The sequence below is a fragment of the Setaria italica genome, chromosome IX, assembly GCF_000263155.2.
Source record: "Setaria italica strain Yugu1 chromosome IX, Setaria_italica_v2.0, whole genome shotgun sequence".
Taxonomy (NCBI): domain Eukaryota; kingdom Viridiplantae; phylum Streptophyta; class Magnoliopsida; order Poales; family Poaceae; genus Setaria; species Setaria italica.
Window position 1 is genome coordinate 4,472,963 of NC_028458.1, and position 64,899 is coordinate 4,537,861.

Below are 64,899 nucleotides of genomic sequence, written 5' to 3' on the forward strand. Positions count from 1 at the left end.
TTTAACTATTTTGTTCTTCCGTGACTTCCTCAAATGTATTTTTTATTTTTAAACTTTTCTATTTTCTATTTTTCTTTTTTCTCTTTCGTATTTTTTCTTTTCTTTTTTATTTGAAGTTATTTCTTACTCCTTTTCCATTTGTTTTTCCTTATCTTTCTTTTCTTTATTTATTAATTTATATTTTGGTTTTATTTTGTAACTTTCTATTTATTTATTGATCAATTTATTTATTACTTCACTTCTTCAAAAAATTTATTTTATTTATATGCCAACTTGTTCTACATGCATCAAAATAATTTATTTATAATACAGATGTATGCTCTCTATATAAAATTATCTATTCAAATGTATATACATTTTGTTCATGTTTATAGATTTATTTTTTCATGATGTTATAATATTTGTTTGCTTTATATACTAAATTGTTGGATAGTAAGAATAATTTGTTCACTTTATAAACTAAATTGTTTGACGGTGTTATAATATTTGTTGGTGATGTTAATTATTTATTCTCAATCTAAATTACTAGACTGTAATAATAACTAGTTTGCTTGTGGTTCTAATTTTTTAGATTGATTTGATAGCCATGCTAAATAATTTTTTGAGTTTTGTAGACTAAGTTGTTCGACGTTATGGTTTTGCTAAATAATATTTGTTCGTTTTATAAACTGAATTGAATTGTTCAAAAGTAAAAATATTTTTACCAAAATATTTTGTCGTGGTGTTGTAATATTTGATCATCATATAAACTCATTTTTCTGTATAATAACTAGTTTGCTTGTGGTTCTAATTATTTAGAATAATTTGTTCTAAATTATTTTTTTAGTTCTGCAGACTAAGTTGTTCGATGATGTGGTCTATTTATTCATGATGTTTAGTTTTTTGTCCTATGCAATCAAATGTTCATGACGCACAATTTTTTTTCGCATTATACCCTCTTTTTTCATCATGTTTAATTTTTTTTCAAAAAGTTAGCCATTTGTTCGTGATGTTTAATCATTTGTTAGGAGTTAGAACTAATGAATCCATATTCAAAAATATTTTTATAAAATATTATCGAAACATAATGGTGCAATTAAATTTTAATTTTTATGTTCGATTTATTAGTTATTATTTTTTTAGTTTACCGATTCGTATGCATGTTGGTCACTTATCATTTTTACCTTTATTTTCTTTATACTAATTATGCATGTACCGATAGAAGATGACGGCAGCAGAACTGTCGCCTTCGGCGACACCTAGAAACGCTCCCTGAATTGTTCTCGCTGCAGTTGGACTTGGTCGAGACCTCTTGTTGGGCCGAAGCCCATCACGTGGAGTGTGGAGCGCCGCCTGGGATTTGATGGCCGTTGGTTCGGCAGCTGACGGCGTAGATGGGTGACTGCACTCTGAAGTCGTGGAGGTTGACGTTAGAGGATCTGACCTCTGCACACGCAAAGCGTCCTCCCCCTGCCTGCTCCTGCATGCTAAACTAGGCCCGATGGTCCCACAGGATTAAAAAAGGGAAAAGTTGATTGCCTAGGCCAGCCCATAAGTCCCGAGCCTTTTCACGTACACTCTCGGCCCACACACGCTGCAAAAAGGCCCAGCCTCCCTCCCGGCGGGCTGCTGACCCTGCGACGCCGTTCGCCTCCTGCCTGATCGCGTTCCTCCTGTGCCGCCGGCCGGTCGCCGCGCCAACGCATCGCCAGAAGCCCAGCAGCGGCGCCGCCGGCCGGGTCCCGCTGCCGCGTCTGTTGCGGCAGCGAACGGCGGTCAGGACGGCTTCGCGGCTTGTCGGCTCGGCCCGACGAATCCGCAGAAAGATCAGCAGCCCAATCGGGAAAATCCGGTCTCGCTCGCCTCCTCACTTCACCCCACTTGTGTGCCGCGCGCGCGACACGACGCCTTATCCACATCACCGGCCACTCTTTTCCGCGCGGGCAACGGCAGGAAGATGACGAAGCCAGCACTCCCTCGCCGCTCGCGCTCGGGGTCTTCCTTCCCGCCACGCCCACGACGCGATGCCGTCCCCCGCGTCTTATCTCCTCATAAACCCCGCCAAGCCCTCCTCCTTCCGCCGCCTCCCGCCCCCGCCGCCGTCCCCGCGCCTACCCACCCGCCGGCTCCATGTCTCCTGCGACGCGCCGCGGGGGAGTGGTAGGAGCGGCGGCGTTGGTGGGAGGCGGGAGACCATCCCGGCCGGCGCCAGCAAAGCTAAGAAGCAGATAGTCTTCTTCGACGCAGCGCCGCCGGTGTCGCAGCCGCAGCCGCAGCAGGGCGGGAGCGTCGTTGAGAAGGGGGAGAGCGAGAAACCGACCAAGGAAGGCAGCGGCAACGCGGCGCTGTCGTTGCTGAGGAGGGCGACGAAGAAGACGCTCGCGGCGCTGTCCAACCTCCCGCTTGCCATCTCCGAGATGTTTACCATCGCCGCTCTCATGGCCCTGGGTACCGGCTGCCGACTGTGACTTGAATTTTTTTTTCTTTTGCTGTCGATGCTTCTCGAATTCCCTTATATGACACTGGCATTGCGAACTTCGGCAACCGCAGGCACGGTGATTGACCAGGGAGAGGCGCCGAGCTACTACTTCGAGAAGTTCCCGGAGGACAACCCGGTGTTCGGCTTCATCACGTGGAGGTGGATCCTGACGCCCGGGTTCGACCACATGTTCTCCTCGCCGGTCTTCCTCGGCCTTCTAGCGCTCCTCGCGGCGTCCCTCATGGCCTGCACCTACACGACCCAATTGCCCATGGTAAAGGTTGCAAGAAGGTAAGGTCTTGCTATTGTACATGCCACTGCTTGCTAGGCCGATCAGAGAAGCACATGTGAGACATCAATTGCTGGTGTGTTGTTGCAGATGGTCGTTCACGCATTCAGGAGAAAGAATCCGGAAGCAGGAGTTTGCGGACTCTCTTCCCCGAGCATCCATACAGGATTTGGGAGTTATCTTGATGGGTGCCGGATATGAGGTGATCGTCACCTCTGGAACTTGATCGCTCCAATTTCCGTTATTGCCTCCTTGGCATTTGCATTAGGTGTGTTTGATCTGTTGCAGGTATTCACCAAGGGGCCTTCTTTGTATGCCTTTAAAGGGCTGGCTGGTCGGTATGCACCTATCGGCGTGCATTTAGCGATGCTTTTCATCATGGCTGGAGCCACACTTAGTGCGACAGGAAGTTTCAAAGGCTCCGTCGATGTGCCTCAAGGGCTGAATTTTGTTATAGGAGATGTGATGAAACCCAGAGGGGTCCTCTCTGTTGCGCCAGATGTTTTCAATACTGAAGTTCATGTCAACCGGTTCTACATGGAGTACTATGATAGTGGAGAGGTGGTCTCCTTGCTCAGCATTTTCAAACCTTTTGTGCAGTTATGTGCACTAGATTGATTGGCAAGCAAATATTGTTGGATTTCCAGGTATCGCAATTTTATAGCGATCTTTCACTTTTCAACCTTGATGGTAAAGAAGTGATGAGGAAGACTATCAAAGTGAATGATCCCCTGAGGTATGGAGGAATTACTATCTACCAAACAGACTGGGGATTTTCAGCATTGCAAGTGAAGAAAAATGGCGAAGGACCTTTCAATTTGGCCATGGCCCAGTTGAAGCTGAATGGCGATAAGAAGCTCTTTGGAACGTTCTTGCCACTTGAAGACTCGAACGCTTCAAACCCGAGTGTCAAAGGAATGTATGTTTAATGTTTCCTTCATCTAGTTTAAATAACAAAACTGAGCCATTTACATGTGTCATTACATTTCTGTCTTGCCTACCTGATGATTTGTAGATCGATGCTTGCTCGTGATCTGCAGTCTATTGTGCTGTATGATCAAGATGGTAAGTTTGTAGGAGTTCGTCGGCCAAGCTCAAAACTCCCCATTGAGATCAATGGTAATGAAATACTCATTGAAGATGCTATTGGCAGTACTGGACTGGATCTTAAGGTAAGGCCTATAGATCCATTGCTTTACTTTGATCCTGGATGCATTTTCTCTTGTTTGTTAATATCATTAACTGTGACTTTTCTTTTCCATTCTATTAGACTGATCCAGGAGTTCCTATTGTTTATGCTGGATTTGGTGCACTCATGTTAACGACTTGCATTAGCTATCTTTCACACTCTCAGGTATTGCATATGCCTAATTGTTTGCCATAGTCCTTGTACACAAAAGTGTCCCAATCGGCTTACTATCACACATTTTGGTCTACTTTCTGTGGCTCTAGATATGGGCATTGCAAGATGGAAGTACAGTAGTTGTTGGAGGGAAGACAAATCGAGCCAAGCTTGAATTTTCTGAAGAGATGAACCGGTTGCTTGATAAAGTGCCAGAGTTGATCGGTGCCAATGAGAATGTAGTAGATAGCAAATCGACTGCCACATGAAAGCATTTTTTTCTTCAGTTGAGATTGCTGAAGACGCAGATGGCGACTCAGGTGAACTGAAGCTTGAATTCGCAGAATGGTGCCTTCGAGAACAGAAAATTTCATACTGTCTTTCAGTAGAAGGTAGTACATGCTGCAATTGGACTCAGCACAGTGTCGAGTCAGAAGATCGCTGTACAAGTTTCATGCTCGTAAAGCCTTCTGTTGTTGCTGCTGCAAAGAAACTAAACTGATAGCTTATTGTATTGCTATAGAAAAAAGTGGAAAACTGTAACCTTGCTTCTGTAACTGAATTTTTTTTGCGGAGCACGTTTCAAGAATGCAATAGGGAGTCATTCAGATTCACATCAGACGCTTGATCGTTCTTGAGATCTGTGTGGACAAATTCCTCCATTGCATAGGATGCAGATTCCATTCCATTCATGTCCTTACTGAGTTACTGTTGTGGTCGGTGTGGTGAACTTGGGTGTCAACTGTTTGTCAGTCTGTTGGTCCATCAAATTGGGTAGCATCCAATGTTTTCTTCATTCTGGTCAAACACCAGGATGAACCAAAACTAACAGGAAAGATTCTTCTGCCGGTCCTCTTCGATGCCCGAACCCAATGATGAGTTTCAGGTGGGTCATTTGTCAGTAAGTAAACAGCCAGTAGCATCTACTGCCATGTGGTGATGCCGCACAAACATGTGGCATAGGCAATCCCGATGTTCAAGTTGTTGGCAACCTCCATCTCCATGAGAGGCACATGGAAGCTCTGCATTTGAAAAACCCATGCCCAATCTTGAGTGGTAATGTGGTATCGAGATTGCTGATTTCCTCTGCTCCCCGAAAGATGGCCAGATCTCTCTTGGAATTTCAGTATCTTCACTGGAAATCTGAACTTGACACTTGAAGATTGCAAGATCAAGAACAATCATTTTCGACTCCAAGATGATTGCATTTCTAGTTTCAGATCTCTTCTCATTTTGTTTCGGAAAAAAAATCTTCTCAGTTCTCTCTCTCCCCGAAAGTGTAAAGACATAGTAGACATGCCATATGCCATGTCTGCATTCTGCAAAGATCACTGCCTCGCTGCATCGCTTGTCTTGCCGGCAGCTTCTGAATGCCTGCAAACACTGAATTTTTCAGTGAAATTAAATCTGACCCATCACTCGTCAAGGCGCTCCCAAAACTGGAAATTCAAATGCTGAACCACCGCCGGGATCTGGAAGCCCATAACTAAATCACGGATTCCGAGATATCGTTGTTCGGTGGGCGGCGGCGCGGGGATCGTGAGCACATGATTACCTTGTCTGATGGGAGTTAGATAATGCCAAGCTGACAGTATCTGATGGGAAGGTAGTTGCGACGCCCAGCTAACTCCTCATCACGACCGGTCAAACCTCACACAAAGATGCATGGCATGAGCCGCAGCTTCTTCTTCGCATCGCTAGCTGCAGGCAGCAGCTGACCTGCGCGGCTATAAAAGGAGGCCGCTGCACTTAGTTCTCGTATACCTGCACTGCAAAGTGAAGTGACACTGACACAAGCGAAGCGTTCAGGACTATAGATTCCTGGTTGTTGCAAGAGTAGAGTTGTGAGATCAAGCACAGCAATGGCGAAGAGGCTGTCAAGCAAACGGAGCTTCAGGCTGCCGTTCATGTGCGGGCAGTCGGACGTGGCCAGCCCGCGCGGCGCGGCCGTGACGCGGCCGTCGTCGTCGTCGTTCGGCAGGGGGTCCGGGTCCAGCTCCAGCTCCAGCTCCAGCAGCAGGCACTGCGAGCTGCAGCGGATCTTCCAGCACTTCGACCGGGACAACGACGGCAAGATCTCCGGCGCCGAGCTGCGCGCCTTCTTCGTGTCCATGGGCGACGACATGCCGGCGTCGTGCGGCGACGGCGGCGGCTACATGCTGGACTTCGCCGGGTTCGTGGCGCTGATGGAGAGGGAGGGCGGGCAGGAGGAGGACCTGCGGCGGGCGTTCGAGGTGTTCAACGCCGTGGAGTCCGCGGGCAGGATCACCGCCAGGGGCCTGCAGAGGGTGCTCGCCCAGCTCGGCGACAAGCGCTCCGTCGCGGACTGCGAGGCCATGATCCGGGCCTATGACGTCGACGGCGATGGCGGCCTCGATTTCCACGAGTTCCAGAGGATGATGAGCTAACTGAAACCGGCTTACATAGTCAGGGCTGAGAGCCTTCAGCCTTTCAGAGCCCTGAAGAATGAAAGGGTTTGTTCATAAGTCTGCATCCAGATGAGCCAGTGAAAGTTGCTACTAGGCAAAGGAGGCATATACTCCTGGATGATCTCCTGCTTGCCTGAAGCAATTTGCTGCCTCATCTTGTGTTGTTTGGTGTGTCCCACCAGTGTATCAGTAAAGTTGCAATTGATCCTTTTTTCCAAGTACTGCTATTTGTTCAGAAGTACTTCAAATAATCTCTCTTTTATTTTCCAGAAGTTTAATTGTGCAGGTATTTTTTTTTCAGTGATCTAGCACTTGGATTCAAATAGGTCACGCGTTTCTTATGTGGAAATGATCAAAGCACTTGGACTCAGCAGGAAGTGGCATTGTAGCTCAATATCGCTATTGGGCAAGCATAGTGTCAACATTGGCACATGAAAACCTATATGTTTTCACTTTAGAAGAACACATCTCTCTGCAAAATCTTTACAATTGCATCAAAGGCATTGAGTTTGTACATAAGATCCTTAGTGCAGTAGCACTAATATCACACAGCGTTGTAAGAAGCAGCAAACAGATGCCTGATGATATACAGACCAGAGAACAAATTCTGTACCCAGAATTCAGAGAGCTTCGCAAGCACAATGCACACATTTTCTCAAGCCTCACAAGTCAACAGTACTAATCCTACCCTACACTCCCATTTTCTTCCACATACTGGGGATCTCCCAAACAGCCTGCCATGTAAGAAATTACCACTCTAATTTCTCATCAATACGCTACATTAGGAAACAACGTTATTTTTTTTTACACCAATCGATATCTCAACTCCGCCCAGATTGTGACCGATTACCTTGTTGCTCAGCATAGGGCCTTATGAAAGTCCTCCTCCACCAAACCTCAAAGGCCTTCTGGAGATTGGGGCAGCTGTCCCCAACCTTCAGGAAGCTCCCAAGCCACGAGAGCAGGATCGTCTGCTGATCCTCCAGTGGCAGTGTTAAGATGGTCCGCCCGATCCCTTCCTCCACCACTTTCCGATCGAATGACCTGCATCCGTGCTGCAACCAGTTATAGTCATCCATGAGAGGCTGCAACCAGATGTCCAAGAGAAGCCGCCGTGTGTCCTTCGAAGGAAGGATCTCTCCTTTCCCAATCGCCACATAGAGCCTCGCCGTGACGCAGCTAACAAGGTGGCGCGACTTGACTGGTAACTTGGAGTGCAGCCCCGCCAGGTCACGTTGACTAGCCCACATGACCGCGAACTCATCAGCAGCATTCCTGTCAGCTAAAATCTCAGCTAACCAGAGGAGATTATCTGCTTCTAGAGCAATTTGTCGGAAAACTGGTTCTTTAATATTCAGAGATTGCTCGGCAAAATCACTGCCAGTTGCTTGCTGAAACAAGGTCAACAAAGACTCCAGGCAGTTCTGAGATGATTTGTATAGAGTCTCAGCACATAAGTCAGAAGATCCACTAGTACAGGTTGCGCTATTCTCCTTCAGAAGCTTCTGTACCAAGGATTTCATCTCACGCCGCCCCCTATCCTCATTGCTTCTCAAAACTAATTCAATGATATGTGAAAATGTGTCATTTGGTGGGGTCGTTAGATCAGACGCTACCCTCTTCAGTACGGGACTAACACCATAGTTCTCACTATGCAGATTCCGAACAGATGAGATCACATTCTCTTCTTCTTCCCCTACCCAAGGGACTGCCTCCAAGTAATCTAAGCATGAAACGACGCACGCTTGGAAACCTAACAACTCTGCAACCTGCATAACAAAAAGAAAAAAAATAAATTACTAAGGGAACAATAAAACATAAGTAGATGAAAAGGAGCATTTGTTCTGATTTCTGAAGACTCCAGATTGGTCGATCCTAATTTAAGGCACCATGCTAGCATGGTATGGACAGGGTCCATGCAGTCATGGGCCTGATTGGTGCAATTATCTTTCTGTGCCATTTGGTCCATAAAGCGATCACATAATGCATGACAGCCTGCCTAGCTTGAAATTTGTCCCAACCCCCACCAACTGGTATGTGCGAAATATATAGGACGATGCGATCTTTGTCAGCTTCCATTAATTAAGTGGCATATTGTAGTATTATGGGTATAGCAGACAATATCCCTTTGATGTAACAGCATGAACCGGACATGCAGGCACCATTCAGTTGCACTGAATAATGGCCTCTTTTTATATCTAAGGATTGTTAGTTTATTACTAACAGTTGATCATGATCATGCTGGCAGTAAAATATTTTTTCGATAAAGGAAGTTTACTTAATTTGAAGATCGAAAAAAGTATTTTACTGGAGGCAGTAAAATATAAGTGGCCTTTAGACTGACAAAAGTGAATAATGCCACTTTGAACTCTAACTTCCGGGGCAATGCTTTGACACTGAATAATGAAACTAAATCTAGAAATTATTCCAATTTTACTCAGAAGTAGGGTTAAATAATAGAATGAAACTTTTAACAAGAGCAAACCTTCAAGATTCGTAGGACACGGGGAACAGTTTGCTTGATCAGTCTCTGCTTGACATCACTGCAGTACATCAACCCCACAGTCTCAACATAAATCTCCACATCCTCACAATCAGTCACCTCTAAGCTCGACACTGGAGTTTGCCTTGAAAGCTTGTCAGCAAAGAAGGTACTGTTTTCAGCTAGGATGTTCTTGTGGACACTCATCTTAACTGCAACTCCATCCTTACCATACAGCACAACCTTCAAGTCACTTATCTCATGCTGGCCAAATCCAACAGATATCTTGTGCTGCTTCTGTGGCCTTTCATTCACTGCCTTTGGTGGATTCGTCGCGGCATTCTCCCCCGACAAGCACCTCTGCTCCTCTGAATTGATTTTGGACCTTGTCGGAGTCGAATGCGTTCGTCTCTCTGATGAGATTGTTGGTGCCCTTTGAATCGACGAGGCTTTTGATGCAGGAGGAGAGGCACCCCCTTTGGTTTTTGCCTGCTGGTTTTGGTTCTTCGCCGTCTTCTGGAGCACGGCCTGGGACGGGCAGCACCAGAATCCTTCTGGGGTTACAGCAATGGGAACATTTCTGATCTTGGTCGTTCGGGCGTCGAGACTTGCTGTTGCAGCCTTCAATTCAGCCATGTTGCCTTCGGAAGCTTAATGTCAGTTCTGATACTAACTACAAAAGCAGCAGCCCTTCATACACCTGAGCAGCAATGCACAAGAGTTAAATTGATGAAACTGAAGTTTCAATTAGGAATGAAGTAGGTCTTGTAAAGAACATAGTGCTCACACAGTGGCTAAAAAACTGTTGAAGTTGACACTACCTTCTGACTGAGCACTAATTGCAAGTTTGCTACCACAAGAATGCCATTCCTAATTTCTGCCTAAATATGGGTTCCCCAATTTCACAAAGTAGTAGGAACTTCAGTGCTCAGAGTCATCTTTGAAATCATGAAAAAAACTGCTAAAAGTAGCAGGAGTTACTAGGCAAATTCAGAACTGAACCCATCTTGGAATGTAATCAAACATGCAACATGACTAAAAGTCCCAGTTCTTCTATTACCTGATACGCATGGATACCCAGTTCTTCTACAGCAAATTGGCATGTTCATCACAAATCAACCCCAAAAAACGCCGCCAGACCAAACACAAAACCACCTAAAATTCAGTAACTAACGAGTCCGAGTAGGGCAAAAATTGGAAAAGCAACCAACAAGGCCACACATACCTCACCAAAACGATCCTCCCCTGTGGCCCTACCTCTCCAGAATCCAAACCCAGAAACGAAACCCCCTCAGAATTTCAATCCATCACAAGCATTCGCGAACACCACAGAGAGCGCAGCGCTTGGAAGTTGGAACCCTCCCCCTCACCCGCCGCGGCCCGGCGGCAGCCGTAATAAAGACGGGCCCCTGGCTGCTGCAGCATCTACCTATCCAGCCAGCGCAGGCGCGAGTGACGGGAACCTCGCATCATCTCTTTCCCCAAAGGCCTGCCGGAGAAAGACGGAGGAGGTGGGGCAGGGGAAAATGCGGCGGAAGGGAAAGAGCGCAAAGCGGAGGAGAGCAGCAGCAGCTTCTTTTGAACTTTACCTGATGAGTGGTGTCCTCGCTTTAACCATCTACGACGCCACACCTGCCATCATGGCCCTCCTCCTTCCCTCCCTCTTCGAATTTCTTCTAGGATACCCTTTTTCCCCACCTCTGCTCGCCTCCTTCTTCTACCTCCCGCTGCTCCTCCTCTTTATCCCGCTGTGACTGCGTCTTCGTGTGCTCCTCCCGTCTCCCCGCCCGTTTGCAGCTGTAGCGGCTGCTTTGTGTGCTCCAGACACCTCTCACTCAACTCCCAACAGTATCCTAACTGGGCATGAGATTCTACCAGTATCCCGTGGTTTTTACACCCCTGTCCGTCCCCATCGGTTCTCGCGCGAGGAGCCGAGGAGCTCGCTTCTGCCCGGCGCGTAGCGCCGGGCCCACCGGCAGTGTCACGTCCCGGCCCCGCCAGTCGTGTCCGATTAGGCTTGCGAGTTACAGTAACTCCACTACCCGATGCTGTAATTTTACCGCCCTCGGGCTCTGCTCGTCCTTTTGTTTTTACCAGCCTCGGCGCTGCGGTGGCAGTAGTACTGCAACTTTACCTCGCTGGAAGGGTAATCTACCTTGGCATCCGGTCTTCACCCCGAAAAGCCTTTTGGTCACGTGCACGCCTTGGCCGATCTGCTGCGGTTAGCCTGCTGCAATCATGGATTATGCACTTGTTTTACTACTCCCATTAGCAGTAAAAAAACGACTTTTAATTACTGCAACCTAGGCGCTCGCTCGTCTCTCGATTGAAAAAAATGCAGGCCAGCCAGGTGTGCATGACACGATCCGCACCAGATTAAGGCCATGTTTAGTTACTCCCAACTCCCAACTTTGACACTATGCAAAAAGAAGATTCCCCATCACATCAAACTTGCGGTACATGCATGGAGTACTAAATGTAGATGAAATTAAAAACTAATTGCACAGTTTTGTTGTACTTTGCAAGACGAATCTTTTGAGCCTAATTAGTCAATATTTGGACAATAATTCACAAATACAAACGAAACGCTACAGTGTGCTACAGTGCTGTAACAGTAATTTGGCACCTCCCAAATTCCCCAACTAAACAAGGCCTAACACTGGCAAGAGAGATTCTTTCTTGCGGCAACTTTGAAGCATGTCGGCACGTTGCGTGGGAGGAACTCATCATCAGGAGGGCAAACACGCCCCCTCTCTCGTTCAAATAACCTATCATTGTCCTAGGGCTTAGGGGTGTTTAGCTCCTCGTGCGATCTGCGCAGAGAGTGGAGTACGCAAGCTAATGGCGGTCTTTGAGTAAAGGCCACTCCTCTTTGCCAATTAAGCACGCTTGGCAGTGATCGAGAAGCGCAGCAGAGACTGCTAATGCCGGGGCATTTCTTAGGCATCAGAATTGATGATGGATTTGAATCTAACCTAGTACGTAAATGGTGGCAGCAACACCAAGGACTGGACACTGGACTGGACTGGACTGGACTGTCGTGGGAGGAGGACAAGAAAAAGACACTAGCAAGGAGGAAACCGCAAGGGGCAGCAGGAAATCCAAGGGTTTATCGCATGCCAAAGCACTGTGGTAGTGAGTGGTAGCTAGCAGCCAGTGGCACTCGAGTGCTGGAGATACGCCAAGGAAGGCCCAAATGCCCGTATGGTTTTCACTGCGTGCATCTGTGCAGGCGCTAGCATTTGGAGCCTGGCATTCGCTCTCGGATCCTCCTCGAGACCTCGACGAAATGATGCGTTTGCATGGAATTCAATGTGCTTCTGCACGCGAGAGCGCTCCTCCGTCTATCCATTTAGAAAATTTCGGAGTAGGGATGAGAAATGTCTATATTACCTCTAATAATTAATATTAATTGTGATTGAAAATCGTATTTGACACTCTTTGTGGGATAAATTTTAGAGTTTAAATGGACACTCTTCGCGGGATGGAGGGATTACATTCAAGATCTTGCTAAATTTGAGGAGCTGTCCCTCCCTGGTGAGAGTTGAGAGCACGGGTGGCGTGCCATCGAGCGGTGAAATGGCAGCATGTGTTTGCGTGCTCCAACGGCCCAACCAATGCGTTTGTGTTTGACCAAAATGTGGCACCAAATGGCAAACCCCCGTTCAAATTCAGGCTCCTTTTTACGAAACGGCGGCGTCGAGGGTCAAAACAACACGATTTCGCATGCCAAGGCGTGTGGGGTTCTAGATAACCGTGAAGCGTCCCGTCGCTATTGATCCTTGCTTTGGGTTAAAGCTCTCTCTTCCAAATTTGTAATTCTCTCCCTCCATTTGCCCCTTTTCCCAGCTGATCCGGTAGCAGCAGAAGATCGGTGCCAGCCTTGAGTCTTTGCTTTTACTAGTTCGAATCGAAACTGAAACCTTTTTCATCACTTTGATCGTTTTTACAACCAAGGGCCATGGGAACGGAATCTGGGCACACTGACCGCTATTGTTCCTGGATTTGAACTTTGAAACCGCATGGTTTCCAGCCCAGCTGGCGACTTGGGCTTCGTTGGGCGCCATTATTAATTCGTCTTTCCCTTTGGCTTTTCGAAAAGTTCGATCAATTAATTAATTAGGTGTGAAATCAGCTTTTCTTTTGTGAAAGGAGAAAATTCTAAAGTTCCAGGTATTCATGGCACTACTAGAAAAAATAGCTCCAGTACCGGTTGCGAACCCCCTCTAGTACCGGTTGGTAACCCCTTCTAGTACCAGTTGCGCAACCGGTACTAGCAAATCGGTACTAGAGGAGGGTTCTATAGTACCGGTTGGAATAACCGGTACTAGAGGGTATTAAAAAAAATTTAAAAAAGCAAATCCCCCCACTCCCGCTTGCCCCCCGCAGCCGGCCCCCCACCACCGCCAGCCCCGCCTCCCCCGCCGCCGCCTCCGCCCCACCCCTCCCATCTACCTCCGCCCCCCTTGCTCCTCCGCCTCCGCCCCTCCTCCACGCGCCACCGTCTGCCGCATCCACCAACCCCACCGCCTCGGCCGCCCTCCGCCTCCTCCTTCTCTTCCTCCCCCTCCTCCACCCGCCGCCGGCCCCCTCCGCCTCCTCCCCTTCCTCCATCCCGCCGCCGCGCCCCTCTTGCGCCGTCGCAGCCGCCCCGGCTTGCCACTACCACCTCACCTCGCCCCGGCGCCGCTCCTCATCACCAGTGAGGGGTGAGTGGAGGGGGGAGGGGAGGCAGATCTGGGAGAGGGAGTGTGAGGGAGGAGAGGAAGAGGAGAGGGAGTGTGAGGGAGGAGAGGAAGAGGAAAGGGAGTGTGAGAGAGGAGAAGTGTGGATGAGGGAGAAGGAGAAGTGTACTGGATGGAGAGATAAGGCAGGCGCGTGTGGGGGTGAGGGGTGGCGGCAGACGGGGCTTTGGTACCGGGTGGAGTTCCTACCCGGTCCTAAAGGCCCCCCTTTAATACCGGGTGGAGGCCTCCGAGGAATCCCAAATTTTGACCCAGTACTAATGCTAATTAGTATCGGGTCCAAATATGATCGGTACTAATGTTAGGGACGAGAGGTCATATTTCTAGTAGCGTGGGGAGACAAGTGATGCATCCAACCTTTACTTTTAAGCCTAGAATCGATTGAAACCGTTTACAGGAAATAAAATCTGAACATATTTTCCATTTCGTTCTTCACTGAACGAGAGAACCAACTGTTTGCTCCAAATAGGACCTGTAGATGATTTGTCGAGTGAAAACATAAACACCCACCCTCTCTTTGTTGCTGTTGCTGGTCGACGAACAGTGCTCTCCGCGTCCCGGCCGTCAGGGGCGAAGCCACGTTAAGCTTGCCGAGTGCGCAGGCACCGGGGCAAAATAAAATTCTAGAGATTAGAACTTAATTTCCACTACTTATGTACTCCCTGAACTCCAATGCGTACACCACCATCCGGCCCAGTAGCCCATGCTTGCTACGCTTGCATACTTTCTTTGCAGGCAGGACAACGCAATAAACAAACGGAGCAGTTCAAAGTATTGTATCAGAGAAAGCCCACACGGACGGGCCAGTGGTCGTCTACTAACAAGCCAAGCGTGCTGCACACATGACGAGCAAGAGTTGCACCAGTAGAAAAACTACCTTTCATCCTCAACAAAAATCTCAGTTGTTTTTGGAATCGGGACTAAAGATAGTCCTAGGTCTAAATTTTATAATTCGTGGAGACACCTTTAGTCCTGGTTGGTGTTACCAACCACGAGTAAATGAGGTTTTTAATCCCGGGTGAAAGATCCGGGACTAAAGATGGAGACCTTTTGTCCTGATTAATCAGTCCCGGTTGGGAAAATGACACCCGCGAAATTACGGTTGCTCAAAATGCAAAAACTTCATCGTCCAGGTTTCAAATTGCAAGTCACAAAAGATGGGGATGCATCATTCGCTCATCGCCGGCCGTTGCAGCATGCCTCCTTGCCAGATTGATGCCCACGGCCTCAAGCTGCTCGTAAGCTTCTTTTTCTATTTCTCTCCGCTATTTTGCCCCAAAATGGTATGCAACTAATTTCCTCACAAATATTTTTGGATGCAAATCAATTTATTTGAAGTAATAAAGTAGTGTTTCAATTTGTTTGGTCACCAATTATGATTCATTCATTTAAATTGCAATGTTAGGGTCTGCACTTAGAGATTTTGCTTTTGCAAATTGCAACAAATAGGCAACTAAGAAAATATCCATCGATATTTGAGACTTAGGGTATTGGAGTAATATACAAAATCATGTAATTGGAGAATGGGTGTAATAATATTGGAAATATATATTTTTCATCTCTTAAGTATTTTGGAAGTGTTCCTCATGTTTTAATTGGTGCAAATCGATCCCTTAATATATCGATGCTCTAATCATCCCCATCCTAACACTTTTTCCTACAATATTTGGTTAGATACATCATTTTAGTAAGCATTTTATCGTTATCGTTTTGTCATTGTATAGGTTAGACATAAATTTTTACATACATACATACATACATACATACATACATACTCCCTCCGTATAGGAAAAGAAAGTCGTTTTGGACAAGGTTTGGATCAAACATTGGGAATATAAATCATGAATAACTTTTAAGTTGTTGAGTTTGGAAATATGAAAGCCATATAAATAGATTTGTCTTGAAAAATACTTTCATAAAAATATACATATATCATTTTTGGATAAATATTTTTATAAAAATAAGGAGTCAAAGTAATGCTTTGGAGACCGTGTCGCTGTCCAAAACGACTTCCTTTTCCTATACGAAGGGAGTACACATATATATATATTGAAGTGTGCATGCACTCAGATCGCTCTGCTTGTACAAAGACATAGAGACAGTCTTGTGGATTGACCTTGCACTGAAGACTTGTTGAGCATCTGGTGCACTGAAATCTTGGCTGCCTCTCCTGAAATTGTCCTGTATCTCGTCACCGGAAGCGGAAGCGGCTAAAATGTTTTCGGAATTCTGTACTAGTAGATCGTTTGCTAGTGCTGCGACAAATCTCATGATCTTATAGGCCTAGTAAGATGAACATAGCACATGTTGAACTGTGTAAAGTTCTCCTCTCCATCGATCAAATCTACGAACAAATTCACAGTTGGGCTGCATATGCAATGAAATTAATCAAAACTCTGTATGGGTTGAATTACTCACAGTTGGACCGGCCCACAATTGGATGACTACAACTGGTTCCGGCCCACTCTACTTCTCCGCCTACCTCCGGCCTGACGCCAGTCTCCGCAGCGCAGCCACCGTCTCCTCGCCTCCGCTGCCCACCCGCGCCGCGGCGCCCGTCTCCTCGCCTCCCGACCCACAGCCGCCACCCTTCGCTACTCCTCGATCGACGCGCCGCCTTGTCAACCGCTAGCGATGGCGACCGAGACGCCGCCTCCGGAGGAGAAGAAGAAGAAGGCGCCGCTCCCCAAGGTGGTCACGCTCAACAAGGCCCTCAAGCTGGTGAGCTCCGCCTCTCCGTCTACTCGGCTCCTCGATTCCTTCCCTTCTGTGTTCCCTCTGGAGTGTGGTCTTCTCCTTCACTGGTATTTCATGGCTCGATGCAATGTTGTCCTCCTCTTTTACCGGCGTTAGGTTCTGTAGACGCTGCCCCTAACCTGTTCGACGCATTTCCATGGGGGAGAAAAAGAAGTTACACCTCCACGATTGTTTACCCACTGTCGCTTCCCATGTGCGCCCTGCCTTTGCGTAGATGCTGTGATGCTGCATCAGGTTAGTGTTCAAGCTGCAGCCCTGCAGTTCCAATTTACAGAAGTAGGTATTGAAGAGTTTATGCTGCATCAAGAGGTCTGCACGGCCAATAATACTCTCTTGGTTTAGTTGTCAGTGTTGTTTAATCGAATGCTTTCAACTATGTGAGGCCAACTCCATGATTTTCACATGCCCTTTGCACTCCCCATTGTGCTATTTCCCACCCTACTTACCCATGTCATCAATCATTCTCAGGCTCAGACATGGGTGGACAAAATGAGTGCATCGGAGCCAGATGAACCCAATGATAAGGATTTTGAGGGCCGGCCATCAAGGTATATAGTTAATTGTTTTCTCTTTTTAGCACTCCTCGATAACTGGTATGTGACTGTAGAAGTTTTGTAGGCTTGGTCTTGGTGCTAAAGTGGCCCCCGGTGTGAAGCGTGCGCCTCCCACTGATCCAATTGAGAGGAGATTGCTCGGGAAGGTGAATGCACAGAAGAGAAAGGCCTTGGAGGAGGATAATAGAACTGCTAAGGAGGCGAATGAGGCTAGTGATGATGATTGTGATGAGCCTGAAAGCAGAACCAATGCCTTTAACAAAAAGAGGACATTGCCTTCAGTTACTTCTACACCTTTAGTAAAGAAGGCAAAGTGACAAGTTGTATGCATAGCCCATCTGAGTGATCTGCTTGTCCTTGTTGGAGTTTCATACTAACTCCCAGACTGATGCTATTTCATGGGCACTACCCCCTCGTAACCTAGTGTGTGATTTCTTAATGTAAAGGGATAGCTATGCTTGATATTGATAATGCTTATTGCCAATTCAGAAGTTTATGTACTGCCTGTTCATAGTTAAAGACACTGTGATACTCATTCGATTATTATCCTATCGATTCAAACGCCATCCCCTTTCATCTAAGTTCGTTCATATGTTGCATTTTTCTATAATAAAATTCTGTATAATCATTTCTCAAGAATGGCAGTTCAAAGGTGCAGATGTACTATATAATTAAACATTTGCTATTACGATTATTTCCGAGAACACCATGCATCATGTGATACCATAAGGTCTCTACTTTTAGGTAAAGTGTGGCAAACAAGTTTATTCTTCTTTTGCTGAATGGAAATATCTCTTCTGTGTTTCCTTCTTTATTTAGTTATAGGGAATCCTATACAGAAATAATGATGGATGGGTCTGTACCATCTTGTGCAGTGGTGCTGCAGCTGGTGTTCAGAAAATGGAAGAGTCAACAGGAGTATAGAAGAATTTGTGACTAATTGACTACCAATGCAAGGTTCCATATGCTTCTGTTCAGTGAGCAGATGGGTGATTGAGAAACCCATGAAGATACATTGCACAAGACAAATCCAGTAAGTAATCAATGTTACATCAACACTTAAGTACTTTCTTTTAGTTTCTTGTCTTTGGGCGTTTTATAACAGGTGCATTGGTTTTCACTATATAATTGATTATTTTCTGAAATGGTACCCATTTGATAGAGTAGAAAGTTGGATGATTTGTCTTGTGCTACCAATGTTAGATCTGATGTCAAGACCACTTGAACTTAGTATACGCTACCTTAGATGTGTACAATCGTGCTTACATAAAACTACTGTTACAAAATGAGTGGGGTAGAAAGTGCAATATAGGGAGCCAGTGAGGCAGGAGTCTATTACAGGGAATGAATGTGTGAGAAGAGAAGTTAGATTCTTGTCTGCAATAGTGCTTCTGTCCTTGGTAGCAATCTACCATTCTGATCAACAAACCATGTTCTAGCTTGACAGGATGCTGATATAACTTGAAGTTGCTGCCAAGGCCAGCAGATATACCTTAATCTTCTGCGAGTACTTCCTCTCTCCTTTCTTCCATGTGCATCTTCTTGCTCTATTTGTCTCGTCAACTCTTCTATCCTCCGTTGCAGCCCAGCAGATCTCCTGTCTGCAAGCTTGAGGCATGCATCTGCAGCTGCTTGTGCTACCATTGCACTGGCTGCTAATTTCTCCTTTAGCTGTAGCTTACTGTTTGCAGTCTCCAAGTCTGCTTTTACCCTTCCCAGTTCTTCTCTGAGCAAGGCAATCTGGAATTATATCCCATCAGAACATACATAACGATAATGTACCTTTGTCATTTGCCATTCTTAAGGTATCATCATTTAATCAGATGTATTTTTTTAAACTGTATCAGATGTATTTTTTTCCCTGTTGGTATGACTGAGAACTCTAGGATATTGATTTTGTGCATTTTCTAGTTAGTAAACAGTGACATGTTATTACTAAGGTACCTCATGAAAACATGTCATTTGGCAGAATGAGAAGTAGCCTCATGACATCATCTTAAAGTTAGATTACCTCCTGGTTGAGTTCTTTGATGGCAGATTTTCCAGCTTCTACCTCCTGTTCACATGCTTCCCTCCATCTTGTAGCCTCCTGTTCTACTGCTTTCATCTCTAGAGTGAGGTCTTCCACCTTAGGCATTGAAAAAGAGACTTCAGATCCTTCTCATTTACCTGGCTAGTGAATAACAAGCTGTACAAATTATATGTCCGCTTACACTGTGAACTAGAAAGCTCTCTCTTTTTTCCAAATCCTTTATATACGGTTCAAGGTTGTTTATCTTCTGAGCCCGTTCAGCAGCAAGAAGTTGGAAATGATCACAATCTGACCTGTTAAAAAGAAATTCTATACTTGGCATTTAGCAGAGATCACATGAAGCAACCTTATATTTGTTCGAGCAGTCCATCTTTAGTCATTATTTTCTTGGTTTACCTGGATTCGTCAAAGGCCTGCCTTAGATCACTGATATCACCATGCAGGGTTTTCACTGTATTTTCAATTACACAAGCCTGAAATGGAACAGTTTGAATTATTTGATTACTGACAAGTTTTCCAACGAGAAATGGTTTCAATTGACAACTTGTAATGATAATAGTATGATCATGACAATTTTAGCTGCATACTTTGTCAAGTTATAGAACAAGTTCTTTATTTTTTGACTGATGGAATCGAGGGAGCAGTTACTAATAGGAGGGTTCATTTGCAGAATAATTATTTCTTAAATTAAAACTGCTGAATCCTAGTACAAATAGATGAAGACTGAGAATAGAACTATTTACCAGACTGATGTGCTCTTGTTCATTTTCTCTTCCATCAGATGTCGCAGTTGCTGTACCAGAGGTGGTTGGCTCCTCCTCGCTTTTTGGCTCGCCACTTATCACCTCCATGATGAAGCCAAAGCCAACCTTGTGCAATCCTCTGTCAGCAATCTGCAAGATGGCACTTCTTCCCTGCTCCTTTTCGCCCTTCAATGCACGAAGGCTATCCTCCGCCGCCTCCTTCTCAGTTATAGCAGCCTTCAACATGGTATGTATCTCTTGATTCTCCTTCACTAGACTTGACACTTTGCTCTCCATCCTGGTTCTATCCTTCCTCTGCATATCCATGCGCCCTGAGAGCTTGGATTCGACCTCCATGGCTAGCTCGCGAATGTAAATTTGTCCTCCACGGCCGGCTGGTTCCATCCAAAAACAGGTGGTCTGCAGGCCGTGTGAAATTGCACCGGCAGAAGGGGGACAACTGGGGGCTGGGGCAGGGCCGTGATGGGAGCGGCCAAGCCGACGCGCGTACGACGACGGGTGAGCGAGCAGGTGCAGGGCTCCGGTGCCGGTGCGGGCCCGTGCACGGGGCGGCATGATTTCGCGGCGCGCCCGTGCTCCTTGTCCTTGGTTACTGGCTCACTGCGTGCCGGTGCCGCTCTCCCCTGGACATCTCGCGCGCGTGCAGGCGCGGCACCACGGGCGCGTGCGCCACAGGCCCGAGGCATGCTTGCTCCCTTGGCGCTCCCTCTCGTGCTAGCGTCGGTGCAGCTTCTGTGACCGCAGAGTTCTCTGCACTGCACGTAGCAAAAGCTAGGCCAGGCACGCTGTTTGCTTGCGTGCTGCCGACTGCCATGCGCCCATGCCGCGCATGCCCATGATGCGCCGTCTCCTACTCTTTGCCGTCTTGCGCGCTTGACTGTCCGGGTAGTGTGTTTTGCAAAACCAGTGAAACGTGATGGGTGATTCGTCCGTTCCTTTTAGAGATTGTTGCAGCTGGTCTAAAACCAATCATGCATTCATGCCTCGATCCCGACATGAGGGTGCACCGCCATTTATAATCATTTTCTGAGTCACGAGCACATGAAAAAGGCAAAGACGGTAACATGATTGTAAATTTGTCCTGAAAATGAAACCACATGGAGAAGTGGACAGTAGCTTCATCACCAATCCATTGTCGTCTAGTCCGGTTAGGATACCTGGCTTTCACCCAGGCGACCCGGGTTCAAATCCCGGCAATGGAACTTCTTTTTTCGCTTTTTTCGCTTCATTTGCTTGTCCTGCATTACTATATACAGGCATACAGCCCATTTGTTCCTTTGTTCACGGCCTTACTTCCGGGGCCCTAGCCCACTTGTTTAATGGGCTGGAGCCAGGGCCTGCAAAAATCCATCTACAATCTGATTGTTCATAATTTTCTCTTTTTATAGATGAGTTCTTTCATAATTTCCATCCACGTTGAAAAAAAACAGAGTAGACTGTTGGCGATCTTCCTGTGACTTTGCTTTTTATAGCTTACAAACTCCATATGTTATGCTGGCAGAGAGAGAGCGCGCGCGCATACGTATGGACAATTGATTTGCACGAAAGGTTTCCAACTTTCCAAAAGATTTCTTTCATAAAAAAATTCTAAGAAAACATCGATTCTATATTTTGCATCTTCTTTTGGAAACTTTCCACAAGATTTCTCATATGTTATGCTGGCATAGAGAGAGAGTGCGCACGCGCATACGTATGGACAATTGATTTGCACAAAAGGTTTCCAACTTTCCAAAAGATTTCTTTCATAAAAAAATTCTAACAAAACATCGATTCTATATTTTGCATCTTGTTTTGGAAACTTTCCACAAGATTTCTCATATGTTATGCTGGCATAGAGAGAGAGCGCGCGCATACGTATGGACAATTGATTTGCACGATTCCAACTTTCTTTCTTTCATAAAAAAATTCTAAGAAAACATCGATTCTATATTTTGCATCTTCTTTTGGAAACTTTCCACAAGATTTCTCATATGTTATGCTGGCATAGAGAGAGAGCGCGCACGCGCATACGTATGGACAATTGATTTGCACGAAAGGTTTCCAACTTTCCAAAAGATTTCTTTCATAAAAAAATTCTAACAAAACATCGATTCTATATTTTGCATCTTGTTTTGGAAACTTTCCACAAGATTTCTCATATGTTATGCTGGCATAGAGAGAGAGCGCGCGCATACGTATGGACAATTGATTTGCACGATTCCAACTTTCTTTCTTTCATAAAAAAATTCTAACAAAACATCGATTCTATATTTTGCATCTTGTTTTGGAAACTTTCCACAAGATTTCTTTCATAAAAGATTTTTCTAACAAAACATGGAACAATGGAGAAGAGCATTATTCTAAATTTTGCATCTTGCGGATGAATTACAATGACGTCAATGCACGTGTTTTGTGGTTTCTTTGGCGCGTGGGATATGGCTCAATGGTTCTCCTACTTGAAAATATTGAAAAGATAGATATTAGGGATTTTATATCCAGCCAGGGTTTCATCACAAAAGCCATTTTGTGAATGTAGAGTGTTTTGTGACACCCAATTTATTCGATACAACTTTGGTTGTGGTACAATTACGTGCCAAATAGACCTAGCCTCCATTGTTCGGGATGTCAACGTACTATAGCATGTGCCAATGAAATGTGATTTACCATGGAGTTTGGTAAAGGGGCAAGTGGATGGGATGTGGTACAAATTTGAATTTGGATTACTAAACCTAGCATGCTTTGGTCTTTTGCAAACTGACCCTCTCTCTAATGCAAAGACAGGTTAGGACCTCTTAATCTCGGCCCTTCACTTCCGGTTCAACGGCAGATAGCAGCCGAGCAATGCAGCAGTGTTGGCTACACCAGCACTGCACAGCGTCAGCTTATCCCCGTCGCCGCGGCCCTCCCTATCCAAAGCGCTGAGCCGCTCGCCCCATCAGCGCACGCCGAAGCATGGCGCTCTCCGTCTCCTCCCTCGCCACCGCCCTCTCCCACCTCTCCCTCCCCTCCACCTCCACCTCCACCTCCAAGCCCCACCAGGCCCCCTTCCTCCGCCTCCATCCCTGCACCTCCCGCCGCGCCGTCAGCCTCGCGCTCCGCGCCTCCGCCGCCGAGCCGGCCGAGGCGGACCTGCCCGCGGAGGAGGTGGTGGCCGTCGAGGAGGAGGCCGAGGAGGATGCGCTGTCGGGCGTCGCGCTGCGGAAGTACGTGAAGCAGCGGCTGCCGGGCGGCTTCGCGGCGCAGCGGATCACCGCCACGGGCCGCCGCAAGACGGCCATCGCCCGCGTCGTGCTCCAGGAGGGCACCGGCAAGGTCTTCATCAACTTCCGCGATGCTAAGGTGCCTGCCCCGGTGACTCGATACGAGAAATGTACTCGCTGATTTCACCATTGTGGCGCCATTTCGTTGTCTGGCCCGCGTTGCCAATCAGTAGCAACGTCCTGCGATTGGTTAGCACCAAACACCATTGAGTATTTGAGTTTCAGTAAATGAGCTAATTAGGAGTTGTGCCGTGTAGACGAGATAATGCCGCAAAAACAATTCTTACAATGTATGTCAATGTGCCAATTAGTACTACTAGCAGTAGTAGCAATAACTAAGAAATCTGAAAGAAGTATAGATTTGGCTCGACTTTAAATGGCGAGCTTTCAGAGTTTCAGTAAAAAGAAAAGAAACTTAAACGACAAACTGGAGGAGAAAGAGACAAAAGGCGCATGGCTTGTCATACATTCGAAACTACAACTATGGATATTTTTGCCAAAGGTGTAACAATAGGCTTTGTGACTGATGTTGCTACATCATTGCATTTGTGGTGAACTTTTGTCATTTGCTGGATTAATTCTGTCTAATCAGTGGCTCGAAATTTGTACTAATTATTGACTGAGTGCATCCTAGCACAAGAGGCTGGGATATGATACTGTCCCATTAACTAAAATTCTAAAAACAAGACTTAAGTTGATTTTTTGGACAAAAGTTTCGGCAAGTATGACATAAGTGGCTACGAGATTCGTAGTGTTACTTTCTGTAAAATGACGATCATCTCACAAGGTTAATATCCTTATCAACTTGCTTTTTAATCTGTCTTACGAGCCTTTTTGGTATTGTCAGCTTCAAAGGCTACTGTTTTTGGTCTGAATCTGATTTATTTTTGTCAGTGCTTAGGATATAGGTATCGTTCTTTCTAAAAAATGTTTGGATTCCATTTTCCATTTGATTGAGGACTGATATACTGGAGCTGATCATAATATCGACTATGGGCGCAAGTTTTGTGCAAATCAGCAGTGTTAATCTGACCCTTTCTGCTAAGTTATTGAAGAATGTCCGGTACTGAATTCCATCAGTTTCATAAAAAAAGTTGCCTTGCAGCAATGATATTATCTGCAGCTTGGATAAATTATCTGAAATGTAGTGTCAATTTAATTTAGTAAATGCCTCAAGGTTTAAAGACCACTGAAAGAGCTTAGAGGTTCATTTCCAGCCACTTTCTCGTTGGGCAGGTTCATACAACACATGTATTAGTGTGAACTGAAAGCACAATTTCAATCATGTCAGTTGAAGATGATTGTTTCATTCACTGTACTTACTGAATTTTTTCAAAATATGCAGGAGTATCTGCAGGGAAACCCAATGTGGATGGAGTACTGCAAGGTCCCCTTGGTGACCCTCGGGTTTGAGAACAACTATGACGTCTTCGTCAAAGTTCATGGGGGTGGTCTGTCAGGCCAGGCCCAGGCAATTTGCCTTGGCGTCGCTCGTGCGCTAGTGAAGATCAGCACTGCCAACAAGGTTCCTCTTAGATCAGAAGGTTTGCTGACGAGAGACACCCGTATTGTTGAACGGAAGAAGGCTGGTCTCAAGAAGGCACGCAAGCGGCCCCAATTCTCAAAGCGTTGAGGGTGCTCATTTGTTGTTACAGTTTTTTCCGTTCCATCCTTCACCGTTCAGAAAGCCCTTCTGTGTCATATGCTGTGCAAATTCTGTAATGGACGCCGCATATCTGTAATAGTCGATTCTTGAAAGCAATTTTCCTGAAATCATTCCCCAAAGTTTCGTAAGTTCAGCTAACTATATCCTGGCACTGGAGACATCGTAGTGAACTCTGACGAGTTTTCTTAGAACACTACAAGCCCCTTTTCAGGGTGAAAATAGTGTCATTGTTTGTGCATCATTTTTTTCGTCTGAAAGTTGAAAATTGAAATACAGTATCTGTTGGATCATGATCTGCTTGTGATTATAATCACGCTGCAGTTGCTGTGACTGAACAAGAACATGCGTGGGCTGAACCTAACAAGAACTGCTTCCAGCTAATCCCCTTCACAATTTAGGTTAGTGCTAACTCTGCTGGTGTGAACAGATTTACATAGGGTTTCCAAAACAAAAACAGATGTACACATACCGAAAAGAAAAATTGCTCGTGGTGCCGGCGAAGTGCAGACTGCAGTGCAGAGTGACCGACCTCGCCCATCCCAAGTCGCACGGCCCAACCCAACCCACCTGCCCACCACTGAAGCCAACCGGCCCGAGTGCGGAGTGCCCCCCACCCTTCCGTCCCCACTCCCGGGACTCCCCAAACAGCACAGCTCCGGCGAGTCCGGCCATGCCGTCGTCGTCGTCGCTGATCCAAGGCATCTCCATCTCCGTCTCCGACGACGAGGAGGCCACCGGGAAGGTGCGCGTCCGCGTCCGCCGCAAACGCTCCCGCCCCCACGTCTCCGCTTACGCCCGCCGCCGCCGCCTCCTCTTCCGCACCGCGCGGCTGGGCGTGCCGCTCCTCCTGGCCGCCCTCGCCGTCTCCCTCCTCCTCTACGAGTCCTACCGCCTCACCCCTTCCCACTCCTCCACACTGCCTCCGCCGTCCTTCGCGAACTTCGGCGACCTCTCTCGCGCCGCTGATAGCCCCAGGAAGTGTAAGCCCACGCTCGATCCTTAAACCCTTAATTCCTGTGGGTAGAACCGCGTCTTAGTTTAATTCGGACCTTATTTATCTGGTATTTCTAATTCGGGAATACATGGTGGTATGACTATTATAATGCGATGCTCAGTTCGTTCAGTGAAGTGGTTTTATTATTAGGGTACAAATGTGCAGACCTGCTTAGGAGTAGTTTTATATGGAGATATTCTGTTTGTTCTTGGTATGCATGATATGATCTGATTGTTTGCTCCTAGTCTTTAATGCATATGCCCACTAGTGATCTGTAAAACTACTGTTGTTACATTGAGGATTTGAGCATAAACAATCTCAGTTGTGTTTCCTCTCGAGTCTGTGTATAGAACATAGTACTACTGTGTAGCCAGTGCTGATTAACTAACATAGTGGAGAGCAATTTATAGTAAAATACTATTTTAGCCTGTGGAAGTAAATCAAAGTTATACTATGCTATTTGTTTAAGCTTCTTGCTCACATGCTTTAGTGGTCTTTCTGATTTCCTCTTGTTATCGCAGAATTTTCTTTCCTTTTCTTGTTCCTTCCTTCCTTGCACTTGTAGAATTTCAGTACAGCAACTAAGACATATACTCTGCTCATAAATCAAGCATTTTTGCAATGACAGCGTGCTTGAAATTTCTTGATCCTGAGAAGCTTCAAAATCTGGAGCTTCCAGAAATTCCTGAAACAAATATCTCAATCAAGGAAGTTGTTTACAGATCAAGTCTGCACCACATCGAAGATGATATACCGACACATACAGAGAGTTCACGGTTTAACTCGTTCACAGGATACCAGACACTGACTGAAAGAGATGAAAGCTTCAAGGTCAATTTTCAGCATTTAAATTTCATTGAGTTTCAAAAGATCTTCTAAGATGTTTTAGCCACCCTGAAACTTTAAGATGTTTTAGTTGCCATGAAATTTTGCATCCATTTTACAATCGTTAAATATCAGGTCATGCATTTCTCCTTATTCCCATTCGGCAACTACCCACAAACACAAAATAGATATTTAAGGTCTACATTGTTAAATTGTTCAGATTATAGTGTTACCTGCCATTCTCATTTAGTATTATTTATGTTTGCAGACCAAGGAAAGTGTGACAGTGCATTGTGGCTTTTATGATGAGAATGGAGGGTTCCGAGTTTCTGCTGCTGACAAAGAATATATGAGATACTGCAAAGTTGTCGTGGCAACCTGTGCATTTGGTGGAGGTGACGACCTTCACCAGCCAATAGGAATGACGGAAAACTCTTTCAGAAAGGTCTGCCATTACTCTTGTAGTGGATGTTAATGTCTTCAGCTTCTTTCCTTTTTACTGAAAAATTCTTGGCATTCTTTTTTTTTCTAGGTTTGCTATGTAGCTTTCTGGGATGAAGTCACTCGAGCGGCTCAAGAGGAGGAAGGCAACATGATTGGTGAAGACAACAAGATTGGCCTATGGAGGATCATTCTTGTTAGCGATCTTCCTTTCTCAGATCAGCGGTTGAATGGAAAAATTCCCAAGGTAAATTTGTGGCTCCACTGTCTTGTTCGCTGTAAGTAAAAGTGTGCAGTGTTTTGATGTTCTGCTTTAAGTCTTCACCTGCTGGTATTCCTGAACAAGTGAACACACGTACTTGTATCTAAGTTTCTATACATCTGCATACTATCTCAGTGTAGATTATCATTTGCCACAAGCTGACTTCTGTTTTGGTGATTGTTCTTCATCAGCTGATTAGCCACCGCCTTTTCCCCATGGCACGATACTCAATCTGGGTGGATTCAAAATCTCAGTTCCGGAGAGATCCATTGGGAGTCCTTGAAGCCCTTCTTTGGCGTTCAAACTCTTCTTTAGCATTATCTGAACATGGAGCTCGGAGTAGCCTGTATGACGAGGCGAAAGCGATTGTTAAGAAACACAAAGCAACTCCAGAAGAAGTTAAAGTGCAGTTGGATCAGTACCGACAGGATGGCATTCCTGATGAGAAGAGATTCAATGGGAAGAAAGGTGTGTTTCTAATCTCAACATGCATCCATTGTTTTCATCTTATACTCTTATTATGTCTTCTTGTTCCCTTTCTTAATGGTCCGCTTTTGCAGTTATGTTTCTTGACTTGTTTGGTGTCCATAGTTTACATATGAACATTATTTCTTTGTGGCCTCATCCATCATTCGGTTTGTTAATCATTTATTGAAGCTGATTCTGTTAGCCATCTGGTTATAATGCTATGCCCTTGCATCGTGTCCCTATTAGTAACCTCGTTACTATGCAGCATAGATGATTTGCATTTTATCTCTTCTATAGGTATCACTGTAACAATCATGGTAGTAATAGTTTACCCTTGCAATCAGGAACTTGGGCTACTGAACCTCCTCTGCATCTCTTAGTAGCAATAAATAAAATAGCATCCATCACTCTGGGCAACCATTCTCGGTGTTCATCAGATATCTTGCCGTACAACTGCTCAGATGTAGTTGTGCAAAAGGCACAAGTAATAAAGTTGTCAGTTGCATGCGTTTAGCACAAAAGCGAGCTCCTTTTCTGCCCCTGAATCAGTGATACAGAGGAGGGCCTCCGGCCTCACACGCATTTCAGCCCCCATCAACCCCACATGTGACATGTGGGCTGGGTAGTAGAACCGGAACCACTGCCAGGGCAAGCCTAACATAATGCTTCGCTTCAGAGTTCAGATCATGCATGCATATCCTTTCCAGTTGTGGTCCTCGTTACGACCCCGGTAATGGCAATAACCGGCCCTGTTTCCTTTTGCCTCTTACAGCTCTGGCAGAAGCTTCAGTGATCGTGAGGGATCACGGCCCCTCGACCAACCTCTTCATGTGCCTCTGGTTCAACGAGGTGGTCAGGTTCACGTCCCGCGATCAGCTGAGCTTCCCCTACGTCCTGCGGCGACTGAGGCCGCCGGGCGTCCACCTGTTCCCCGTCTGCGCGCGCAAGGACCTGGTCAACAGCTTCGGGCACAGGCGCAAGGTGAAGCCGCTCGTCAAGGACGCGAGATGAGCCTCTCCTTTGGGGTCGTCTCGTCTTGGTCGCGACAAGTAACTCTGCTGGTGCGTGAGATCAGCGTGCCTGACTAGTTGCAGTCATAAATATGATTGTGTAGGTGGACTCCGACGTAGTAGTGAAATTTACAGTGAGAGTGCTGCCATCGAAGTAGTGCAGTGTACACCAGCTGTGTTAGGGTAGGGTAGAGAAGGATGCAGCTGACGACATGTTTCAGGCAAAGCCGGCCTGAGCGTTTTGCCATTCTTCCTGGTGAAGAACCGAAGAATTCAATACAAGATCGGACCGTTCATCTTGACACTCGCAGAACAGTGTAGGAGTACCTAGGGGTGTTCGTATACCCGGACTAAACTCCCCGTCACATCGGACTAAACTTCCTATCACATCGGATATTTACACACTAATTAGGAGTATTTAATATAGTCTAATGATAAAACAATTGTATAATCGAGGGCTAATTCGCGAGATGAATATATTAAGCCTAATTAATCCATAATTAGCTCACGCGATGCTACAATAAAGATGTGCTAATTATAAATTAATTATGTTTAATAAATTTGTCTCGCAAATTAGTCCTCGTTTATGCAATTAGTTTATAATTAGTTCACGTTAAACATAATTAGTTTTATAATTAGTTCACGTCAAACAACCGACGTGATCTGAGTAAAAATTAAATTAGTCCATAATCCCTTAGCAGCGTTGTTCGTTCGTGCGGATAATCGAGCCGTTGGGGACTGTGAATGATCGATCGATCCTCTCGCTGACAGGGCCTGATAAATGTTCAGCCTCCGTGGAGTTACTCCATATCATTCAGAGCAATAATTCGGCGCGTACAAACACGTACCTACTCGGAGTCCAGAGGCACGCGACACAAGCAAAAGCGAGACCGGACACAAAAGAAGCAGTACGGCGCATGCATGCCCCTGCGCTTGTCGCCGTGCGTATCCGCCTGCTGCTCCGCTCATTTACTCCGACGCCATCGGCCTGATTCATTCACCTCACAGCCCGTGAATCCGAGGCTCCCCCTCGGTCTCGCCGTCTCGGCGTGCGCGAGCGCGGACGCGGACGCAGACGAAGGATGCGCGCATTGCTTTCACTGCGGCCGGCATTAACCCGCGCGGCTTCTTCCCTTCCCTTCGCTTGGCCCCCTCCCCATGGCAGAGATAAGAATTTTTTTATTTTAACCCTTTTAAAACAAAGATTTTAAAAATAACCTCATCCAAACTAAATTTCTAAAGAAGTACTCCCCATGGGGTTATTTTTAAAATTTTAGTTTTAAAAAGGTTAAAATAAAAAAATCCCAGAGATAAGGGGGAGGGAGACCGGCAGTCGGCAGACTGCTCGAATTTGGCACGGTGCAAATTAAGTTGGCTTGTCTGTATTAGCAGGAAGCACTGCTGCTGAAGTTGTTACTACTAGCTGCCAATTGGCAGATTAACAGATTATCGAAATGTTATGTTAACCCTCTTTAGTTTGCCACGAGATTCATGCACCGACCGACCACGGTTCATCTGCCTGCCTGCCAGCCGCCGTTCCACTTCAGGTATTTTGGCAACAGCTAATGTGCTCCAGTATTTTAGCCACAGGAATGGAAGTGTTAGCAAGAAGCAGCGCAACACGATTTAGGAGTGGTCGAGAATATGAACAGCTTGGTACCTCAACCTCAGGGCCACAAGTTTATGATTTGATGAAGTTTCCCAGAAAAGAATAGGGAAAGGTCCACCTGCTTTTATAAAAAAAAAAACAACATCTGTTAAATACTATATATATTTAGTCTTCTTTTTTACAATTGCACGGGCGATGGCGATGGCATTTAGCGTAGCGGCTTCCTAAGCCTTTGTGCAATATATTGATGCTAATTTTCATTTATTCCAAAGCATCACATATATCCAGATGTGCAAGTGCCAAGTAGTAGTTTATATGCTCTTGAAAGGCATAGTGGTGGAGCGACTGTTTGTCGTCCATGCTTCCATGCAACATGATGGTGTGCTGTCTGTGTCGCATTACCAGGTAATTTAGCATCATCTCTGCTAGGGTCTTTTCTTTGTCCAGATGGCACGTAGCGGTATTTGAAAGCATTTTTTTTATATTATCATAAACTTATAGCGATACAAATGTGCAAGTAGTAGTTTATAAGCTCTTGAAAGGCATAGTGGTGTCGTCCATGCCTCCATGCAGCATGATGGCGTGCTGTCTGCGTCGCATTACCATGTAATTTAGCATCATCTGCTAGGGTCCTAGATATTGTTATATACTTGTAACAACACGAATTTTCGTTTATTCCAAAGCGGCACAAATTCATAGATACGGATGACCTGACAATGAACACTAGCACTCCATAGTCCTATACTCCTATGTCCTATGCTGCGTTTGTCTATGTCTTGCCTCTTAAGGCTCAATTCGGCTGGCGCGAGCAATGAACGATTCTTTTATTTTCCTCCTTTTCCCTCTATCTCTTTCTCTTCCTTTTTCTTTGAGGGGAGCGGAGCGATGAACAATTTAACGAAACCAGCGTTTTCATGAACGAACCCCATCACCCTCATGGACTGATTTGGTCTAGGCTTAACTCTTTTTGCAACCGGCCTGCACTGCAGCTGTACGCATTTCAATTGGGATTGTCGATCTAATCCTGTCTGTCTCTCACAATACCTGAATGACGTAAGAATACTCAGCGATTCAGCATAATTTAAGGTCGATCGGTGTCGTCTTTGTGTTTCTTCCAGCTAGCTAGTTGCATCAGCAAAGCAGAGTGCGTCAAGCAAGCAACTCCAGGGATAAGATGGGTCAGCCTCAGGCAGGCTGTCGCACGAAGCGATGCGTGTTCATCATCTTGGTACGGCTGCGATAGCTCCATTTGAAGCGCAGAGACCGTTACAAACTGTAACCGATTTCTCTTAATCTTACAAGGGGAATTGATCAGATTCCTACGGATTAGGACGGACAGGATCAGGTATATCTCGGTGTAATTTGGTCAGCTTCACCAAGATGGCAAGATCTTTGCTCTGACCAAGGCAAAGCTTGGCCTTACTGTCTTTCTTAACACAGGTGGAATAAAGAAACAAGCAATGAAAAGATCAGAACAGCATGCGTGAAACCGACATCAACAGGCAGCAAACCCATTCTTTGCACAAGCTTGAGTGCACAAATAGAGATAGGTTCTCTACTTCCAAACAAGTAAAATGGCACCAGTTTAGCTAGATTGATATACTGTCACAAGTTAAATAAGCTCTAGGAGTTTGTAACACCATCATCTGAAGGCTACATATTCTGCCAGCATTAGGAGCTGCAGCATCGCCGCTTCAAAATGACCATCTACTACCACCAGGTACCAGCTACCATATGTACATAACAAAAGAGAGCCGCCAATCTCAGTACCTATCATTCATTAGCCACCGTCATCATTTCTTCCTTCTTTTGGACGTCCTGGTTGCCTGCGAAGCTCCTGCAGAAGACGCCTCTTGAGCAGCCTCAACTGCTTCGGCTTTCATGCTTCTTGAGGTCCTCCTAGGCACTGCCATTGATGGGCCTGCGTTATCATTTTCTTCCACCAGTTCAGTTTTGACTCGCTTGCGCCTCTTTCTCGAGGAATGGTTAGCTGATGGGGCTTGATCCTCCTCAGGTTCATTCACATCATCACCATCAGCTTCACCATCCTGACGGGGCCATTCGGTACCACAACCAGGACAGGCTCTTGAAGCCTACATATGCAGATTAATTAGCAAGCCAGAAATGGCTTTAACATTAACAGGAGTAACAGTGTTAACTAGAATTAGGCGACTACCTTTCGCTGTGAAAATTTCTTCCTAAGACAGTATTCATGGATTCTAACATTGCACTCCTCATTAGGACAGCTAGATGCCTGTTGGATAGCAGGTTATATGGTAAAAAAAAATTAAAAAAAGACCAAGGCAACTGATGAAAATCAAAGAATCATCACTCATCAATACCTTTATACAAGCTTCGTTACACACCATGCATGATGGGATGTCGTTACCACGGAACCAGCTTCGGAGATCAAGAAATGATCTGGTGCCCAGACCAATCTTGCCTGTGGAGGTGTATGACAACCAACAATCCCGTATCAGCTCATCTAGGGTTTTCTCTTTCTGGCTCAGTGAGAAGTTCTTTATGGAAGTAGGAAGACGAGATTGGCTTTCCTGTGAACCATCTACAATAATGACCTGGGAACAGAATAGTCAACAACTCATCACACCATATTGCAATCAATATTAAGGTCTGTCCATCGGTATATATAATAGTGCTGCCATGCCATGCAATGCCACAGAAAATACTGCAAGGTGCTACCATTGATGACAATATGACATGGTAACTGCAAAATAGTATATGAAACTATTATATGCTTAACTCCTTGTAAATTTGTAACTATTATGAGCTATACCAAGCACATGGCCATTTAGTACATGATGATATATGTTGACATAAGACAATCTGTGGTGAATAAATAAATGAAAGCCAACAAATCATGTTGCCAGAATTACTGTAAAACAAACCTGGTTGTCAAGCCGGACATTGAGAGCGTCAATACTGGTTATGCTCCCATCATTTCCAGCTTCCTGAACAATTGCTTCTAACTGCCACAGGAATCATTAGTTACATCAATACATGTGAAACTAAGCTATACAAAACAAGCTATCACATACCAGTCCCTTGTAGAATGCAATCTGGGGCACAGAATACTTTGTTCCAAGCTTTGATTCTTCGTCAGCAATGTTATTAACCACTCCATAATACACGATTCCATCATATTGGTTCATGCATGCTCGCAACTCAAACTGCAAATATGTGAGGTCCTTGTTGATCTTCAGAAGTGTATCATTGAATAGTTGTTGATGAGTGGCTGCAAGGCATAATGAAATAAGTGAATGGAGGCTAGACATTAGGCAAAATGAATTAGGAGAAAAGTGCAACCCATAGGCTATATACTCTTCTATGACCGGTGCTAGATATATGATTCAGCCAAGTGGCCAACCAGGTGACAGAACTGAAAATAATTCCAATCCCATGTAGAATGAAGGCCATTATTTCAGACAAACAGATAATGTGGCTTTGAAGTGCCAGTGATTGTTCTTTCCAGCGAAACTTTGAAGTGATTGTGATCTGCTTGGTTGATCAGCAGATGAACAGTTACAACTCCTTAGTTATACCTTTGGATTTCTTTTTTAGATGATGATACCTTTGATGAGAAAGTAAGTGTATCTACTTCTGGAATATGGATCGGACAAAAATTCCATTAAATTGTTTGTTCAAAGTACAGTATTCACTTGTCAATGAATTTATACAGTGAACAAAGGTAGGTCAATAGAAAAGGCCAAGATTAAATAAGAAATAATGACTTAGGTCCAACAAGGAAGTTAAAAAAGACAATGCTTACACAAACTGCAACCATATTCGAAAGGCAAACTTTTCTGTGGCAAAGAAAGAGACAGGGGAATATAGCAGGATCAGGTTTCGTAAATAGCAGCATTGTGCAATAAAATTAGCATGAGGCCAAACAAGCACCCTTCTACTTGATAAAAGAGAAGATTTGTACTAGACAAACAGAGACAGGTTCTCAGAAAGGATATAGATGTACACAACACTCAGAATGTCTTACTACCACCACCGTGAGGCTGAGAGGAGCATTTCGTGGAGGATGGAGCAAGAGTACAACCAGAGGGAGAGGAGTAGCAAACGGCATGGCATATCCATATAGGTAGAAAGTAGGTACCGGGTTGCCTGTCGGAGACAGCAGCGAAGATCGTGTGGAAGTCGGGCTCGGCAAGGGGGCCACGGGAGAGCAGCGCCTGCAGCAGGGTGTGATGCTGCTGGCGCCAGGGCAGAGGCGCCATGCTGAAGCCTTAAGGCCCTGTTTGGGAAGGGGGTGTTAAAGTTTAACACCCCACTTTTAACACTTTTTAACACTTTCCTATCCAAACACTTGTGTTAAAAGTGAGGTGTTAAAGTTTAACACCCTATTTTTCATAAACGCATGGAGGAGGTGTTAAAACTTGCTAAAGGTGTTAAAAGTGATCCCCTCTCCACTTTTTCCCAAGTTACCCCTTCTCTCTCCTCCCTCTCTCCGCCGGCCATAAATGAGGGGGTTTAACACATCATCCAAACACCCCAATGTGTTAAACTTTAGCACTCTATTTGAGAGTGTTAAAACTTTAACACTTGTTAAATTTTAACACAGGGTATCCAAACAGGCCCTAAGACAGCCTAGCAGGTGGGATTGAGAACCTGGCCGAGCAACTCCAAGCCCGCTGAATAAAAGCTGAGTGAATGATAGGTTGGTGTACGCTGGAAGGAGGGGAAAGAGGACGGGCGGGAAGGATGGCAATGCTGGCTTGCAGTGTAAGCTTGAGCTGTTGCCTGCACCTGCAGGCCTGCTCAGCCCATCAACGAAGGTCCCCATGTCCACAGCTCTTTTGCCCCCAACCCAGACGGCCAGACCGCCCTTTAAGCTACACATTGTGCTCCAGCACAGTGGCGATAGCAGAGGTTGCAACGCAGACCTCCACGGCCTCCTCGTCATGGCATTGGGTGAGCACCCTCCCCGCGAGGACGACGACGCGCAGTTAGATGGTGAGGAGCAGGATTCGGCTGGGTTCGACGCAGTGAACTGAACCCAGCCGGCATGGCACATGAGCATTTCGTCGAACACTTGTTGGGCTGGGACGCGTAAAGAGAGGTGAGGAGAAGAGCAGGCAGATGAAGATGGCGTACCGGGGTTCCTGCCGGATACGGCGGCGAAGACGGCGTGGAAGTCGCGCTCGGAGAGAGGGCCGCGGGTGAGCAGCGCCTGGAGCAGGGTGTGGTGCCGCCACGACAGCGGCGCCATCGCGAGCTCTGCTTGCTCCCCGCTCTCGCTCGGGAATCGGTGTCGGGGAAGGGAATCCGAGCGGGCACTGCTAGGTTTTGCCCCGATTGGATTAGTTAGATTCGACGCGAATCGGGAACGAACTTCTCCGCCCGGGGAGGGGGAAGATCAGAGGACGGAGGGAATCAATCAATTTTTTTGGGGGGGGATTTTGGGTGGTTGATGGAGATGGATTTTGGGGGCGTTTCGCGGGAAGCGAGCGGTGGGTGGGGGAGGAGACGGGAGGGAACCCGGGAAAAAGAAACCATTCATTGTTGCTGGGTTGGCAACTGGAGCTGCAACGGCCTTGCATCCTGAATGGGCTGGGCATCCTGTCCGTGTCTGACTGGACCGTAATGGAGAATTGCCCGCCTAGGTGCTCTTGGGCCGGAAGTTTCGCAGGCCGGCTTGCTAGATATTTTGGATTTGATCCGTTTGACTTTTAAGGTGACCACTCCCTGCCAAGTACTGCTGGCAGCCAATGATGGCCACACACGAGTGCACGGCTCGCAGAGCGAACGATCCTTTGCCTGGCTTCCATGGCGCCCTCTGCTGCTCCCATCTACGCCGGCTGGGCGCCACCGGCTGCGGCGACCATGCTAGCCGCCACGAATCTCTCGCCCCGCCTGCGACAGCTGCCCACCAGCCCGGCTCGTGCAAACGTATCGCTCTGCCCGCAGCACCATGGTAATGGTCGCCGGGCGCGCAACGCCGACCTCCGCTGCCGCCGCCGGCTCCTCACGGCGCGAGGCGAGCGCCCCGACGATGACGACGACGAGGATGACCAAGACCCGTCGGCGACTGGTGGTGGGTTCGACTACGCGGTGGCGCTGTTCAACCGCGGCGAGTTCCACGCGTGCCACGACGTGGTGGAGGAGCTCTGGTACGGCGCCGAGGACCCCGCGCGGACGCTCCTCCACGCCATCCTACAGTGCGCCGTCGGATTCCACCACCTCTTCAACCAGGTCCTACCCATTGATTGATCAACTGTTGGACTGCATATATACGCGCCAACAATCGATCCATGAATTCTGAATTTATTTGATGCCAACGATCTAATTATTGCTCGATCGATCGGCCTATACGTACGTGCAGAACCACCGCGGCGCCATGATGGAGCTCGGTGAGGGCCTCTGCAAGCTCCGCAAGCTCAACCTCGGCGGCGGCGACGACGACGACCCATTCTCCCGCTTCCGGGACGACGTCGCCGCCGTCCTGCAATTTCTCTACCGCACCCAAAAGGAGCTCGCCGCGTGTACGTGCAAACTTAATTACCTCTCGTCAATTAGCAATCTTTATATTTCGAGTCTAAACCGACTCTTCCATTGATTCAGGCACCGATGACCTCTGCTTGACCATGGACGGCTCGCCGAGCTCGTACCAACTGCTCGGCAACTTCGCCGCCGGCCAGCAGCTCTACCGGTTGCAAGCTGATGATACACACGAGGACGGCGCTTCCACCATCGTCTTCTCTGTACCTGATCATCCCGCCTCACGAGCAGTTCCGTCCTGCAGGGTGAAGCTTCCGACATTACATGCCACGGAGCAAAATCTGACAGAGCTTCAACGTGCATACCAATATATCTAGCCTAGCCCATCATTGTTACGTTTTTCGGCTGAGGTCCAGTCGAGAGTGGCTGAACCATTTATGTCATTTTCAGTGAGGTTTAATGGGCAATAAATAAGCTGCCATGTAGCTAATTTTGTGACATGGTATATTATTTATGAAGTGAGAAGAAACTAGTTTCATGAGGGATGAAACCATCTTTACAATATTTCCAACACATTTTGTGTAAAATCTTAGAAACAACAAAAGATGAAATAATACATCGTGCGACCTATTTCATCCATGAACTGAATCCTCTCTTACTTATATGACATTTTTGAAAATATAAGTATGAAACATTGCATTGAGAATGACCTTATATCTAACAATACGTGCTACTAGTCCATCAATTTACATTTTCTAGCAAGGTCTAATCAAATGGCCCAACCATTAATACCAGCACACATAGTTATAGAGAAGTATTTCGTTTAAAAGAATTATAAAAAGACCATTTTTAATAAAAAAAATTATCTGCGGATCTCAAGCTTGATATAATTGAAGTCAAATCCAAAAAATATTCACTCTGCGGCCAACTCTTGCCCCCAACCAAAACCAAAAATAAAGAATCTTTAACATTCACACAGCACCGATGGCAGTAACGGTCTAACAGCAGCTCCAGCGTTGTTTTCCCGAGAGTGCTCAAAGGAGAGAGAAAAGATTATGAGGGTGATCCACGCTGGAGCATGGGATGCTAGGAAGCAACGCCTAGCATGATGCTTGGTTTTGCAACGAGGTGCTCCAAATAAAAATATATTTTTTGAACAAAAAGCTTTACGTGTTTGGGCTGGGCATGTACGAGACGGGGGAGTAAAGTTGAATGGGTGAATTTTTTTTATTTAGCTGGGTACCAGCATAGTTGTCGCTTTACGCTGGATCAAAATAACCTGAAGGCTACTTTGGTGACATGTCCGTCATGCTACTTCCTGAGAAGAATACACGTTGTTGCTGCTCTAATAGGCTCATAGCACACATGTTTCTTCAATAGTAACCTTTCCTCTCGTAACTTTGACGTTCACACGGCGTCGAGCTAACACGTATCCAATCAGATGTTTTTTTTCCTAAACTCAATTCATAACACATGGATTTCTTTGTTATCAATCGTCTCTTTCCTAATTTTAACGTTCACCCAGCAATGGTATCCGAGGCTATAATGGTCTCAGTCTCATGGCACACGATTTTCTTCACTGTCAGCCTTTACTTTCCTAACTTTTAGCATTCACATGTCACGCATGTCAGTATTTTTTTGGAGTTTGTCTCATCGTACTTTGCATTTTCTATCAATCACCAAATTGTCATTCTTAACCACTAGATTTTGAACTGATTTGGATCCGTCCTGCTCACTACTTGTCTCTTTCTTTTCTTCCTCATATACCATCCTTCACCCACTCCTGACACTTCGACTCCCACGCCGGCTGACGAACCACCCAGAGCTTCATTAGTTCTGCATGTCATAGGTAATTCAAACCTCAAGCCTTAAATTTAAATTTTTATTCCCATTTCCATTCGATTTTAGTGTAAGTTTCGGAGGATTGATGGATAAAAAAATATCAATAGTTGATGAGGAGTAAATTTATTTTTGTGCACTTTCTATCCTAGGTTACGTGCAAAAATAATGGAAGTGACATTGGCTGGGAAAAAAAACCAAAAATTACACGCCCAAGGGGAAAGAAAGGGAGGAAAGCCACACTACCCAAAACCAAACTTTTTCATCTTCCCCTCCCGGGCTCCCCTCCACCTTCTTCTCGTCCATAGTGGCACGTTCAAGCTTAGGGTCTCGCTACCGAGGTATGCATCTCTCCCCCCCAAAACTCCGAACTCCAATCCCTCACCGCAATCCAATTTTTTTTGATTTTCTGGTATTTTTTTCTGAATTTTTACGGAAGATTGGCTTGATCTTGCTTCGCAAGGACTACAAATTTATCTGGGTTTTTGTTTTCCGCAAGGGAGTTGAATTGGTTGGAGCCTTTGTGATGCCGGATGCGAAGACAGATGTAGACGTGAAAACTGGGCAGTGGCAGGCGTAGGATTATACAAATAGCTATACATACATTATTAATTTTATTCCTAAATATATATATTATTCTATTATACAAATAGCTATACATACATTATTAATTTTATTCTTAAATATATATATTATCCTATTACATGATTTTTAAGTAACTGTAGATTTTATTTTCAAATGGAAAATAAAATTTTCTTAACTACTTGTTGAAACTAACAATCCTAAATATATAGAAGAACATAATCTTCGTATGTTTGCAAATTGTGTTTGTTTAAATACATTTTAACTTTTGACTAAAATATATGTTCCACAGGTCACCACGTATTTCGGGAGATATCATGGCAACTCCCAAACTTTAGTGATAAGGAAGTCGCTGGTTGGTTGTCTTCGTCAAAAATTTAATAGATCATAGTGTAGTTGCGCTAGCCAAATTAAAAAATAACTAGTACTTTATAATATCATATTTAAAAAATGTTCACTTTATTTTTGAAGTAGCGATGAAAAACTCTTTTATCTAGAACCATAATTAAAAGAAAAATCTTTATATTGTTTTTATATTATCCTGAAAGAAGTATATATCTATCTGATTTCAATGATATTCTAAAAGTATTCTTTACAAGGTAAAAAGTTTTAGAGGTGAAAACCATCATATTATGTTAAGGTAATACTTTAGAAAAAAATAAAAGACTAAACATTTCTATTGGATTTGATATTTCTATCAGATTTGGACTGCTTGTGCTCGTTGCACGCCCCACCCTTGTTGCCATCCATTGGCACCGCCTCCGCCATGCACCACTCGTGCTTGTTGCGGCGCTCCGTGCACAACGTCCCGCCGTGGCTTCCCGTGCTCGTTGCGAACGCTCATCCCCACCGCGTCCACCGCTATGGCCTATCGATGTTGTCTATCTTTACCGCGCGCTACTAGTGTTGGTGGCCCTACAGCTACTGACTTTGGGGAAGAAGAAGAAATAAAAAAAACTAGCATTTCAAAAATGTTGATCTTTGTTTTGGAATATGTTGAATGTGTTCTACTCATATGTAGCCTATAAAAAATATTGACTGTACTACTCTCTACAAAATATTGATATATATTTTGAAAAATATTAATTATGTTATTTTCGAATGTTAGTCTGATTTTTTAAAGTTGTTAAATTTGTTACGTTGAAATATTAATTTATTTTAGATTTCTAGGCTAATGGACTTTAAAATTATGGAGTCTTTCCCCTCTCTCCCACGAAATCGGTTAAACCGGTTTGGCCTGTGTGACGGCGTCTGCTACGGTTTTCTTCCTCCCGCGACATCTCCTCCCTTCGCTTTCCTACCAAAGGCATAGTCCAACTTCAGAGCAATACAAATGGTCAGAACCCTTTGCTGGGGATACCAGCTTTACAAGTGAGATGCAGGAAGAAAAAACATTCACATCTAGACATCTTCCCAGGCAAAAGACTCTCACACCACACCTTCTAATCTTACCCTCTCTACCTCCAGAAGACACATCGACAAACCAGAAGCCTAGCAACACCACAAGTCATTTCCTTTTTTTTTTAACCAACCTCTGAGAAGAACAAATTCCAAACTACTATTCTTCAGCCGGCAGACTACAGAAAACAGCTAGGAAAACGAAACAGCAGTTGCTGAATCTCCTCCCTTCGCTCCCCCGGCGCCCGCCGCTCCCCACGCGGTCGGCCCGTGCGCCGCCCTCCACGCTCCCCTGCCCAGCTGCAGCTCGAGTCCGGCTGGTGCGGCAGCACCCTCCCTTCCCACGACTTCTCTGTTCTCTCTCTCGGCTTCGGTCTTCCTTTCCTAGCGGCGACGACAGGGCGAGTTGCGCTGCCCGTTGTTCGTGGAGCGACGGGCGCTTCGCCGGCGACGAACATCCGACAGGGGTATGCCTGCCTATTCCCCTCCCTTCCCATCCTGCTGCGCGAAATCAAACACCCAAACCCCTAACGTATGTTATTTGTATTCGGATCTGACCATGATTTTACCTACTAAATTCGATCTTTTTGCAACAGTTATGTCCTATACTGGGTCCGCCCCTGAAACGGGGGATGGCGGCGGCGGCGGCGCAGGCGGCGGCGGCGGCGCAGGTGGCGCCGGCGGCGGGGGCGGCGGCTCCTTCAGCGAGCAGAGGCTGGTCGAGAAGCTCAACAAGCTCAACAACTCAGCCGCGAGTATTCAGAGTATCCTTTTTTCTCCGTGGTTACTTTCTTGCACGCTCGCAAATTTGGTAGCCTAGGTGTTGCTTTCTGTTTCATATATCTTTTGATTAAGTAAAACCCTAACTTGCAAATTGCAATGTCTGTTAGTAGAACTGCTCAGGAGATTTCATTGGGCATGCTAAGTATGCCACAAGTTCCGTGCTGTGCTTATTGTCCTGTTGTTTGTTTGCTGGTGCACATGAATATAAGTTACAAATCCTCTTGTGTATGAATTTATTGTATCTATATGGCAATAATATTTATGTTACTGTACTTCCTGACAGTTTTCTTGTTTTAGTGTCTTTCTCGGGCATTGAGAAAAATGTTCTCTTATTGTAAATGTAAATAGTCATGGTAAAAGTTTTTGATTTCTAATGAGCTTTGTGCTGCACTTGATTTTAAGTGCTTTTATCCTTGTGTGGATATAGGTGCGTAGAAATCAGCACTCCACGTGTTCTATTCCATGTGTTGAAAAAGAGACCTAGACTACCATCATCTTACTATTAACACTGCTGTCAGTAATTCCCTTTTCTTTTTCACTTTTTTGTCTCCTTTATTGGTGGCTCCTGTTGGGTTTCAGGTCTAGCCTAGCCCAACTTTCTGGTGACTAGAAGGCTTTGTTGTTATTGTTGTTAATGCCAATGCTTGGTTTCCCATCTCTCTATAAGTATATTTTCATTGTCTTTTGAGGCTGTTCCTTTTGTGAAATGTTAATGATACTCATACGGCTTTAGATGCATCTATATTAATTATCACTATGTCTCTTCAGGACATATCTGCCATCCTCTTCAGCTTGCTAAATTAAGCCAGCAAAACAATTATATTACACATCCTTCACTAAGGAACTAAATGTTAGCCAGGTGGTTCTAACTGCCCAACTAGTTTGCTCTGGTCGCTGTTATTTATGTACTAGCATGGTAGTAACTAGTAAGCCCGTTTCTACTCTTGGTTCGCTGTTTGAATTTTATGGTATTCTGATCTGATGTTGTTGTGTTTTCTATGCCGTATTCAAAATAAATTTTGGCAGCATATTACTGCACCAAAAATGTATTGTCAAAACTACTTTCCCTTCTACATAATGGCCTATATCTTCATTTTGAGTCAACTAACCAGTGAAGTGAAGACATATCCTACACCCAACCCCTTATTGATTAAACAAACCATGCAAGGCATGCATTTGGAGTTTGAAGTAAAGGTGCAGTATGCTTTATTAGCATGCTGCACGTCATTCTCTACTGACCATAGAAAAAGAGAATCCTATGGTTGTTTCAATATTATTGTGCTTGCTTCTTTGTGAGGAATTTCATGCCATATGTTGTATATGCCACTCCATTTCTAAGCAAGTGACTCTGAGACAATGCAAATGTCACTGTCTCTTGGAACAAACATACTAACAATTCATACCCTGTAGAAGCAAAGGATCTCACCCCTTAGGCTTTATGACAAATGTTACTCTTTCTTTGGCTTCAAAACATGTTCTGCTTCTAGAGATGTAATACAACATAACTATCAGATTGGGAGGAGATGGCTGAAACTGTTGACCACTTTTTAGTGGGAGCCCACATGGTAGTTAGTTTTCAAAGATGGAACCTATAATAACCTACAAACTATGTTCCCTTTTTTTTTCTCTTAATGTTTACGGACTAAATTCTATGGTTTCTATACCTTGTGTGCTTTAGGTATGTTTTGCAACTATAAGGTTTGGTTTGGTCCAGTTATCTTGAGTAGCAAATGACCACATTGCTTATTTATCTCCTCATTTCCTCATGATGTCAAATTTAATCAGAATTGTGTTTTTTTCCTATGTAAGTTTGCACCTAGATATTGCATTATTAGTTCTTTTTTGTATTCCTTAATTCGTATGCAGCACTTTCACAATGGTGTATTTTTCACCGGAAGAGGGCCAAAAGGGTTGTAGACACATGGGAAAAGCAGTTTAATAGTGCAACGAAGGATAAGAAAGTATCATTCCTATATCTATCGAATGATATCCTGCAAAACAGCAAACGCAAGGGAGGAGACTTTGTGAATGAGTTCTGGAGGGTTCTACCTAGATCACTGAAACATGTCTATGAAAATGGGGGAGAAGATGGAAAGAAAGTGGTGGCAAGATTAGTAAGTTTCACCTTTTTCACTGTCACGTAATTAATTCTTTGCAGTTCACCAGCTCCTTTTATTCTAGAGCTGTCCTAGAGCCTTCTCCAAGAATGCAGGAGGATCTAAATGTGTCAGTACCATCATGGAACTAAAGTACAATTGGATCAATGACCGTCATTGGTTACTTGTTAGCTTGTTGTAGCAAACTATTGGAGTCATATGCTATTGCTGTTTCATGTTATTCAACTATCCTTATTACTCCCTTGGTACACTTTTCTGGATTCCAGGTAGTATTTGTTTGCTCTGATGTGTTTTGATGATACAACCATAGTCACGTGCATCAGTGCATGGTGCATATACAATTATGTGTAGAGAAAATGTGAGCTAAAAGTAATACTAGAGCAGCATCGATTAGTAAAGCAGATAGCCTTTGATACACAGCTCTTCTGCGTTTTAAAAGCAGATAGCCTTTTTAGTTTATAGTCTAATTTCCTCTATTCCCAGGAGTGTTGTGTTTAATGAACACAATACATTGTTTCTCAAATGAGTGTCTTGCTCGGTATGTTGGTAGTCAGTTGCCGGAAACATCAATTCAGACTCTTCCACTGGTATTATACGTTTATAAATATTTGCATAGGGTTTGTCAGCCATAGTTTGCTTAGATCTTCATCAATAATGTAAGAAAAGTTCCTATTCATAGTTTGACTAGATTAATTATGGAATTATTGATGGTAAATTTAACCATTCTTATCTTTTATTGCAAGTCCAAAATAAATAAGTCTATCTTGTTATTTTTTGGGAACTACAGATAGGAATTTGGGATGAACGTAAGGTTTTTGGGACCCGTATTGAAAGTCTGAAAGATGATATTCTTGGTGACAACCCTCCTGTATTGGATAACAACGGGAATAGTTCAAATCCTACCTCTAATCCCTCTTCAAATTCCAAAGCTGCACGAAAGGATTCTGGTATAATAGTAAAAGTAAGTTGCTTATTCTCCAGGGTGAATCTGACAAATTGGATTGGATACTAGAGCACCTTCTTATTGTTGGCTTTTACTGTAGAAACTTACTGTTGGTGGGATGCCTGAAAAGATTGTGACTGCATACCAATCAGTGCTCGATCAACATTTTGATGAAGACACAGCTTTAAACAAATGTAAGAGCACTGTTGGTGTTTTGGAGAGAATAAATAAAGATATAGACGATGCTAGCACCAATGGTAAGGATTTTGCTTGCTCACTAGTTATTTAATGCTGTGAATATCTGCCGTTGAAGAAAGTTTGACATCATTCTTATGTGCTCTGCTATTTTTGACCTGTATTTTTTGATAGGTAATCAGCCAGCATCAACATTGATTTCGAACCTTCAAGAACAGCAAATGACCCTAAAGCAGTGCATCGAACAACTTGAAAGTGTAGATGCGGCGAGGATATCCCTGATCAATCAATTAAAAGAAGCTCTCAGCGAACAGGTCTTGAGGCTTTTCATTTCCAATGTTCCATTTCAATTACATGCCTTCGTGATGTTCATATATGTTTGTCTTATTTATATAACAGGAGTCAAAGTCAGTGGTTCTTCGGGGTCAGTTGCAAGTAAGAATTATTCTTTATATCTTATTCCTTTTCATTTGTTGTTATTTCCTTGCAAAATCACATCCTAGGTTATTCTATCCTATGATGCATTTACTGTTAATGCCTAATTAAATGAGGTTTATTAGGTTATAAATGCTGAACATGTTCTAAGATCTGCAAGTGGTGCTTATTTATCCTGTCCCATCTATTCTTTTAATCTATTTTGGAGTTTGTGGATGCTGTTCTTTTATCGTGCTACTGCCATGCTCCATGATATGTGGCCATAAGATGTTTCTTCTATCTTTGGCATCCTGTTGATCAATATCCACATGTTCAGGATGAGTAGTGGGATAATAATTATAAATAGAGGCAGGACATCTCAGATTCATAGGAAAGCTCTAACATGATTAAATAGTGTAGCATATTTTTCCTTTGGGATGTAAGGCAAACCAATTGTGGTTTGCTTGGTATGTGTTTGTTGCACGTATATGTCAGAGATCACAATTCATAACAACTTAGTGCGTAGTGTGCATTTGGGCTTGGACTATTCTGTGAATCCAGATGTTTTCTGTTTTGGTAGGGTATGGGAACCCGATTAACATCCATACCCATTCGAATTTTACCTGTCCATCCTTAGGAATAATAGCGAGTACTAGAAGTGGATATGGGTAGATCTACAAATAGAGAATATTATCCATTGCCCCTGCATTGCAAGTGGACCCACCTGTGTGTTTGGTCCTGCTCCAGATTATCTCCCCAAGTTTCAGACTTTCAGTTGAGCTATGAAAATTTATGGTGTAATACTAGGTTGAAATTTCAAATGCTGAACTTTTGTTCTTCTAGGCTTCATTCATTTTCTTCATGCCAATGGAGTCTGCATGTGCATTTAGTCCACCCCCAATCTGCGCAAAGCGGATCCTCTATAGTATTAAATCATGTCCAACACATTTTAAATGATCTTGTGAGAATTCTATGGTGTGAATGCGAGTTGAGATGTAATTGTCCTCATTTTTTGTTCTGGAGTGAACATATTATGATAAAATTGGTTTCAGTTTCACTGTAACCAGCTCCCAATTATAAATTCATGCAGGTTCTAGTTAAGAAAAAAATAGACTTCATGAATTCTTTGTTTGCTGAATGCATCTGGGCTAGTGAGCACCAAGCACATGTGTTGAGCCATCTAGGGTTCGTCTGGCGCGTACGCGTTTTACCAACTCCAATTGCTACCTGGCCACCCCACACCCACAGCATTAGTTTCAATCCCATGGCTCACTTGAACTGCTTCCTGAATCCAACTAAGGCCAGACTATATTTTTGAAAAATTGCACCTAGACTGTTTTCCTAGCACCTTGATAGTCCGTGTGAGTCTGTGACCTGCCATATAGATCTGTGGTCTTGACATCCACCCAGTCTGGCTGTTGCATTCCTCTGTGATGAGCTGATAACAAAATGCATGTGGTCTTACTTTGAAATGGAGAATTGTACCCCAGGTTGTGGAGTAATGCATGTCTTGTTGCCTATCACTGTCTCAATTAACTTTCTTGCTGGAATTTATCTGTGTGGTCACAGTTAAATTTCATTAACATTGGTAAATATCATCGATTTTGATATTAGTATCTGTTCTGCAACTGTAATCAGGCTTTATACATTTTATGACATTATTAAAGTGATACCTTGCTAAACTTTTTTCTAATTATCAAAACAGGTTGCTCGAGCAGAGGCTGAACGTGCCATTCAACTTAGACAACAACTGGGTAGTGCCCTTGCCACAAGTGGCACACAATCTAGTTCTAGTCCTCTCATGATTACTCCACCAGAGCAAACAGCTGCTATGATGCAGGGTTCTGGAGTAAGGTCGACACCTCCAAGGCCACAGCCACTGAATCCAGCAACCTCACTCCCCCCTACAGTCAGTGCAGTGGGTGACGAGTCCAAGAGGACGGCAGCAGCTATGGCAGATAAGCTTGCATCTTTGTCAGCACCTGCGTTTCACTCCCTTATCTCATCTCTTGCTGCTGAGCAAGCTGCTTCCATAAATGGTGGATCGCCTTCAGGAGAATTCTCTGGAGGACCACCTGGCTTCCAGATTGAAAAGAGGCCTAGGATTGAGAAAACAACACAGGCCAGTGATATGGGTGCTCCTCCCTTTTTTGGGCAAGCGCCACAGGTGCAACAGCAGGTTGGAGGAGTGCCTACTTCTCTTGGAGGCACGCAACCACAAACGCCAGGTCCATTCCCACCACCGCCGCCGCCACTGCCATCTATATTGCCACCGCTTCTGCAACAATTTGCTCAAAATACTGGAGGAATGGTCGGAGTGGGAGGACCTTTTGGGATGATGGCTGGCTCAATTCCACCTCCGCCTCCATTGTCGCTGCCGGCAGGTTTCCCGGGACTAAGTGGGCCACCTCCTCCACCTCCACCTCCACCAGCTCAGAACCAGCCCCAGCAGCAGCAGTCTCCGCAGCCACCACAGCAATCACCAACATCAGCCGGATTCTTTCAAACATCAAGCATGGGGTTCTTTCCGCCGGTGCAGGTGCAGCAATCTCCATCTGCCCAACGACAGTGATTCAACGGCAGCATGGCATTCATCAGGCTATAAAGGCAGCACCTTGTGCTAACTTTGTACATTAAACAATAATCCCTGAGTATCGAGCTTATATGTGACTCGTCCTACAAGCGAAGCAGGACCAATGGTCACGGATTAGAAAGATCTGTAGAATAGGCATGCGGTTTGTGATGTAGAACTAAGTTCCTTTTGGTTCGAGGAGTTGTTTGACTCCTCATGGTCATATGAAGTAGTTAGACTTCGTTTTTCCCCCTTTGCATTGATCTTTTGAGGCAAAAGAAACCGACGTTGGCATTGATGCTTAAGAGTTGCCCACTGTTAGAACAGTTTTTGGGCTGAAACAGCTGTAGAACTCACTTTGGTATGATGTGAACTGCAAATATTTGTCATGTCGTCGCTTAAATTTATTTATTATTATTATTTTAATCATAACTTCCTTTTTGGGTGCGAAATTATGGCTATCTCATCACTTGCTCTCAAGACAAGGTCTACTTTGGAGCACGGAACGGTGATTGGATGAGTTGAAATCAACAGAGGGAGACTATATGGTCTGTTCAGTTGGGGGTGGGATCCCTGTGATATGCTTAACCTGGGTTTATTGATGCTGTAAGCTATGTTATGTGGGCATATCCATGATGGCCATTGGCCAAGATTTGCCTTATTTTGCTTCCAAAGACAAGGGAGCATGGCAACAATGATGATGGGAACAAGACGAGTATCATTGCACAGATTGATCTCAAGTTGCCTTCCATCTTCTGGATGAAGGCCAACGAAATGGGCCTAATGAGAGCAGTCAGTCTGTTCGCTTCAGCTTATCAGCCGACTTATCAGCCACCGAACAGTATTTTTCTCTCACAACAAATCAGCCGTTTCAGCTTTTCAACCGACTTATGAGTCCAGCCGAACAGACCCAGTATGATCAGTTACTGCAACACAACACTTATACCGATCCTATAATTCATTATGATCCAGCACTATTTTGAACTGAAATTACCACCTTCTCTGCTCGTAGTAGACCTATCGGCCGGGTTATATTAGTTGTGTCTACTACAAGATTGGAATGATGCACGGCTGACCTAGGGAAAAAGGAGAAAAAGATTGCAAGCTGCCTACCAAGCCTACAACTACAAGAGAGGATCAGAGGAGGAATAAGATGTCCCAAATTAAAGGGCGCTAACTAATTCTGCCTGGGGTTGAACCTGCTCCCCGGCGCCGACCTCGTGCTGGCGTTGAACTCCACGTTCGGCTTCGTCGTCGTCGCCGTTCCTGGTTGATGGGCGCCGCCCTTGACATGGAAGGTGTTTGTGGCCGCCGTCGGTTGCCGCAGCAGCAACCTCCTGGCAGCCGCCCAACCTTGGCCGTCCGGAGGCAGGGTCGTCGCCGGCGATGCTGCTGCAGTCGCACTGCTGAGGAGGAGGAAGAGGAGATGGAGCGAGATCACGGCGCTCATGACAGCCGCCTTCATGGATCTGCAGCTTCACTTCACTTGTGAGCAGGGGCAGGAGTAGTAGATCTTGCTTGGGGGTGATTGATGGTCGTGGATGTAATGTGTAAGAGTAGTGCTGGTCTCTGCTTGAACTTGCACAGTGTGCTATAGTAACCGCGGCCTGTACATATATTGCGGCCGGGCAGGTAACATGCATGGTTGCGAGTGGAAGAAGCACGCTATTTCCACGTCCACTATCACTAGCTGGTTAGGAACATGCAGAGAACATGGATGCTACTACTATATCCCCTCCGTATCTCTACTAGTGCTGGAGTGGATCGAGCAAAAGGGCAATGTGCGAGATGTACGGCCAGTAGGTCACAAACGAATCGTACACAGATAGCATCATGCTCGCTCTTTAATTTGTAACCGCTGTGTGTTTGCAGTTACTCTGGAGCAAATTTGCAAATCTGGACAATAATACACACACCAAAATTCCATTATAGCGCAATTCCTACCTGTGTCTCTGCTCTGAATTCGGTCAATGCTACTTGTTGTCTGGTACTCCGATGACAGTTCATGGACTCTGAAGTGAAACTGCCATGACCAACAATAAAATTCGAGTAAACAATTCATTGCCAACTAACCAGCCACAAGTCTACAAGTGCGTCTCCACATGGAAGAGGTGCTGGCCAAGGACCATCTGTCTCTCTACTCCACAGATTTGACCTTGCCGAGCTCCTCCTTCCCTTTGCTCCTCTGCATGCAATCATTGAAACATTCGTTCTTGCTTGGCCAGTTTGCTCTTGGACCACAGTGGTTGATGGCATACGACACAACTAACATGTGAGCACTTGGAGTAGCTCTGCCACTAGTCTACATTTCTAATGGATGCCGTCACATGCTGTTTAGCATACATTGGACGGCTGTAAATGAGATGACACATTCCATTCCATTCTAGATGAAGTGATTTCTCAAACACCGGATCGATAGCACTATAGTGCAAATAACCGTCCCTGGCTCCTTTCAAATATATACTGATCGATTGCATCCAAAGTAATGGAAAAAATGATCAAGCAATAGTTGGGTACGAGCTCAACTGGTAGAGCGTTAATCTATGCATGACAACCGATAGCTTACAAATTGTAGGGTGCTAAAGTTTGAGGGCATTGGGTTCAACTTCTCGCATCTTCAATAAACTTTTTTCTTTTCATAGAACTATTTTCAATGGTTAAATAATCTTTTAAGGATGCCCAACAATAGGGGCTTGAATTATTTAATGGTCTTGATTGAGGATATTTTCGACACAACATAACAAGAATTGTTTTGATTGATAGGTGTGGGCTAGCATTTTTGTTACAGAACCAGCCCACAAAAATGTAGGCCAGAGCTGCAAAATACGAGGCCCATCGGTGCTCAGAGGCAACAATTCTCTTTTTCCACAGCTGTGCTGCGAACGTGAGGAGCAACACGGGGATTGAGAAGCTGCTGGCTACCGCCAGCCACGCCACAAGCTGTGGTGCCGATTTCTCTCGCCACAGCCGCCACAGGTTGTGGCGTGGCGAGCTGTGGTCATGAGCCAAGCACGTCCTAAGATGCTCATTGATAAATTTATCATTTTTATTTTCTCAAGAGCAGGACTGTATGCCATTTTTGTTTTCTCGAGAGTAGGATTGTATGAGTAATCATGCTGAGTCGAGATCGAATACGTGGGTAAACAGATCGATCCGGGCCGGCACAGGCACAGCCTTTCTGTTCCCCGTCCTGCACGTTAACGCCGTGACGTGCCTGTATCGTTCACGACTCGCGTGCATGACGCCATCTGAGCCGATCTACTACCCGTGAATATCTTACGCTACCATCTATGCAGCTCAATATGTAGAGGTTAATTTATGCGTGATAAAAGCTACAGGGGTCAACCCATTGCATCTCTAAAAAATAGTTTTTCTTCCATGCAAAAAATAAAAAATAAAAATTGAAATATACAAAAGCAAACAAAAGTTGGGGATGAGCTCAACCGGTAGAGCCTGTCTCCAATGAAAAGTTTCTTTCATTTAATTTCTCTACCATTTTTTGGGGCGTATTGTCTTCCCTGCATTGAAAGATATAAAAATATTTATTGTGCAAAAACAATCAATGTTGGGATGTAGCTCAACTGGTAGAGTGTTAATCTATGCATGATAAAGGTACAGGGTTCAACTCCCATATCTCCAATTTAAATTTTTAACCTCAATTCTTTTGAAATTTCTTTTTCATTACAGAAAGATACAAAATGATGAGGTACTCCCGACCCATGTTTGGGTCATTGGGTGTCTTTTTTATTTTATTACTTGCTACCATATGTCTTTTATGCAACGACATTGGGTTAAGCATTTGCCCTTATAAAAGAAACTAGTTCGGCAGACAAGAGAATTGCATTTTCCTTCTTGTCTTGCATGGATGTTGTCAGACAATTCGATGCTAGACAAGTATGAAATCCTCCAAATCAAGGAATAAGCGAAGCCATATAGCGGCAACCTCGCCTCCTTCACACGCACACAAACAAGTCATATGTTGTATCTCGGCAGGAACTCTATACGTAAGCCAACACAAGATGTCAAGATCACAACTCTCAAAAGAATTTAACGATTCTTGAGACGAGAACCCGCACCAATAAAAAAAAAGATTGTGGTGCATCCCAGCTTTCAAATTGACTACATCCGATCAATGCATTAGCGGATAATATTTGATACATCGTGTCCCATTGTCAATTCATATGAGTTGCGGCAATCTAATTTGCTCTCGAGATCAAAGGATTACTTTTTTATGAATGGAATGCTGCTTTCTCTTTCCTAAACCCACAGTTCCAATTGTACATATAATTAATTTGTATTAAGGAAATAGTACAGATAAGGGGATGTAGCTCAAATGGTAGAGCGCTCGCTTTGCATGCGAGAGGCACGGGGTTCGATCCCCCGCATCTCCATTTCTTTTTTATTTTTCGTTGCTTTCCAGGGTGGCGTGGCGACCGGACCCACTCGTCATCCTCAGCGAGCCTCACCTACCCCACCCCGCCATTGTCAATCCGCAATTCCGCAGCAGCTTCCTTTCACCATTTCTTTTCGCGGTTCCCTCCACCCTCGCCGTTTCGTTTCCTCCGCCTGCCCGCCGTACCAATCCGGCCAACCGCCGGATGGCGTCGTCGGCGTTCAAGTCCACCACGCGCCGCGACATTCACGCCTCCTCCTCCTCCGCTTCCCGCTCCGACCCGCCCCCGTGCCCACGCCGCTCTCGCTCCCGCAGCGTCAGCGCCACGCCCCGCGCACGCGGGCACGACAGCCTCCAGGAGGACTACGCCAACACCCGAACCAACCCGCTCTTCGACTCCGCGGTCTCCCCATCTCCGCCGCAGCAGCCGGCGGGGACCGCTACTAGCGCCGGCGGCGGGGATGCGCCCAGGCGGTACAGAAAGCGTGAGCCGCTCAAGGGCGGGGGACGCGGCGGGAGAGCGCGGTCGGTGCCCGTTGCGCCGCAGCGGAGGCACTCCGCCTCGGCGCCGTCGGCGGACGGTGCTGGCGCTGTCCGCGGGAGGAGGGCTTCGCGGGCGCGGTTGGTGGTCAGTCGTCTCTGCTTCACATTTCACCCGAAAACCTGTCCCCAGAAAATTTCCCCGCTTTCCATAACTACGATGTGCATAATTTTGTCTGTCTTCCTTTCTACTACATGATCAACTAGTATATGCCGTGTGGATATGCAGACTACTTGATATTCAATCTGCATTCTATCTCCATCAATCTGAATCTGACTGACATCAAATGTTTTGTCTTGCTACATCTGACAGACAGATACAGAGGCAAGGGATGCGGCAAGGAAACTGCAGTCATGGAGGAGTCGGCATTTGATTTCAGAGGTATGTACGCTGGTTCTGGACCTCAGATTGGATGGTTTATGTGTACGGTAACTATGTACTTTTAAGGAACTTGTATTCTCACAAAGCAGTAAATGCCTCACAGAGCAAACAAAGGGGAATTGGTGCAAGCTGTTCATCTCAGGGGTCAACAACTGGAGTGGTATGTGAATAGCTTGTGTAGCTTTGTGCTTTGGTCAAATCATGCATGCCATGGGGTTTACAGGCAACACGAGCATGTCACTGACTAAAAGTATGTTTGTTGCACACAGGGTTCCCGACATATGGATGAAACAACACATTTAGAATGTAGCACTTTTGTTTTTTCACCAGATCATCATCTTGACCATGTAAGAACTAGTGAGTCACTCGTGTGAAGCTATTGCCCATTGCAATTCCTTGGTGTAGCTATGAACTAGGGAAAGGATTACTTTGAAAATTGATGTTTTCCAACTTTAAGGAGTATGCATTTTTCCTTTTTTTTTCTGGTAATTATAATGGACATGCCGACATGATGCCCACTTGTTTCTCTGAGTTTGCATTCTCTTTAAATACAATATTGCCAGGTTGAAAATGTGTTTTCTAGAAATATTTTGCTAGCCCCGCTTTCTGTTTGTAAAGGAGAAAAGTTTGCCTTTATATCCAGCTTTTGCTTTGAACTTGACTTTGCCGTTTTCTCTACTATATTCTGTCTAAACCTTTCATTCATATTTTATTCATTGTTCTAAGTTGCCCGTGAATCATGACGCTTCTATTCTTCTTTGATCAACAGGCCATTTGGCAGCAGAACCATTCAACTGTCCCAGTGGATCCAGTTCTGGAAATTCCTCCTGAGTTCGATCCAGATTCTGCTGAGTTTATTTCAGACTTCAGTGATTGTGCCACAGAATACCGAAAGAAAGATGTTGTGGAAATCCCTCTTGATTTTGATACAGATGCTGCTGAACTGGACTCTGATGTGAGGAACAATGCCGCAAAACAGCACCGGGAGCAAATGGAAAATTTCTCTTGAGTTTGATACAGATGCTTCCGAGCTGGTTTCAGACATATGGCACATGAAGCAAACCAGCAGCTGGGGCGATGGGAGCTCCTCTTGAGTATGATCCTGACACCTCTGAGCTGGCTCCTGACATTACAGAATATACAATAAAACTCAACAGGTCTGTTAACTGTTGTGCTAACTGTGTTATGCCTTTAGTTAAACATAGTCATCACTCATCAATTATAACCTTTTTACTTCTTATTGCAGTCACATGAACGTGCTCGAAAACTTCGGGCAGATTTGGCAGTTGAAGAGCAGCGGGAACAAGAACTGAGTAGAATGCTGAAGGGCATAGTAACAGCTTCAAATTTTACTGAGACCCATAAAAAACGGCCAAGAAGAAAGGTAATGTTACCTGCTAATCCAGATACTAATACAATCCATTTATCATTCATGTAATTTAGAGATTTGTGTTAATAATATGCAATCTTGATCTTAACTTTATATCTGCTTTGGGATTACAGAGTAGCATAGAAAGACTGAAAGTGTCAAGGCATTTAGCTGAAGAGGCACTGAATTATTTCGAGGAATGTGTTTCAATTTCAACAATGGATGGCACTGATTTCTCGTCACCTGAGGACCATCAACTAAATTCAGTTTTGAATGTCCAACCAAAGAGCAATAGTAGATTTTTCCACAAAGGGAGATCAAGCTCTCAAGAACCCCACACTCCAGCTGATCAACATGGCCATCATGAGGTTAGTGAATTGATTTTTCTCTTAGCTTGGAGTTTTGTTGTTCAAGTTGGCTCGTTGAGTTCCTTCTAATATGCTCTCATTTTTTGGAAGTGCACAGTAGTATGGCCCTAAAATTTGAATTATTCTTGGAATATATTGTGCACTCTTATTTCATGATATGACCTCCAGCGTGTTAAGTGTTCTGAACGATAGGGAGCACCGCAAAAAAAAATTATTATTCTATTTTAGAAGCTACATATATTTTCACTTTTTGTGGAGAGAAACTCAAAATGCAAACACCTTAATTTATTTGGATATGAAATGTGCTGCTTGTTAGTGAGGTCCCATGAGATTCGAATAGTACCTTATCTGGGATCGCCTGAAATTGCTGCCCTTCTATCAATAGATTGTCATGATATCTTCTGTCATAAATCATAATATCATTGGTAATTTTCATCCTTCTCTAGTTTCTCTTCTGTCTGATGTATAAACTCAGAGGATATCCTCACCTTGAATTTTTCATGGCATTCCAGTAGAATGGCATTTATGGTTTCCCCCCTTCACTTCAGGAATTTGACAAGCAAACTCAGTGCTCAATTAGCATAACTGGATCTGATGTATCTGATGGTGTTAACTTTAGTAACACAAAATGCCACATGAAATTTAGAAACAACTCCAGTGAAGATCTTGATGGCCTTGACACTCCACGGAGCAGAAGTTCTTGTTTCTCTTTCACCCATGAGTCAGTAAAAAATGTTGAAAACTGTGATGTTCCGCAATACCTGGGGAATTTTGGAATGGGAAACAATAAAGAGCTAAGAGAGACAAGGTCTAGTTATTTTGCTGATGACTATGTCTCCCAGAAAGTTAACCCGGACTTACTGAAGGATATGGCGACCTTTCAGAATCGAATGCAATATGGAGGGCTTTTTATATGTAACGTTAGAACATTCTGACAGTGTAAATAGTGGCCACTGGCAAATGAAGTTAAGTAATTACCATTGTAATTTGTAAAGTGATTAGCATTGTGCAATTATTTGTGTTGTGGGTGTATTTGTCCATTCGTTTCTTTTTTCTTGTCAACTGTGAATTTTTGGTCACTGCTATGACCTTTTATCATGTTTCTCATGCGTGCTATTTTGTTTACATGGGAATAATTTACGCCAGATGTCCCACATGAAGTTCATGATGTTTGAGCAGAATTTGATATGAGAATTGTTTGATTGATAGGTTGGGATGTAGCTCAATTGGTAGAGTGTTAATCTATGCATGATAAAGGTACGGGGTTCAACTCCTCGCATCTCCATTAAAATGTTTTTTCCTTTTAATTTCTCTTTGTCTTCCATGTGTATAAAAAAGTTATAAAAATATTTGTTGTGCAAAAGTAATCAATATTTGGGGATGTAGCTCAACTGGTAGAAAGTTAATCTATGCATGATAAAGGTACGGGGTTCAACTCCTCGCATCTCCAATTTGTTTTTTATTTAATATCTCTTCCATGGCTAAAAGTTGGTAGAGTATATTAATCTATGCAATGGTAAATATATGGGCTACTATTCCTTCATCTTGAATAATCAAAACTCAATTCTTTTGAAATTTCTTACATTACTCTTATTTATATAGAAAACAATTGGTTCTTTGTTCAATGATCAATGAAATTCACATAATAAGTACGTTTTCAAGGAAGAGCTAAGTATTTTACTTCTTGCTTGGCTTTGTAATTCCCATAAGCCCCCTCCCGTCCCTTTTTCTTGTTGGGCTTAGAGCCTTGTAACCAGTACATTTTTTCGTTATATAGTATCACATATGGCACGGGCGATGGCGCCATCGTTAAATATATATCGCCATCGCACGGGGGGCGGTGGCACTGGCAGGGGAGGGAGGGGAGGGGGCTAGGGTTGGATCTGATGCAGATCTGACGGACCTCATTCCTTTCACGAATCTCAAACTTTGGAAGTTAACTTCAAAACAATCTTCCGGAAGATGGATAGGATTTCCGCCTGCCTTGCCTTTCGACCCTTTTGAGGCTGAACCCCATCTTTTCTTCCATTCTTTTGGGCCCCTGCTTGTGTGTTACCCTTAAGCTAGGCTTAAACAAACATTCTTTTGCACAAATGCGCCCTTGTTGTCTTTAACGACTGTTTGTCTTTGCTGTAGGGTCTAGAGGTCTACTACGAGTAACAATTTTTCTTTGTTTCGCGTCAATCCATTTGGTAGGACAAGTAGTGCTGTGGCAGGAGTACTTCTAGATGGAGTCACTTTAGGAGCCAAATGGCTTGTTTGCTCCGGTTTTCCTCTGTGGTGGGTGATTTGTTAGGCAGAGTCTGTGTTTGTGTTGCAATGTCTATGCTTATTTTCTAGCGTTGTTGGAAAGCATACTATTTTAGACAACTGCACTTTCTTACTGGGGAAAAAAAGTGAGTCACTCATGCAGCATCTGCACCGCTGGGAAAACTGACCATGCGACAAGTTTCAGTTCCTATGTTACTAGCCTTCATGTTTCCAAATTGTGGTTTTGAATCCTGTGGTGCACCATCAAGTTTCGTGTCTGTTCCGAAAACTTGAACTATCATTGAAATAACAAAGGACATTTTGCTTATATTTCACCTTGTTCAATGTCAGGCCTGTATTTTCAAGCACAGGAGATGCAGATTTCGCAAACCTGCTAGTTATGGAGCACCTGTGCTAATTTCTTAACTGCTGCCGTTTCATGTGCTGGCCGGCACTGTCACCACTCACAAACGTCATAAATCAAACTAATCTGGATTGGGTAGACAATGGTACAGAGATTTGAAGTGCTCTCGTCAGATAGATCTAGAAACCTACCTGCACCATTAACAACTCCAAAGTACACTGGCCACTGCTACCACGCCAGCATCAACCACCAAGATTAAGCAAACTCACAGTGTCTCAAAACGGAATACGTATGGAGGAAGGCAACAAGATTGGTGAAGACAACAATATAGGCCTATGGAGGATCATTCTTTTTAGCGATCTTCCTTTCTCAGATCAACGGTTGACTGGGAAAATTCCCAAGGTAAATTTGTGGCTCCACTGTCTTGTTCGCTGTAAGTAAAAGTGTGCAGTGTTTTGATGTTCTGTTTTAAGCCTTCACCTGCTGGTATTCCTGAACAAGGGAACACGCGTACTTGCATCTAAGTTTCTATACATCTGCATACTATCTCAGTGTAGATTATCATTTGCCACAAGCTGACTTCTGTTTTGGTGATTGTTCTTCATCAGCTGATTAGCCACTGCCTTTTCCCCATGGCACGATACTCAATCTGGGTGGATTCAAAATCTCAGTTCCGGAGAGATCCATTGGGAGTCCTTGAAGCCCTTCTTTGGCGTTCAAACTCTTCTTTAGCATTATCTGAACATGGAGCTCGGAGTAGCCTGTATGACGAGGCGAAAGCGATTGTTAAGAAACACAAAGCAACTCCAGAAGAAGTTAAAGTGCAGTTGGATCAGTACCGACAGGATGGCATTCCTGATGAGAAGAGATTCAATGGGAAGAAAGGTGTGTTTCTAATCTCAACATGCATCCATTGTTTTCATCTTATACTCTTATTATGTCTTCTTTTCCCTTTCTTAATAGTTCGCTTTTGCAGTTATGTTTCTTGACTTGTTTGGTGTCCATAGTTTACATATGAACATTATTTCTTTGTGGCCTCATCCATCATTCGGTTTGTTAATCATTTCTTGAAGCTGATTCTGTTAGCCATCTGGTTATAATGCTATGCCCTTGCATCGTGTCCCTATTAGTAACCTCGTTACTATGCAGCATAGATGATTTGCATTTTTATCTCTTCTATAGGTATCCCCGTAACAATCATGGTAGTAATAGTTTACCCTTGCAATCAGGAACTTGGGCTACTGAACCTCCTCTGCATCACTTAGTAGCAATAAATAAAATAGCATCCATCACTCTGGGCAACCATTCTCGGTGTTCATCAGATATCTCGCCGTACAACTGCTCAGCTGTAGTTGTGCAAAAGGCACAAGTAATAAAGTTGTCAGTTGCATGCGTTTAGCACAAAAGCGAGCTCCTTTTCTGCCCCTGAATCAGTGATACAGAGGAGGGCCTCCGGCCTCACACGCATTTCAGCCCCCATCAACCCCACATGTGACATGTGGGCTGGGTAGTAGAACCGGAACCACTGCCAGGGCAAGCCTAACATAATGCTTCGCTTCAGAGTTCAGATCATGCATGCATATCCTTTCCAGTTGTGGTCCTCGTTACGACCCCGGTAATGGCAATAACCGGCCCTGTTTCCTTTTGCCTCTTACAGCTCTGGCAGAAGCTTCAGTGAATTCGTGAGGGATCACGGCCCCTCGACCAACCTCTTCATGTGCCTCTGGTTCAACGAGGTGGTCAGGTTCACGTCCCGCGATCAGCTGAGCTTCCCCTACGTCCTGCGGCGACTGAGGCCGCCGGGCGTCCACCTATTCCCCGTCTGCGCGCGCAAGGACCTGGTCAACAGCTTCGGGCACAGGCGCAAGGTGAAGCCGCTCGTCTTGGTCGCGACAAGTAACTCTGCTGGTGCGTGAGATCAGCCTGCCTGACTAGTTGCAGTCATAAATATGATTGTGTAGGTGGACTCTGACGTAGTAGTGAAATTTACAGTGAGAGTGCTGCCATCGAAGTAGTGCAGTGTACACCAGCTGTGTTAGGGTAGGGTAGAGAAGGATGCAGCTGACGACATGTTTCAGGCAAAGCCGGCCTGAGCCTTTTGCCATTCTTCCTGGTGAAGAACCGAAGAATTCAATACAAGATCGGATCGTTCATCTTGACACTTGCATAACAGCGTAGGAGTACTTAGGGGGTGTTTGGGACACCCTATTAAAGTTGAACACCTGTCACATCGGATGTTCGGATACTAATTAGAAGTACTAAATATAAGCTAATTACAAAACTAATTGCATAGATGGAGTATAATTCGCGAGACGAATCTATTAAGCCTAATTAGTCCATGATTTGATAATGTGGTGCTACAGTAACCATTTGCTAATGATTGTTGAATTATTTTTAATAGATTCGTCTCGCGAATTAGCACAAGGTTTTGCAATTAGTTTTATAATTAGCTCATGTTTAGTTCTCCCAATTAGCATTCGAACATTCGATGTGCACCTCGTATCCAAACAGTCCCTTAGGCGGTGTTTTATACCCAGACTAAACTTTAGTCCTGTAACATTAGATGTTTACATAGTAATTATGAGTATTTAATATAGTTTAATGATAAAACTAATTGCATAATTGAGGGACAATCGAGAGCTAATTCGCGAGATGAATCTATTAAGTCTAATTAGTCCATGATTAGCTCATGTGATGCTATAGTAAATATGTGCTAATTATGGATTAATTAGGCTTAATAGATTGGTTTCGCGAATTAGCTCTTCACGTTCGCGCGGATAATCGAGCCGTTGGGGACTGCGATTGATCGATCGATCCTCTCGCTGACAGGGCTTGATAAATGTTCAGCCTCCGTGGAGTTACTCCATATCATTCAGAGCAATAATTCGGCGCGTACAAACACGTACCTACTCGAGTCCAGAGACCCGACACAAGCAAAAGCTAGGGCCATGTTACTCCCAACTTTGACACTATGCAAAAAGAAGATTCCCCATCACATCAAACTTGCGGTACATGCATGGAGTACTAAATGTAGATGAAATTAAAAACTAATTGCACAGTTTTGTTGTATTTTGCGAGACGAATCTTTTGAGCCTAATTAGTCAATATTTGGACAATAATTCACAAATACAAACGAAACGCTACAGTGTGCTACAGTGCTGTAACAGTAATTTGGCACCTCCCAAATTCCCCAACTAAACAAGGCCTAGACCGGACACAAAAGAAGCAGTACGGCGCATGCATGCCCCTGCGCTTGTCGCCGTGCGTATCCGCCTGCTGCTCCGCTCATTTACTCCGACGCCATCGGCCTGATTCATTCACCTCACAGCCCGTGAATCCGAGGCTCCCCCTCGGTCTCGCCGTCTCGGCGTGCGCGAGCGCGGACGCGGACGCGGACGCAGACGAAGGATGCGCGCATTGCTTTCACTGCGGCCGGCATTAACCCGCGCGCGCCCTGGAGGGACGGTAGGTAGCCATGAATGGCTCTGCCAAGGCTGTGGAGACTGCAGGGAGGGTGCGGCCTGCCGCTGCGCGCTCCCGAGCGCCGAGCCATGCTTGGCCGGAAAGCCTTGCTACAGCTACAGGGTAGGTTATGCGCAGTGCAGTGCAGTGCAGCCGTTTTTGTTGCGGAGCGGGGGCAGCAGTACTTCTCGCGAGGCGCCAGCTGCCGGCGCACAGGGAGTGCCGGAAATTGTCGCTCGTCGCCGTGCACAGGGAAGGGAAGGATCAAGGATCGGAAGGAAACGTGGGGGTGGGGGGATCGCTGTCGTGGCGACCTCGGGGGACCAGGGCGCACGTGAAGTGAACCCCAACAGATCGCGCAACCCCCATGCGCCAATTGACTTCGCTCTGATGTTTTTCAAAAAGAAAAAACTTTGTTCTGAAATATTTTGGTTGCGATACTGTGGTTAGTGGGGTTGACGTGCACGTACTCATCATCGTCTATGGGCTAGGCAGCTGGCTCAAGGGAGAAGCCCACGCTCGTAGCCGTAGCCGTAGCCGCCGAATCCAATGCGACTTTGGAAAGTTCTCTCGAACCGTGCCGAGTGCACTACGAATCCAAGGCCTGCAGAATCCGAAGTCCACGCCCACGCGTGCGCAGGCACGCAGCGCACGGAGGGGGTCACGCTAATCTATCCACGGAAGACCCCGTCTTTCCGGCCAAAAGACGGCTGAAACCCGGGATCCTTTTCCCTTTCGCTTTGCTCTCACTCCTCCTCCGCTAACTTTAGCTGCACTGCAGCAGTGAAGTGAGAGTATCTCCAAGTATCAGTAGGAGTAGAATCTTTCTTTTGGCCTTTCCTCGCGTAGACTTTCCCCTTTGATCCCTTCCCAGCCCGCGCTACTTTCGTGGCCGCCTCCCCGTGTTAAAGATCGCGCAGCCGCACGTAGCATAGCACTGCCCGGTTGTGCTTGTGCTTTCGCCGGGAGACGTGAGCCCGCGATTCCCGGCCGGCGCGCCAGAGATGTTCCGCTCTCGTTGAGATTAGTCGTCGTTGCTGATTAGTATAAGCGAGTGTTTGTGTTGGTAATTGTGATGGGCTTGGACCTTTTCTGTCAAAGACTATGGTTTTCTGCGTCGGATATTCTTCTCCTGGCTGCCATGTCTTCTCTTCCTTCAGGAATTGCTTAGCTGAGTAACTGTAGCTGTGATCTTGACACTTGAGGCTCCAGATCCGGCAAACTCGGTGATGGCATTGTTGACCTAAACCGATCCCCAGCTGATCCGCAACTGCAACACTCTGCAAGGCTGCAGCTGTTGAAGTCTGAACAAAAGGCGAAGGGAGAATCAAAGAATATTACAGCGGTGAAGAAAGAGCTGGTGGTCTGGTGGATGATAACCACGAGTCAATGCTGGTACTCCAGTACCGTCACTACCGTGCTGATCAATCATCATCCGCCGTGGACCTGTGGATGCAACTATGCAAAGATTGCAAGGAGCACATTGGATCCGCTTTCCTTTTGACCTTGTTGCAATAAAGAGCGCGAGCGCGGCAGCGGGCTCGCAGGCCCAGATGGACGCGGCAGTGAGAGAGCTGACAGCTGAGCAGACCTTGGGGCTCTGGCCGCTGGCGAGACTTGCAAGGAAACTAGACGGATGGATGGATGGATTGATGCAGGTGTGGTAGATTGGATAGGAAGGATCGGACGTCGCCTGCCTCGGCGACCTCTGTGCAGTGTGCACAGGACAGCCACGCGGCACATGCATTTTTCCGGGTCTCAAGAAGATCCATCCATGCATGCAACCAAAGCAAAAGCAGATTAGCATTGTCTAGTCTTCTCCATGTGACATTTGACATCGGGAATCAAGATTCCAAGCCCCCATCACAGGCTGCCAAGTAGGATGTCTGTCTCCCAATCTTGTTACGTAGGGGTGACACTCTTTGTCCAAATCACCAAGTTTTTGTTCGTTTTTTCTTTCTTGAAATAAAAACAGTCTTATGGTAGGAGTACTAATCTACAGGGGAAAAAAAACTGTGTCACTGTGGTGGCATCCTTACATGTCACCGACATGTGGCCCTCCGAACTGAATAACGCCTTGATACCTTGGTTGACTGAACGGTGGTGACGGTCAGCTGTCGGAGTGGTAGTACGAAGGGTAACGTGAACGCGCGCACTCAGGTTTTTGGTGCGTTGCGGTGCGCGATTAATCATGTGCAGCGCCGGGGAGTGATCCATCAATCACTCACACGGATTGACGTGGACAAGCCATGTGGTGGCCTGTGAAAAGATGGGGGGCACGAACCTACTTCTCACAGGCCACAACCCAAGGAGGAGTACGCGCACACTGTCACTGCGAGGGAGGGCAAACGGCAAACCTGACCTCGGAGAAGCTGGCATGGAGGCCAGCGGGGCTTCTTCCCTTCCCTTCGCTTGGCCCCCCTCCCCATGGCAGCGATAAGGAGGGAGGAGACCGGTAGTCGGCAGACTGCTCGAATTTGGCACGGTGCAAATTAAGTTGGCTTGTCTGTATTAGCAGGAAGCACTGCTGCTGAAGTTGTTACTGCTAGCTGCCAATTGGCGGATTAACAGATTATCAAAATGTTATGTTAACACGGTTCACCTGCCTGCCTGCCGCCGTTCCACTTCAGTGTTTTGGCAACAGCTAAAGGGGCACAATGTGCTTCAATATATTTAGCCACAGGATGGCTAGTTTAAGGGGGTGTTTGGTCCCCGCCTCCATTTGCCAAGCTAAAGCCGTGACGTCACCACCCAATTTGGTGCATGTTTAGTTGGTGAAAAAGTTGTTGCTACCACAGCCTTTTGCAGTTCATTTAGGCGTGGCGATTGTGGTGCTGATTCTGGACGCCACAACTTCAACGGCACCGCAGCCTCAATGTGGCTAATGATGGCTGGTAACCAAGCAGCCTTTGTTACCTAGGGTTCGTTCACTCATTCAACCCTAGCTAGGGCCCTAACCCCAGCCCTATAATTAGTTGCCCGATTGTGCTCATTTGCTTAGCTCCGGATTGAAAGAGAATTATTGGAGCAATCAACAAAGACTAGTAGTTTAGAATAAGCAAGTGACAGTGACAAATCTAGTGGTATCCAAAGATGGAGAAGTAGAGATGTTATGGATACTACAAGTAGATCGCCCGAATTTCCAAATGTAATGGGATGGATATCGCAGCAATAAGTAGCGCAACATGATTTAGAGTAAACGTTTGGGTCCACAAGTTCATGATTTCAAGGTTCTTGAAAAAAAAATAGAGAAAGGTTCACCTGCTTTTACAAAATAAAAGGAAACATAAAACAATTTAACTACTAGTACTACATATTAAGCCCCAATTTTCTAAGTGAATGCATATTAACTATTTTAATAGTTAGTAATGAACACTGAAATAATATCGTTGGTTATATTGAACAGCCTTGACTTTTCTTTCATTCCTTACAAAATGAGTATTCTTTCAATATTTTACGTCAAAGAAAAATACTAGTCCTAAAAAAATATCTTTCTAATTTTATCACAAGTTAAACTATTCTTAAACTTAAATAAGTTTACAGAAGAGAGTTCCAGCACCGGACGAACATTTCTGGTTATATTAAGCACCTTTGCCTCTCCTCGATTGCTTACAAAAGAGGATTCTTTCAGTATTTTGCGTCGAAGAAAATACCACATCGTTTGCACACGTCGACAGTCCGCAGCCGTCGCTCCACACACGATCACCAAAAAGCTCCAGCCTTTTCACCCTTTCCGCCGTCCACTTTCCCCCCTGCACCGCACGGCTACAGCAGCCTGACCTACCCTGCCCACGCCACGCCCTCCCAAGCCCCCCAACTTTGGTTCCTCTGCAGCACTGCTGAGAACGGTTGGTTCATTGACATGTGGTGCCGGGCAAGAACAGCCCCAGCTACCTGCCGAGGAGCCTCATCCCCCCAACTCGGCCGCCGGAGCACCGAACCGAACCCACCCCCGCACGCCCCCGCCCAACAACGGCTCGCGGCCACGGGGAAGGTGAAATTCCCCGTGACAAGCGAGCGCCTCCCTGCAGCATCGGACAAGTGCTCGCGCCTCCCCCGTCGCCTGCTTTTCATGGCGGGCAAAGAAAGACGGCGAG

At 45.2% G+C, this 64,899-nt stretch overlaps 12 protein-coding genes and 2 non-coding genes across 26 annotated transcripts in view; 11 read left to right on the forward strand and 3 right to left on the reverse strand.

Moving 5' to 3' along the window:
• Positions 1 to 1,928: 1,928 nt before the first annotated feature.
• On the forward strand, positions 1,929 to 4,708 carry LOC101771068 (cytochrome c biogenesis protein CCS1, chloroplastic). The gene is made up of 8 exons (XM_004981560.4): positions 1,929 to 2,427; positions 2,530 to 2,749; positions 2,838 to 2,949; positions 3,036 to 3,308; positions 3,395 to 3,666; positions 3,763 to 3,919; positions 4,018 to 4,101; positions 4,200 to 4,708. The coding sequence occupies exons 1-8, from the start codon at positions 2,004 to 2,006 to the stop codon at positions 4,356 to 4,358; spliced, it is 1,701 nt and encodes a 566-aa protein (XP_004981617.1). The 5' UTR covers positions 1,929 to 2,003; the 3' UTR covers positions 4,359 to 4,708.
• Positions 4,709 to 4,920: 212 nt separating this feature from the next.
• On the forward strand, positions 4,921 to 6,729 carry LOC101771459 (probable calcium-binding protein CML41). Its single transcript, XM_004981561.4, has one exon. The coding sequence runs from the start codon at positions 5,952 to 5,954 to the stop codon at positions 6,495 to 6,497; it is 546 nt and encodes a 181-aa protein (XP_004981618.1). The 5' UTR covers positions 4,921 to 5,951; the 3' UTR covers positions 6,498 to 6,729.
• Positions 6,730 to 6,962: 233 nt separating this feature from the next.
• On the reverse strand, positions 6,963 to 10,847 carry LOC101771854 (BTB/POZ domain-containing protein At3g50780). Of its 5 annotated transcripts, none has more exons than XM_022829822.1 (5): positions 10,590 to 10,847; positions 10,226 to 10,489; positions 10,061 to 10,086; positions 9,004 to 9,700; positions 6,963 to 8,287 (listed from the first exon to the last, which is right to left on the reverse strand). In XM_022829822.1, exons 4-5 carry the CDS (start codon positions 9,634 to 9,636, stop codon positions 7,340 to 7,342), a joined length of 1,581 nt encoding a protein of 526 aa, XP_022685557.1. In that variant the 5' UTR covers positions 9,637 to 9,700; positions 10,061 to 10,086; positions 10,226 to 10,489; positions 10,590 to 10,847; the 3' UTR covers positions 6,963 to 7,339. The 5 variants fall into 5 exon arrangements, with proteins under 5 accessions (XP_022685557.1, XP_022685556.1, XP_012698487.1 ...); XM_022829821.1 differs by having other exon boundaries at positions 10,061 to 10,155; XM_012843033.2 differs by lacking the exon at positions 10,061 to 10,086 and having other exon boundaries at positions 10,590 to 10,846.
• A 5,358-nt stretch (positions 10,848 to 16,205) lies between these two features.
• On the forward strand, positions 16,206 to 17,630 carry LOC101772810. Its single transcript, XM_004981565.3, has 3 exons — positions 16,206 to 16,466; positions 16,971 to 17,050; positions 17,121 to 17,630. Exons 1-3 carry the CDS (start codon positions 16,380 to 16,382, stop codon positions 17,371 to 17,373), a joined length of 420 nt encoding a protein of 139 aa, XP_004981622.1. The 5' UTR covers positions 16,206 to 16,379; the 3' UTR covers positions 17,374 to 17,630.
• A 632-nt stretch (positions 17,631 to 18,262) lies between these two features.
• On the reverse strand, positions 18,263 to 20,503 carry LOC101773220 (uncharacterized protein At3g49055). 2 transcript variants are annotated; one of them, XR_002675597.1, is made up of 5 exons: positions 19,832 to 20,503; positions 19,485 to 19,561; positions 19,270 to 19,397; positions 19,068 to 19,184; positions 18,263 to 18,796 (listed from the first exon to the last, which is right to left on the reverse strand). XR_002675597.1 is itself a non-coding variant. In XM_012842556.2 (5 exons), the coding sequence occupies exons 1-5, from the start codon at positions 20,405 to 20,407 to the stop codon at positions 18,422 to 18,424; spliced, it is 1,257 nt and encodes a 418-aa protein (XP_012698010.2). In that variant the 5' UTR covers positions 20,408 to 20,490; the 3' UTR covers positions 18,263 to 18,421. The 2 variants fall into 2 exon arrangements, 1 of the variants encoding a protein (XP_012698010.2); XM_012842556.2 differs by having other exon boundaries at positions 19,270 to 19,381; positions 19,832 to 20,490.
• Positions 20,504 to 20,980: 477 nt separating this feature from the next.
• On the forward strand, positions 20,981 to 21,054 carry TRNAE-UUC. The gene has a single exon. It is a non-coding gene; the product is annotated as a tRNA-Glu (tRNA).
• A 1,655-nt stretch (positions 21,055 to 22,709) lies between these two features.
• On the forward strand, positions 22,710 to 24,995 carry LOC101773632 (30S ribosomal protein S9, chloroplastic). Its single transcript, XM_004981566.2, has 2 exons — positions 22,710 to 23,170; positions 24,437 to 24,995. Exons 1-2 carry the CDS (start codon positions 22,784 to 22,786, stop codon positions 24,722 to 24,724), a joined length of 675 nt encoding a protein of 224 aa, XP_004981623.1. The 5' UTR covers positions 22,710 to 22,783; the 3' UTR covers positions 24,725 to 24,995.
• A 289-nt stretch (positions 24,996 to 25,284) lies between these two features.
• On the forward strand, positions 25,285 to 29,061 carry LOC101774446. The gene is made up of 6 exons (XM_004981568.3): positions 25,285 to 25,737; positions 26,380 to 26,582; positions 26,845 to 27,021; positions 27,109 to 27,264; positions 27,471 to 27,747; positions 28,520 to 29,061. The coding sequence occupies exons 1-6, from the start codon at positions 25,428 to 25,430 to the stop codon at positions 28,756 to 28,758; spliced, it is 1,362 nt and encodes a 453-aa protein (XP_004981625.1). The 5' UTR covers positions 25,285 to 25,427; the 3' UTR covers positions 28,759 to 29,061.
• Positions 29,062 to 31,894: 2,833 nt separating this feature from the next.
• LOC101774038 (non-structural maintenance of chromosomes element 1 homolog) lies at positions 31,895 to 35,876 on the reverse strand. Its single transcript, XM_004981567.2, has 6 exons — positions 35,488 to 35,876; positions 33,423 to 33,619; positions 33,273 to 33,353; positions 32,709 to 32,942; positions 32,543 to 32,620; positions 31,895 to 32,459 (listed from the first exon to the last, which is right to left on the reverse strand). Exons 1-6 carry the CDS (start codon positions 35,600 to 35,602, stop codon positions 32,160 to 32,162), a joined length of 1,005 nt encoding a protein of 334 aa, XP_004981624.1. The 5' UTR covers positions 35,603 to 35,876; the 3' UTR covers positions 31,895 to 32,159.
• Positions 35,877 to 36,095: 219 nt separating this feature from the next.
• LOC101774842 lies at positions 36,096 to 37,468 on the forward strand. Its single transcript, XM_004981569.3, has 3 exons — positions 36,096 to 36,585; positions 36,716 to 36,875; positions 36,955 to 37,468. The coding sequence occupies exons 1-3, from the start codon at positions 36,160 to 36,162 to the stop codon at positions 37,206 to 37,208; spliced, it is 840 nt and encodes a 279-aa protein (XP_004981626.1). The 5' UTR covers positions 36,096 to 36,159; the 3' UTR covers positions 37,209 to 37,468.
• A 3,208-nt stretch (positions 37,469 to 40,676) lies between these two features.
• On the forward strand, positions 40,677 to 48,103 carry LOC101775247 (regulation of nuclear pre-mRNA domain-containing protein 2). The gene is made up of 8 exons (XM_004981570.3): positions 40,677 to 41,117; positions 41,247 to 41,414; positions 43,300 to 43,547; positions 44,338 to 44,511; positions 44,594 to 44,750; positions 44,863 to 45,002; positions 45,088 to 45,123; positions 46,808 to 48,103. The coding sequence occupies exons 2-8, from the start codon at positions 41,249 to 41,251 to the stop codon at positions 47,672 to 47,674; spliced, it is 1,788 nt and encodes a 595-aa protein (XP_004981627.1). The 5' UTR covers positions 40,677 to 41,117; positions 41,247 to 41,248; the 3' UTR covers positions 47,675 to 48,103.
• A 3,889-nt stretch (positions 48,104 to 51,992) lies between these two features.
• Positions 51,993 to 52,065, forward strand: TRNAA-UGC. Its single transcript has one exon. It is a non-coding gene; the product is annotated as a tRNA-Ala (tRNA).
• A 122-nt stretch (positions 52,066 to 52,187) lies between these two features.
• Positions 52,188 to 57,977, forward strand: LOC101776058. Of its 6 annotated transcripts, XM_022829827.1 has the most exons (9): positions 52,188 to 52,695; positions 52,921 to 52,989; positions 53,093 to 53,149; positions 53,259 to 53,336; positions 53,759 to 54,146; positions 54,236 to 54,373; positions 54,493 to 54,726; positions 55,936 to 55,983; positions 57,328 to 57,627. In XM_022829827.1, the coding sequence occupies exons 1-5, from the start codon at positions 52,273 to 52,275 to the stop codon at positions 53,996 to 53,998; spliced, it is 867 nt and encodes a 288-aa protein (XP_022685562.1). In that variant the 5' UTR covers positions 52,188 to 52,272; the 3' UTR covers positions 53,999 to 54,146; positions 54,236 to 54,373; positions 54,493 to 54,726; positions 55,936 to 55,983; positions 57,328 to 57,627. The 6 variants fall into 6 exon arrangements, with proteins under 6 accessions (XP_022685562.1, XP_022685565.1, XP_022685564.1 ...); XM_022829830.1 differs by lacking the exons at positions 55,936 to 55,983; positions 57,328 to 57,627 and adding an exon at positions 57,949 to 57,977; XM_022829829.1 differs by lacking the exon at positions 55,936 to 55,983.
• A 6,794-nt stretch (positions 57,978 to 64,771) lies between these two features.
• Positions 64,772 to 64,899, forward strand: part of LOC101776460 — a 6,208-nt gene continuing 6,080 nt past the window's right edge. For all 3 annotated transcript variants that reach the window (XM_004981574.3, XM_004981575.4, XM_022829731.1), the window contains exon 1: positions 64,772 to 64,899. This exon is cut by the window's right edge. The gene's annotated coding sequence lies outside the window, so the exon portion shown is untranslated.

What these genes read in the sequence shown, in the direction of transcription:
- LOC101773632 (XM_004981566.2), top strand. Translation starts at nt 22,784, where the DNA reads ATGGCGCTCTCCGTCTCCTCCCTCGCCACCGCCCTCTCCCACCTCTCC. An exon ending in TCAACTTCCGCGATGCTAAG is followed by an intron (nt 23,171 to 24,436) that starts GTGCCTGCCCCG and finishes CAAAATATGCAG; the next exon opens with GAGTATCTGCAGGGAAACCC.
- LOC101774446 (XM_004981568.3), top strand. Translation starts at nt 25,428, where the DNA reads ATGCCGTCGTCGTCGTCGCTGATCCAAGGCATCTCCATCTCCGTCTCC. An exon ending in CGCTGATAGCCCCAGGAAGT is followed by an intron (nt 25,738 to 26,379) that starts GTAAGCCCACGC and finishes TTGCAATGACAG; the next exon opens with CGTGCTTGAAATTTCTTGAT. An exon ending in GAGATTCAATGGGAAGAAAG is followed by an intron (nt 27,748 to 28,519) that starts GTGTGTTTCTAA and finishes TGCCTCTTACAG; the next exon opens with CTCTGGCAGAAGCTTCAGTG.
- LOC101776058 (XM_022829830.1), top strand. Translation starts at nt 52,273, where the DNA reads ATGGCGTCGTCGGCGTTCAAGTCCACCACGCGCCGCGACATTCACGCC. An exon ending in CTTCGCGGGCGCGGTTGGTG is followed by an intron (nt 52,696 to 52,920) that starts GTCAGTCGTCTC and finishes TACATCTGACAG; the next exon opens with ACAGATACAGAGGCAAGGGA. An exon ending in GTCGGCATTTGATTTCAGAG is followed by an intron (nt 52,990 to 53,092) that starts GTATGTACGCTG and finishes AATGCCTCACAG; the next exon opens with AGCAAACAAAGGGGAATTGG.
- LOC101772810 (XM_004981565.3), top strand. Translation starts at nt 16,380, where the DNA reads ATGGCGACCGAGACGCCGCCTCCGGAGGAGAAGAAGAAGAAGGCGCCG. An exon ending in TCAACAAGGCCCTCAAGCTG is followed by an intron (nt 16,467 to 16,970) that starts GTGAGCTCCGCC and finishes AATCATTCTCAG; the next exon opens with GCTCAGACATGGGTGGACAA. An exon ending in TTTGAGGGCCGGCCATCAAG is followed by an intron (nt 17,051 to 17,120) that starts GTATATAGTTAA and finishes GAAGTTTTGTAG; the next exon opens with GCTTGGTCTTGGTGCTAAAG.
- LOC101774842 (XM_004981569.3), top strand. Translation starts at nt 36,160, where the DNA reads ATGGCGCCCTCTGCTGCTCCCATCTACGCCGGCTGGGCGCCACCGGCT. An exon ending in TCCACCACCTCTTCAACCAG is followed by an intron (nt 36,586 to 36,715) that starts GTCCTACCCATT and finishes ACGTACGTGCAG; the next exon opens with AACCACCGCGGCGCCATGAT. An exon ending in CCAAAAGGAGCTCGCCGCGT is followed by an intron (nt 36,876 to 36,954) that starts GTACGTGCAAAC and finishes CCATTGATTCAG; the next exon opens with GCACCGATGACCTCTGCTTG.
- LOC101771459 (XM_004981561.4), top strand. Translation starts at nt 5,952, where the DNA reads ATGGCGAAGAGGCTGTCAAGCAAACGGAGCTTCAGGCTGCCGTTCATG.
- LOC101774038 (XM_004981567.2), bottom strand. Translation starts at nt 35,602, where the DNA reads ATGGCGCCGCTGTCGTGGCGGCACCACACCCTGCTCCAGGCGCTGCTC. An exon ending in CGTATCCGGCAGGAACCCCG is followed by an intron (nt 33,620 to 35,487) that starts GTACGCCATCTT and finishes TATGCCTTGCAG; the next exon opens with CCACTCATCAACAACTATTC. An exon ending in AGAAATTTTCACAGCGAAAG is followed by an intron (nt 32,460 to 32,542) that starts GTAGTCGCCTAA and finishes CTGCATATGTAG; the next exon opens with GCTTCAAGAGCCTGTCCTGG.
- LOC101775247 (XM_004981570.3), top strand. Translation starts at nt 41,249, where the DNA reads ATGTCCTATACTGGGTCCGCCCCTGAAACGGGGGATGGCGGCGGCGGC. An exon ending in ATTCTGGTATAATAGTAAAA is followed by an intron (nt 44,512 to 44,593) that starts GTAAGTTGCTTA and finishes CTTTTACTGTAG; the next exon opens with AAACTTACTGTTGGTGGGAT. An exon ending in TTCTTCGGGGTCAGTTGCAA is followed by an intron (nt 45,124 to 46,807) that starts GTAAGAATTATT and finishes TTATCAAAACAG; the next exon opens with GTTGCTCGAGCAGAGGCTGA.
- LOC101771854 (XM_004981564.2), bottom strand. Translation starts at nt 9,636, where the DNA reads ATGGCTGAATTGAAGGCTGCAACAGCAAGTCTCGACGCCCGAACGACC. An exon ending in GTGTCCTACGAATCTTGAAG is followed by an intron (nt 8,288 to 9,003) that starts GTTTGCTCTTGT and finishes TTTGTTATGCAG; the next exon opens with GTTGCAGAGTTGTTAGGTTT.
- LOC101771068 (XM_004981560.4), top strand. Translation starts at nt 2,004, where the DNA reads ATGCCGTCCCCCGCGTCTTATCTCCTCATAAACCCCGCCAAGCCCTCC. An exon ending in CGCCGCTCTCATGGCCCTGG is followed by an intron (nt 2,428 to 2,529) that starts GTACCGGCTGCC and finishes CGGCAACCGCAG; the next exon opens with GCACGGTGATTGACCAGGGA. An exon ending in GCTATCTTTCACACTCTCAG is followed by an intron (nt 4,102 to 4,199) that starts GTATTGCATATG and finishes CTGTGGCTCTAG; the next exon opens with ATATGGGCATTGCAAGATGG.
- LOC101773220 (XM_012842556.2), bottom strand. Translation starts at nt 20,407, where the DNA reads ATGCCGCCCCGTGCACGGGCCCGCACCGGCACCGGAGCCCTGCACCTG. An exon ending in CAGGCCTTTGACGAATCCAG is followed by an intron (nt 19,382 to 19,484) that starts GTAAACCAAGAA and finishes TCTTTTTAACAG; the next exon opens with GTCAGATTGTGATCATTTCC. An exon ending in TCAAAGAACTCAACCAGGAG is followed by an intron (nt 18,797 to 19,067) that starts GTAATCTAACTT and finishes ATATAATTCCAG; the next exon opens with ATTGCCTTGCTCAGAGAAGA.